General features: G+C 48.8%; 1 protein-coding gene and 1 long non-coding RNA gene across 2 annotated transcripts; one reads left to right on the top strand and one right to left on the bottom strand.

Moving 5' to 3' along the window:
- Positions 1-46,447: 46,447 nt before the first annotated feature.
- On the bottom strand, positions 46,448-47,662 carry LOC122378018 (techylectin-5B-like). The gene has a single exon (XM_043358726.1). It carries the CDS (start codon positions 47,660-47,662, stop codon positions 46,448-46,450), a length of 1,215 nt encoding a protein of 404 aa, XP_043214661.1.
- Positions 47,663-48,637: 975 nt separating this feature from the next.
- On the top strand, positions 48,638-49,137 carry LOC122378034. Its single transcript, XR_006255956.1, has 2 exons — positions 48,638-48,768; positions 49,046-49,137. It is a non-coding gene; the product is annotated as an uncharacterized LOC122378034 (long non-coding RNA).
- The last annotated feature ends 22,952 nt before the right edge of the window (positions 49,138-72,089 follow it).

The raw sequence follows: 72,089 nt of genomic DNA on the forward strand, positions 1-72,089 counted from the left end.
GAAAACGCTGCACCTACACACCTGAAGAAACTCGACGTCATCCAAAACAAATGCATTAGGACCATCACAGGCGCCTACCGCACTTCACCTGCAGCAGCACTCCACGTTTACAACACGCCACCTCTGCACTACAGGAGATCACAAGCACTCTTCAGATACTTCTTCAAAATCCAACAAATCCCACAACACCCATGCATTCCACTGATCAACAGGAGGTCGTGTTACACTACCACACGGAGATCACGCAACAGAATCACAATCGGCAGACGACTTAAACAACTATCAAAGACACTTGACATCACACTTCCAAGGTCACACCCTGCACCACCCCTTCCAGCCTACTGGGCTGACACAGCACCCACCACCCACACCCTCATAGATCAAAGCACACACTCACAGACACAGAAATACAGCAAAGTTTCCTCGAATACATACACCATCACAAACCGACCAACATCTTTTTCACTGACGGCTCAAAGCACAACGACAGAACAGCCGCAGCAACCATTCTTCACCGACACCAAGCACAACCGACAATCACCTTCAGGGCCCGCCTCCCAGACCACACATCTGTATACACAGCAGAGCTATACGCCATCTACACAGCATACACCACAATCCAAGGCTATAGAACTCCAGGTAAGGACACCAGCCGTTTGACCTTAAACGCCGCCGGCCGGCCGATGACGTCATTGGAGGCAAGCCGGCTCGGCGGACACACAGGGCGAATGCATAACGGAGGGGCGTTGGAACGTTGCGGGAGCCAGGGAGATATTTTAAAGTGGTTGCATACCACCATTGTTTGTTGATTGATCTGCAGACTGCATCCTTTTAAACCTCGATGCATCCTAGGCCTAGATGGTGCGTACATTCGTGGAACGATCACCCCGTCCGACGTCCGTGGTCGAAGCTGTCATAGTATTTAAGACACTAAGATGGGTGCAATAACGGCGATCCGATCCCGTCTCTGGCGAATTTAGAGGGGTCGTAAGGACCCAGGCCGAATCTGACCGTCTATTTTTAGGGAAACGGGGTGGGTGAATTGACAACCGATGGCTTAAGAGATGATGAGAAGGGATCCCGTCGTCGATTGTTGTTTGACAGACAACACATGTTGTACTGGGCGTATGACCATCAGAGGTAATGCCTGAACGTAGGCAAGCATAATTGGTCTGTCATATTGTTTAGGAATATAAAATGGTAATGGAGATTATTGAGGATATGATCTCTACATTACGGGAATTCACTAATTACTACGGCCCATAGGGGCACCGCCGGAGCTGTTGTTTTGCCATCGGTCCCAGGCAACTCCAGGGAGCTGCAGTATCCGGCGGCCAAAGCGGCCACCTCGTCGACTCGCAGGTCCTCTGGGATTCCGTGATACTTAAGTGCTTCACCCACAGAAGCACGGGCATAGCAGTAGGATGTGGGGCTAGGTGTCTGTCCACCTCTTCATTCAAAGAACAACGTGTACAGCGCGTGGTCCCGCCGAAGCTCGGTATCGACCGTGACTTATTCACAACTGGCGGATCCAGGAAGCGGTATTGGACACTGCGGGGGCTTACCCCAAAAAGGTTTCTCGGAATTAATTTAAAAAACTCGGATTTCGATTCCTTGCGCACTGCTGCGCGGTGTGATTAACCAACATTTCCTCAGAAAAGTTGTGAAGTTTTCATTTATTCTCGAAAATCGATTTCGGGCGCTGCCCTGGTTGTTGGGGAAGACATTTGCCCCAAATGCCTTCCCCTGGATCCGCCAGTGGCCGTTGCCCCACTCCGAGCTTGACTTAGACGTCTTCAAACCTCACCAGAAACCGATGGTAAGGTGAATTTAAATCAAATAACTCATCTCTGTCTGCCCGCCTAAATATACTACACATGGTACAGCACCCGGCCCTGTCGGAGCTATGAGCCGATCGTGATATTTTCGGCTTTCCCCATCCCAAGCTCGATTAGAAACGTTCTCCTTCCCCACCCGATTGCTGATGTCAATTCAAATTCAATGCCTCATCTCTGTCTGCCCGACCATAACCCATTCATTGCACACCGTTCAGCGCCCGGCCCCGCCAGAAGTATCCTAGCGCGCTGAGCAGTTGCCTCCAGCCGCGTCATCGCGAGGCCCCGCGCGGCCCATAAATGAATACATTGCGCGAATAGCCGTGTCGCCCCCCTGCCACAATCCAAGAACATCAACTAACAAACAGCATCATCGCAACAGACTCCAAGTCTGCGGTGAGGTGACCGCTATCAGACACACCACTACGACCCGAACACACCCCATAATCCACCACATTCTATACACGCAACACCAACTTGACCCGGAACAACAGCCTACCATTATCTGGATCCCCGGGCACTGCGGCATCCCCGGCAATACGCAAGCAGACGCACACGCCAAACATGCACTTCAGCAACCACAACCGATCCACATCCCACTCTCACTAAATGACTTTACATCCATTATCTCAGCCCAACTACACAAACACTACCAGTCAATATGGCACAACACACGAACCGCACTACAAACCATTCAACCACGCATAGAACACTGGCACACCAAGAACATGAACTCACGCAAAAACGAGAGGGCTATCACACGACTTCGCATCGGACACACCACTATCACACACAACTACATCATCACAAGAAGCCCGAGACCAAAATGCAACACCTGCAACACTTTCATCACTGTCAAACATCTGCTACTCACATGCCCACAATACCAACACCACAGGACAAACATACAAACATACTGCAGAGACGCCAACATCCCACTAACACTCACAACACTGCTCGGGGACTTACACCCCGAGCTAACAACACTACTCATCCACTACATACACAGCACTGGGCTGATAAATGACCTGTAAATCTCCTCCCCTAGAGCCAAGGACAAAAAAGCCAAAAAAGCCATAAAAAAGAAGCAAAAAAAAAAGAAAAAACAAAAAAAGAACATTCAAAACAATGACAATCAAAATAAAAGACCCCAGAATGGCAAAATGGCAAAAAAAGAGACAAAAAGCACAAAAAAAGAGAAGGGGCAATCCAGCTACCCGGGAGGAGATAGCTAGGTACCCTGACCCACCCCTCACCCCACCCATACGAGCCAAAGAAGACGACGGACACTGCAAGACAACGGACGGACCAACAACGAAGACGGACGACAGAACCGGGCCCAAATACGGGACGCTGTGGTGGCCCGTAAGCCAAAATACCAGAACCAGAACCATCATCCCGCGTCGGGTCTTCCTCCTGGGAGATGACCCAGCAATGCAATGGACAAACCTGGTCGCAATCATCACCGAAACGCTCAAAGGCGAGGAAATCAGCGCTCGCCCCGAGAAGCGCTTTAAATTTTCCATATATGGATCGACGCGGCTTCTAAGGACCTTTCGAATGATACTTATTGTTCTTAGTTTTGACTTTTGATGATAATTGACGGAGTTATCGAATTAGCACAACCTTGAAAATGCTTATTTTAGATTTAAAGCCGTTTTTAGGGATTTTTGTCACGAAATAATTTTTGTACCCTTTTATCGTGTTTTACTTAAACCGGTCTCGAATTAAACTTCACTCAAAATTGAATCTGCGGCGCTGGTACGTGACTACGGTCGAGCGCCTTTACAGAGAAGGAAAAATCACCAGCCAAGTAAGGTTTGACCTGTGCTCGTTCCGCCGTCACTCTCCAAAGACGTCGAAGGTTCACTATGAACTGGTCAGCCCCCGTTCACGAGCTTCAGAATTCCTTTACCGTGACGTCATCACGGCGCATGAATTTTCCTTCACCCATAGAAATGCATGCAAAGCATGGTGTGTTTCAGGCGGGCTAAGGAGAAATCTAAGGCCTACATGTGTTCAAAAGACGTACCACTAAGCCAATGGATTCGTCTCATTACGATAAATGGGGTTGAAATTGAAACATTCGGCCTATATTTATCTAAAATGGGCCAATCAAATGGGCCCTGCAACTCATAATGAAGGATTTCCTCTGCGTTGAAAAATTTGTATGAAAAGTTTTTTCATCAGCGACAGGGGAAATCCTTCATAATTGCTACCAGATTACTACCATATTCCCTCGCATTTCTGTTGCGCATTGCCTCACAAATCAGAGTGTTGTGAAGTTTATATGAATTTAACTGTCATATTTTGACCGATTTTGGCGATTTTCAATTATTTCAACGCAGCATGGATCAGAAAGCTCTCATAGTTTGCTGAAGAATGTGGCTTTTGCTTGGTTATTTTCAAGTTATCTGTGATTTGGTGCGCCGTGATCGTAGCATTATACAAATTATATCAAGTTTAAAAATTGAATCAACTTTTGAAGTGAAGTTCACATGAAAAACCAAAAGTTCAAGCATAATAATTGTTTAAACATAATGATGCAAGATGTGTCTCCCAGGTGGAACTTATTGGAACAATTGAAAACTGAAAATGGAAAACAGAAGATGGATCTGCGGAGTTACTGAGATCACAAGGTGCTCTTGATTGTTGGCAATTGAAGATGTTGAGAGAACTTGTGAATCTGCATACCAGTCCTGACCTGCTTGATTGTTTAAAACTATTTTAATTCTCATAATTGTGTAATGTGTACTTGTAGTGACTGTGCACACTGCGCACTGCGCAGCACATGTGCGCAGAAATGTGCAGGTGGCTGGTGTGATATTAGCGGTACCGTGTACCTACTGTTAGCTAGCGTACAGCTGTTAGTCAGCTGTAATGTGCCCCGCGGGGGAAACGCTCGCCCGCTGGGTCAGTGTGCTCTCGGCTACGTCCGGGTCGTGTGCGTGCTGCCGACTAAAATATACCGCCGTTGTTGTCGCCGCTTTCTGGACGCCTGCCTCGCCCCGACGCTTCACAACACGACATGGCGCGGTCGGTACGTATTCAAGTACCTACAAATTGCAAATGAAGTTGTCTGCAAGCGTTAATTTCACGTCTCATGCTTCGACCGCGTGTCTGCCGGCAGAGCCAGTGTCAGTGTGACCTTGAACCTCCGGTCAGCTGGTGACCCGTGACGTCACACCACAAGCGCCGATACTGGACACGGCGGCGTACCACGCAGCCAATCACCTCGGTGGCGTAGTGGTCCGCGGCGCCCGGCTGTCAGGCGGCACGCCGTGTCGGTTGGTGGGTTCAAGCCCCACGCGGCGGCCGTGCTTTTTACCATCATGGAGTCCAAAGACGTCACTGCAGCGCTGCTGGGCCTAACAGAGCTGATTAAGAGTCAAGTTCAGACCTCTAACCAGCGTGAAGAAGCCCTCACACAGTTGATACGGCATCAAGCAGACGTCAGCAGTCAACGAGAAGATCGCCTTCTCGCAATGGCGTCAGCCCAGACAGCAGTTACGCCGAGGGAACCAGCAGGGGTGCGCCCTCGACTGGCCCCGTCCGTCGTCTCAGCCCCTCGTCTGACCAGCGGAGCCAATCTCCGAGAATTCACAGTCTGGAAAGAGAGGCTTCAGGACTACAGCATGCTTACCGGACTGAGGGATCTCACCACAGCTGAGCAGCGTGCATCGCTGTCCACACTGCTCGACGACGAGTGGCACCGTATCGTGAAATACGGTCTCGGCATCTCTGACACAGCCACCATGGACGAAGTCACGACGGCCATGGAAAGACATCTGCGCAGTCAGAGAAACGTTATTTTGGACCGCCGGGAGTTCTACACGAGAAACCAGGAGACGGACGAGCTATTCGACGAGTATCTCATCGCCCTCAAAGAAATATCGCAGTTCTGCGATTTCTGCACCAGCTGCTCAGATGATCGCCTCCGCGACAGGATCGTCACGGGCCTTCATGAAGAGGAAACCGTGAAGATACTGCTATCTGAGAAGGAGCTGACGTTGCAGCGCACAATCGACTTGTGCCGTGCCAGGGAGACTGCCCACGCCAACGCACCAGCTATGGCATCGGGTCAACTGAACGCAATGTCCATCTCTCAACGCAGCCGACGGAGGTCAAGCAGTCCGACCAGACCTCGCAACGAACAAGACAGGACTTGCAACTACTGCGGAGGCTCCTCGCACCCCGACGGCCAGCGGTTCAGCCAGTGCCCTGCCCGGGGTCATCGGTGCACTCGTTGCGGTATCCTGCACCACTTCGCCTCTGTCTGCAGACGAGACGGCCTGTCACAGCGGAACAACCGGCCCCAGCAGCGCGGCCGCCAATCATCCCCCAGTCGACAGACACGACAGCCTGACCGTCTGTCACCAGACCGCACAACGAGTCGCATGTCCAGTCTCCACGTTCGTGGACTCAACTCCCGTCGGACGCCGCAGATTCGTATCCAAGTGCAGTACTGCGGTCGCCAATGCTCCATGCTCTGGACACCTGACACTGGAGCCGAGGTATCTGCAATGGGCGCTCGCCAAGCCAGACTCCTTGGCGCCGACATGTCCGCCCTCGAGCGCCCTCCAGAGAGGATCTTGGGCGCCGACGGCCACCAACTTCAGTGCAGCGGATCACTGCAATGTCAAATGCAGCTCGGTGATCTTACCTCTTCTGTTACCGTCTGCATCATCCCTGCCATGGACGGTGCCTTGCTCTCGTGGTACGACAGCATCGCGCTGGGTCTGCTTCCTGACAAGTTCCCATGCCAGATCACCGAAGTTGGCCCGAAACCAGATAAAGACGCGCCGTCACCTTCTGGAAGCCGTTGCGATGCCATCGTAGCCTCATCACCACCACCTCTAGTGGAAGCTGCAGCAGCTGACTCGGGCTCCAGCGCCACCAGAACGACTCCTGGAAACCACACCACGCCAGAACCACCACTCCGGCGCCAAACATGCCAGAGCGGAAAGGCTGATGAACGCATCTACCCAGTCTGGGACGACAAGGACGGTGACCCCACACCACTTCAACAAGCTGAACACCTCGCTATGCTCCAGGACATCTTCCCGCGCGTCTTCGACACAACTGGTCATCTGCGGGAAATGACTGGAGGGCCGATGCGAATCGAGCTCAAAGACGACGCTCGACCAACCGCCGTCACTGCTGCCCGCTCGATTCCGTTCGCCTACCGCGACCAAGCGAAACGTCAGCTAGACAAGCTCATAGAAGCGGGCATCATCGTTGAGGTGACGGAACCGACTCCGTGGTGTCACCCCACCGTCTTCGTGCCCAAGAAATCTGCTGACGGTCTGAACGCTGGTAACACAGAGACAGACATCCGTGTCTGTGTGGATCTCACCCAGCTCAACGCTCATGTCCGTCGCGGTGCTCACCCGAACCGGTCACCAGAAGATGTCGTGACAAGCATCCAGCCAAGAAGCCGCTTTTTCACGAAGCTCGACGCCAAAAACGGCTACTTTCAGATTCCCATCGCTGACGAGCACCAGGCCTACACGACCTTCATCACACCCTGGGGCCGATTCAAGCACGTCCGAGCCCCAATGGGTCTGTCATCGTCAAACGACGAGTACAACAGGCGCGTCGACGCTGTGCTCTCCGGGATCCCACGCACCTCACACGTGGTTGACGACATCCTCGCGCATGACTCGTCCTACTCTGAGCATCTGAAGCACGTCATCAAGATCCTCGAGCGATGCGACGCAAACGGAGTCACACTCAGTCCATCGAAGCTGCAGTTCGCCTCTCCGTCGCTAGACTTCTGCGGGTACAGCCTATCCGCAGATGGCTACACCGCCGATGACCGTAAAGTTCGTGCCATCGCGGAATTCCCTGTGCCGCAGAACATCACTGACCTCAGGGCGTTCATGGGACTCGTCAATCAACTGGGATCTTTCTCAGACGAGACTGCCTGTGCCGCTCATCCGCTTCGAGACCTGTTGAAGCCACGAAACCACTGGCAGTGGACGCCAGCGCACCAACAGGCATTCGAAGCTGTAAAGCAGACTCTCACTCAGCCGCTGGCGTACTTCAACGCTGACCACCCCACTGCTCTGCACACCGACGCCACCCGCCTTCATGGCCTCGGATACTGTCTTCTCCAGCATCAACAAGGGCAGTGGAGGCTCATCCAGTGCGGATCGCGTTTCGTCACGGACGTCGAATCCCGATACGCCGCAATAGAGCTCGAGATGTTGGCGGTCACATGGGCGGTCCGGAAGTGCAGGCTGTTCCTCGCTGGCCTGCCCAGCTTTGATGTTGTCACCGACCACAGACCGCTCATCCCCATCCTCAACCAGAAGTCCTTGGTTGAGATCGAGAACCCCCGGCTGCTGCGTTTGAAAGAAAAGCTTCTTCCTTACAGCTTCAGTGCCGTATGGAAAGCGGGCAAAACACACTCCATCCCTGATGCTCTCTCAAGAGCACCCGTTGACGATCCCGCGACGTCTGAGGAGGAGGAGGCAGAACGTGAGGACCTTCGCCTGCTGCAGCATACCGTCAGGACCAGCATCCGCGAGCTTCTCGCTGATTCCACAGAAGCCGTAGCCCCCGACGCTACTCTGGATCGGGTACGCGCAGCTGCTCGTGCTGATCCAGACTACCTGGCCCTGATCGATGTCATACGCACAGGATTTCCAGACCAACGCACTGACCTCCCCACATCACTGCGTGCGTATTGGAACACTCGACACGCACTCACCGTGGACGCTGATCTGGTCCTCTGCGGCTCTCGTCTCGTCATCCCTCACGCCCTTCGACGCGAGACGCTGGGTCAGCTGCATGCTAGCCACCAGGGAATGGAACGCACGAAGCGCCGTGCCCGACAAACCGTCTTCTGGCCGAACATCAACCAAGACATCGACAACTTGGTCTCATCATGTGACGACTGTCGAAAATATCTGCCCAGTCTTCCGAAGGAACCTCTGATGGCCGATCCAACTCCTACCAGAGCATTTGAAACTGCATCCGCGGACTTCTTCCACCATGCTGGCAAGACATTTCTGGTGATAGCCGATCGCCTCTCTGGTTGGCCTATCGTCGTGTCTTCCGGCCGCGAAGCGACTGCCAAAGCCCTCGTCAGCAAGCTTCGTCAGATCTTTGCTCTCGTAGGCGTTCCACAGGTGCTGAAGAGTGATGGTGGCCCCCAGTTCACCGCTCGGCACACTAAGGAGTTTCTGCGTCGCTGGGGAGTGACACAGCGCATCACTTCGCCGCATTTCCCTCAGACAAATGGCCATGCCGAGGCGGCAGTCAAAGCCACCAAGCGCTTGATCCAAAAGAGCACCGTCAACGGAGACATAGACTCAGACGACTATGCCAAAGGCCTTCTCGAGATCCGCAACACCCCGCGCGCCGACGGAAGATCACCAGCTGAGATCCTCTACGGTCACCCGCTCCGCACCACGGTGCCAGTTCACCACAAACACTTCGCCACGACCTGGCAAGAACGCGCAGACGCATGTGACAGGCGCGCCGAGGAACAGGCCCGCAAGGTCACAGCTCACTACGACGCCACCGCCCACCCGCTATCTTCCCTGAAGATAGGTCAGCACGTCAGTGTCCAAAGTCACGCCACTGGCCTGTGGGACCGCGTCGGCACCATCGTCGCCATCGGTCTCCGGCGTACCTACCTCATCAAGATGCCGAGTGGGCGAGTACTGTGGAGGAACCGGAGGTTTCTGCGTCCGTACCGCCCACTTACGCCTGTCGCCGACCAACCCAGCAGGCTCACAGTCTCGTCACCGGCGGGACCTGACCAGCCAGACCCGACCGATGCCCAAGCTGCGCCTCCGCCGCCACTGCAGCAGCCAACCCTAAAACGCCGCGTGCGCTTCAGAGACGAAGAAGAACTGGTGCCTCGACGCCGTGGTACCCGAGCCCGACACCCACCCCCAGTGTTTCAAGTCGATCCCCGCAAGCGGTCTTATGTGTAAAAGTAAACCATTGGCCCGCCGCGGTGCTCGACTGAGGGGGAGGTGTGATATTAGCGGTACCGTGTACCTACTGTTAGCTAGCGTACAGCTGTTAGTCAGCTGTAATGTGCCCCGCGGGGGAAACGCTCGCCCGCTGGGTCAGTGTGCTCTCGGCTACGTCCGGGTCGTGTGCGTGCTGCCGACTAAAATATACCGCCGTTGTTGTCGCCGCTTTCTGGACGCCTGCCTCGCCCCGACGCTTCACAACACGACAGCTGGTAGGTGGTTTAAACTTCGGAGATGCGAATTTGGATGTCAGTTATAAATTAAATGGTTATGCCTTGTAGAGTAAGCTCTGCTGTTTTTTGTAATTGTCTTTTTTATCATTGTAACCTACAATGCTGTTAGTTTCATTTTTATTAAAATGCTCGACCAGAATTTGCACTTGTTCATGCATGAATGGCTAACTTTGGGGTGTTTATTCAACCCTGACTGCTAAAGTTTTTCAAAGGCACATGACACAGCACGGCTAGATCAGCTGGTACCTACCTGTTGACTATTTTTGTTTTTGGTGGTGATGTGTTTGCTGTTTGTCTTTTGCAAGGTGGTCAATGAAATAAAATAATGCATTATTTTGGAATGTTTCCTTGACAGAAGCGAGGAGCCGGATTGATGTGTGCTGGTGAATGAGATGGTTCAAAAGCATTATCTGATGTTTTTCAATGTGCATAAGCCATAACATCCCTTTCATACGCTGAAGTTTTAATAGCTTCTCAGTCTCTGTCATTTTCCTGAAATATTGGTGTAGATAAGAGATATCAGTACCTTCTCAGAGGTACCTGCCTTCTGCTGGATGAATATTTAATTGGTTGGACGAAATGGACAGGTAGCCTTATGATAACGTAATGTGAAATCTTATTTCTATAAAACTTTGAAAATGAAGTTCTAATTATTCAAATGTGCATACATTTTTGATGACCAAGAAAGTTTTCCACAAGAGTAGAAAATGTGGGAAAGTCTATCAAATAACACATTCTGAAGGCTCAATGCTGACAGAGTGCTGCCTCAAAGAATAACTGACTTGCTGGGTTACGAATATTTCTTTATTTTAATTTCCAAATGTAATGTACAATACATTGCAGTGAAATAACAAAATAGTGCAGTAAAATAGCATTGCCGACGATCAAACAACACGTGCGCCATTGATGTCTGCAAAAATTGCTACCAGATTGCTACCAAATCCGTGACGTAGCTACGGCGCCTTTATTTCCCTAGTGAACCAACCTGAGTAGTAAAGTAATCTTGGAACTGGTGACCACTGACCCGTAGGGAGCGCGACATGCTAGCGTCGCAGACGTTTTACGACTTTGTCGGCGCCACGACTGAGGCTGACTCCGGAGGCCAAGGCTCTCAAGCCCCCTCCACCCGCCCTTATTCTCCAAAGACGCCGCAGGTCCACAGTGATCTGGAGACAGAGGCCACAGAGACCTACGGCCATAAAATTGCAAGTCTTAGCGCCTAGTTCGTGGCGGCAAATTTACGTGATAAGCCCCCACATCGGAGCGTACAGGCCAGAGACAGTCCGCCGCAACTGTACCGAGGACATTTGGTCGCGCAAAATTGCCGGTCAATAGCTGGCGATTAAAGAACCCAGGAGAATCAAAACTACGATGTTCTACTCCGGCAATCAATTCTGAAGCGATTGACACCAGTTCCGTGTCAAAATGACACAAGGTCTTGCGTCAGAGTCCTATGAGCTGGTACAATGTTTTCCGGTTTTTCTCACGAAAATGTATCACCGTTGATCTTGTCGGGAACTAAGTACAATATCGTGAAACTTTTCGGAAACACCACCTTTCATCACACCTTCTGGTCGTTCACGTTTTGTCTCACGAAATAATACCAATTTCCCACAAAGTCTCACGTATCATGATTCATGACCAAACCTGGCAATCGTTCAACTTTGGCGTTGGATAACTGGCCAATGAAGAATCCCAGAGAGTTGCAACTACGATTCTCTATTCCGGTCATCAATTCTGAAGCGATTGACAACAGCCCCGTGTCGACCTGACGAACCAGGGGGCTGTCATCCCGGGACCGCCCGTGTATTATTCGTCAATCAGCTTAACACTACCAGTGACGTCACTGGTGGACCGCCAATTGGCGCCGGCTTGCCGGCCGGGCCGTAGGTAGTAGAACGCAGGGGTGCGGAGTGCGGAGTAGAGACGGAGTCAGAGTCGGAGTCGACAGTTGTGACCGGAAGCGGAGTCTGAGTCGATTTTCGAAACCGGAGTCGGAGTCCGAGTCAGCGAAAATCCGTCGACTCCACCGCCCGCGCACCTACCTGCCCTGCCAGGTCTGCGGGAGTCGGTCGGCGACAGTTCTGTACGGAGTCGGGGTCAACTCAACGGAAGATAAACCCCGCAGCAGGCATTCTCAGTTTAGTTTATAAAGTAACCCGTGTAAATAGCTCACCGCTAAGTGTACAGGCATGTCTTGTTTGATCGCACTCATACACGCTGGAATGTTGTGCCACACTGTACTTAGCGACAGATAGTTGAATCCCTGGTGTTGTCCACGATCCCGATATTGTATATTGATTAACGGCACGTGTAACAAGAAGCAGATGCACCGTGTCAAAAAACTTGTCAATTTATGTACACGTGTGATCACCAGCAAGGAGAAGTTCGACAGGATATCGTCTGAAGCGGAACGACTGGGTATTTTGCCTGCTCGAAGTCTTTTCGAGTACCACCCAGGGTATATTGAATTAGGGGGTATGTCCAAGTTTAGTATGCATGATCTCCAGTTATACAAATTATTGTAATTAAGGATTAATATCTACATTACAATTTTTTTAAATTTAGAGAACGTATATCTCGCTTTTTTCTTTTGATTGGAATAATACGATAATTTTAAATAAAAACTTTGGCCCTAGTTGGAAGCGAAGATTCTGGTATCAAATTCCAGTAGTATATTCGATATGGTGACAAGCTGGCAGGATTCAGAAGTTGCGCATCTGAGTCAATTTCGAATTGTTTGCCTAGCAACGGACATTTTCGGTCAAATTTCGCCTGCTGTTCGTGTATTTGGCTGCTACTTGAGTGATTTGGCTAGTTATTAAATATTTTCATCAGATTTTCAGCTTCGTTCCAGTAAGTGTTTTATCTCAAGTTTTCGGTATTTCAATTTCCATTGCGGAGATGCCAGGCTGTGCCGTTCCAGCCTGTCACAATGGTACGGCTGCACGCAAGTTAAATCCCGAGGGCACGAGGTATTTCTCCTTCCCAAAGGACCACAAGCTGGCCCTCCAGTGGTGGCACGCCATCAAGAGGGCTGATTCAGAGCTCGCAGATCATGCCGATCCTCGTGTATGTTCAGCCCATTTCGCTCCATCCGACTTCTCGGAATGTCTGTCCAAGTCTCGCAAGAGAAACCTTCTTCCAGGCGCCATTCCATCAATCATGATTCCGGCATGTTCCTCGATCCAGCCTCCTGCACGCACCAGGGACTTGACTAAGTCCAGGTAATGATTTGAAGTCCTCATTTTACTCAAGAAATTGTACTTATAAATCCTATTGGAACCTGACTTGGTACCTACCTAGGTACCTACCTATTCTTTTAATCCTATGCCTTTTTCTTTGTTGTATTTTAAACTCGTAGTGTAGTGGTAGTGTAGTGTAGTGTAGTGGTTTAATATGAAAGTGCCAAGCTATGTTTTGTGCTCTGGAGTCAGTGTTGGAATGGTTAACTCTTTCTGGTCCTGGTGGTAAAAGGTTCAACTTTGTGTGGGTCCCAAAACTCAAAAGGCTTAATGCTGGACCGTGTTAACCCACCCAGAGAATAAAATGCGAGGACCAGAAACTAGAAAGAGGACACAATGCCAATGATGACCATAGTATTGCATGAACTTGAACTTGAGGCCATATGGGATAAAGTTATGTCTAAAATCAGGGAAGTTACCTAATATCATTATAGTTAGTAGCAACTAGCAATAATGAAAAATGTTCGGCATATATCCATATTGGCTGCTGTTGATTTCATGCATTTATCCGTGAGACTAGGATAGTCAATAGAAGGTAATTTACATTGGCAATGTTTGGTTTCAGAGTCATCGAGTGTCATGGCTGCACAAAGCTGCAGGCAGAGAAGGATGCCCTGGAGGCAGAGAAGACCATCTTGCAAAATGAGAAGAAGGAACTTCAGCAGCAGCTTCTTGCCATCCAAGACAAGCTTCATGACCTGACCCTGGCCAAGGAGGCCTCTCGTTCGGCCATCAAAACTGGACTGTTCACGGAACAGCAGGTGAGCTGGCTTGAAGTTCATTTTTACTCATTTGGAACATGTCTATTTGCTTTTCTCTTGTATATCCTTGTTTTGAGTCATGTCTGTAACAGAAATAACTGCTAAACCTTGTCTCTTGTTGCTCAATGTCAATCATAACCTCCCACTGGCAAGTGTGGCCTGTATACAGGTGGAGTAAAATAGCAGTAATAGATAACTGAAGTCTTACCTATAGGTAGCATGTAGAAAATGTTTGTCATGATTGTTAAGTTTTGGAAACAGAGAAAATAAGTGCTTAGTAGAATGCTAAGTGGTGTGTCTATTGTCTAAATCCTTGGACTTTGTGCAACTTAGTACCTAGGTAGTCAAGATACATGGTTCCTGTTTGTTCTGCACAGACATGCACGAGAGCTAGAAATAATACACACCATTTAGTATTAACTATTAACTATGAACCTTAACCTGTGCCGGGTCAGGGGGAGGGGTGTTTGAACACCCCCCCCCCCTGCGGTTTTTTTTTGTAAATAGGTCAGGTCATGTCTAGTGACCTCACCTCAGAAAAAGTTGCAATCCTCGTCATAGCTACACCGACCGAACGATCGCCTTGAAACTTTCAGCGATTGATAAGAGTAACAGTATGTACAAAATGTATATCTCGGAATTTTGATATCAGTGACCTAAGGTCAGGTCAATTTTGTGACCTCTCCATTATAAGTCAATGGGAGAAAATTGAAATGCGCCTATTTTGGACGAATGGTGTTCAAAACCCTCAAACATCGGTTCATGGGTAAACATGACACACTGAATCGAAAAAAGCACCTGTGACCCCTCTGTGTGACCCTGAGGTCATCTCAGGTCATGAACGGTCACCAGCAGTTTTTTTTGCTATAACTTTTGATAAAGACGCGCTAGAGCGATGAAAACATGTCAGATGTATTCAGCTCGACGATATGGATCGACTGATATGCAACATGACCCTTTTCGGTCAGGTCATGACCTTGACCTGAGGTCAAATTTTCAAAATGACCTTTCAAGGTCAACAAATGGCTCATTCGACGCGTCTCAACGAGAGAAACACGATGCTACCATGTCGTGGCACTCTTGAGTCAAAAGTTATTGCCGAAAACAGTTTTCGTCTATTTTTACAGTTTTTGCCCTCTGTAGGCTAAACTGTTTGACCTGAGGTCAAAACTGAGAACAATACTCAGAAGGGTCTGTAAAAGGGCTATCGAATGCGCTTTTCCGCGGCACTGTAGCTCCATTGGTTCCCGAGTTAGCCGTTGGCAAATTGTTGAAATTGCCTACATTTGACCTTTGATGACCTCTGGCGACCTCACCTTTGACCTGACCCAAAAAATGACCTTAGTGTTTCCGTCATATTTTTTACGCTCTATCGAATGCCGCTTACCGCGTGTCGCTACGTGGCCCAGGAGCCCAGTTAGATGGGGGGGGGGGGCGTGACCCCCCGAGCATGACACGGAAAAGTCAGGCCACCAACACGGCGCGGGCTAATTTAATTGAATTATTTCTGGTGGATGAGTAGATATGTGAAGTCAGAATGTCTAAAACATCTAATAAAAGCCGTTTTACGCAATAGTTCAATTTCGTCGTTTCATTTTCACCTAAAATAATGATGAAGGAATGATTGGCATAAACTTTTTTTTGCAGGTGAAGAACATGGCCCGACAGAAGGTGCGCCCGGCCATGGAGCTGCTGAGCGCCACCGTCGCTCTGGCCATCGAGCGTCACCTCGGACGGCGGGAGGAGGTGCGTGCACTGCGCGTCCTGGACTCGGGCATGGATGTCCTGAACGCCATCCACCCCAAGGACGTCAAGCCCCTGCGGCGAGGCTACAGCGGCACCACTGAGCAGGAGTCCGCCTTGACTGCGCTGGAGAAGGAGGCCCGGGAACTGCGAGTGTGTCCGCGGAAGGATGCCCTCCTCCCCTTCCAGAAGGGGATCATCCTCTCCGTGTCCTCAGTCCGTGGCCTGCTCCAGGACCTGAAGGCCAAGTTCGGAGAGCAGACCTATCTTTTAACGCGCCGGCTGAGTCAGGACAGACTCGAGGGATTCTTCGGAATGGTGCGCAGCGGCGGCGGGTCGAACCTCAACCCGACGCCGACCGAAGTACGCTCCAGGCTGCGCCTCCTCACGCTGCTGTTCGCCATCCAGCGCGGAGTACGACCGCTGAGCGGCGCCGGTCCGACTGCGCCTGCCCCGGCGGTGCCTAGCAGCGGAGAGGAGGCGGACGACCGGGACCCCGACTGGCTGGCGCAGCTGGCGCCACTAGAGCAGGAGCTGAGTCAGTCTGCCCTGGATGACGAGATGGCCGCCGACCTGCGGGAGTTCGCTCCGAGCCAACACCAGCCGGAAGCCGATGACAACCTCGAAGCGGAACTGGCCGAAATGGAGGAGCTGCTCAGGTCGGTTCCCGCGCCAGCCGCCGCACCGCCCGCCTCCGGAGCAGTCACCGGCGCCAGAGATCTGGAGACGGGCGTGTCGGCCAGAGATAGCGCTAAGGTATACGTCGCAGGCTACGTGTCGCGGAAGCGGTCGGCCGAAGACGGAGCGGCAGCGGCGTCCTCCGGCGCTGAACAGGACGAGCCGATGGGAGCCCTGTGGACGCGGCTGAAAAGCTTGGGCGGGCTGACCGTGCCCACGGCTGACTTCATGGACGTCTTTGACCAGATGGACGCCGCCTTCTCTGTGCACCACTGTATGGAGCCGGACGGTCTCAGCCGAAGGCCCGGAGTGGTTCGCGACTTCGAGGCGGTTCTGGAGTCCAAGTTCCGGTACGCGACGTCGCCTCAAGTCCGCCGGGTCTTCGCGCGCGTGCGGACTTTCATAGAGCTGCAGAGGCTGAACACTAAGCACCGAGCCCGAGTGAGCTCGGACGCGCAACGGGAGGGAAGGAAGCGTCGCCAGTATGTGCCGTCCTAAGGGCGTGGACTTGCGGGAGATGGTGAGCGTCATTGTGTGAGTGCGATGACTGTGATCGTCTGTTTAATAGAACGTATTGTTTGGTTCATGGCGCTACTTGATGTCACGTCGGGCTGTTAACGTTTCTGGTGTGGAATTTCACATCTTATTCTTGTGGTAAAGGTTTCCTGAAGCATGTGTTGCTAAAGGCTGTATTTGCTACTGCCAATGATCTCGGACGTGTCCGTTAGCTCTAATGAGTGCCAATGCGTGTTGCTCCTGCTGTAGCATTTGTCTTAGCGATGTCATTTGTCTTCTTCTTTGCTAAATGCACTCATTGATTCGACATCATCGCCCACTTATAGATGCACCTATATATGTGGGTGTCCTCGATCCTTCGTGATGATAAATGTACCTAAGTGTAAATGAATGGGTGTCCTCGGCCGTTAATGATTGTGCGAATGTGCAAATGAGGAAAATATCACAGAGTTCCCGACCCCGTGATTTTGGATTATGGTTTATGAGCGACATATCGCGTTTCTTGAGTATCCTATGGCATCTAACCGGAGAGGTGCCGATATCGTGGTTGACGGTTCAGGTCTGAAGATGGGGGACGTTTTGAGCGTGTGTATGCCGTTTATGACACTGATTCAGGATCAAGAGGAGGCAAAATGTTTTCACGGGCATAAAAACGTGCTGATACTTATCGGAGGTGTCCATGCAAATTGCAAACCCATATCGTTTGAGGGACCTAACTAGTAGTTTGAGCTACGATTCCGGCACAGTTTGAGAATCCATTGTTATTTTGTGAAGTCAATGCATAATGTTTTAAAGCTACATACCTTTGTGACCATGTTAAGGTGTATGCCGGGCGCCAAAAAGCTACCTAAGCGAAACATTGATTGGTGACCTGTAGTACATTAAATGTTGTAGTTATAATAAAAGAGAAAATTGATAGGGATAGTCGTCAATCTAACACGGAGGTAACAACATAAGGGTTGTCACCAATGCCGAACATTTGGCGTTTCTAGGTTCCATAGAAGTTAATCCTCTAGTGGGGGTGATCGTCAGCTCCACCCGTTGTGAATTCGCGTTTTACAGGATGTCGTAGGCGGGCGCACAAAATATTAATTGAACCCGTTCTAGAGATGAACCATTCGAAAGCAGGATATATAACTTTTAGGGCTGCGGAGTCGGAGTCGGTAGGAGTCGACAGCTATGGCCGGAGTCGGAGTCGATTTTGGAAACTGGAGCTGGAGTCGGAGTCGCTAGTCACCAAAAATCTAGCGACTCCACAGACCGGGCAGGGCTGTAAAGTCGGTCGGAGTCAGAGGTGGAGATCTCGGGGGGGGGGGTCAGGACCCCCCTGAAAACGACTTACTGCTATGTAAGTCAATGGTACTGCATCCAGCCCGCCTCCATCTGCCCGGCCTGGCCCCCCCCCCCTGACATTTTGACAGATCTCCACCCCTGGTCGGAGTCGACAGTTCTGTCCGGAGTTGGAATTAGAGTCGGAGCTGGTTTTTGAAAGCCGGAGTCGGAGTCGGAGTCACTGAAAATCCATAGACTTCGTAGCAGGGCTGCAGAGTCGGAGTCGGAGTCGGAGTCGGAGTCGGAGTCGGTCGGAGTCGACAGTTGTGACCGGAGTCGGAGTCGGAGTCGGAGTCGATTTTAGAAACCCGAGCCGGAATCGGAGTCGGAGTCACCGAAAATCTGTCGACTCCGCAGCCCTGCTAGGTCTGCGGAGTCGGAGTCGGGAGTTGGAGTCGGTCGGAGTCGACAATTCTGCCCGGAGTCGGAGTCGGAGTCGGAGCTGGTTTTTGAAAGCCGGAGTCGGAGTCGGAGTCGGAGTCGCCGAAAATCCATCGACTCCGCAGCCCTGCTTCGTAGCCCTTATTTCGTTTGCCTCCCATTTCTCAAATATTTCGTTTGCCTGCGTTTCTCCCACCCATTACATACACAAAAACATTGATCGCGCTGGGATTCGAACCCGCTGCTGAGGCATATGCCTATTTTCAAAGGCTTGGGAACATCATTTCCTCGCATGCAATCGAAAAGTAGTCCACAGACAAAACATTGAGCTACTTATGAACTTTTCAAAAGTGCAATACAGTTAGTTATTTCGTACAAGATGACAAATAAATTGAGCGTAGTAGATCAGAATTCTGCCATTGACTCAATGTAAAACATGGTTACCTTCTGTCTCTTGGGAACACGATTTAGCAGTCCCAAATCAAAAAACACTTCCAAAAGCGACAAAAGAACATGAAATTTCCAACAAGATAGGATCTCGACTTTCCCAGTTTCTGTCAAGAATTTTCCAGTAAACCGTCCTAAAAATCACCAATTTATCATTGCAGTCTATGGACCTAGTATGCTTTGTATCCCAAGACTAGCTCGGGCTGCCATATCTGTTGGGAGGGGGCCGGTACCACCAGCTGTCGCTCACTGAGTCGGTACTGCGTTTTGACGAGCCCGAGATTCTGCGTCAGATGTTTGAACATGTCAATCATGACCGAGGAACGAGACGGGTAGGGCCGGCCCCCGCCGAAGTTAGTTGGTAGCACTGCTGCTCCACGGCGTACATTTCCTACCAGCCCATAGGGTTTACATTAGTGATGTCATTTTCCAAAAAATGTCTGACCGATACCGACCGAAACCAAAATTTGGGAAAAATTTCCGACCGAATACCGACCGATAACATCCCAAGCCAAAATTTGACCCGAAATTTGACCGAAATTCTATTTGCTATTACTCTACCCCAAAATTAAAATATTTGGTAAATTCTGAAGGAAAATAATGCGAAATGGCATTTCAGTCCAAGTTCAGCCAATTCTTAGCCACTGCAAAATACATTTTGTGGTAGAAGTTACAATACATTGCTGAGGGTAGCAACACATGGACCTCAGCATTTCACAGATTTGGTTAATTAGAATTGTCAAGAATCTACTGTGGTCTATGTAAGGAAGAATGCTCATTCATGTTGCAAAAGCACGATCAATTAGTAAGTCAAATGGTTGGTAATATGAATGTTCATGACAACATTCCCAGGGAGAAAAGGCGGAATCAAAACACCACAAAACACATCAAAACTGCTTGGAAACTTGCCTTGAGTCTTGAGATGTGGTCTGAGATACTCTACAAAGAATTTGACACTGAAAATCCAGCTGAAAAGGCAGGTGTTAGGTAGCTCTGAGCTTGAATTTTGTCCCAAAAATGAAATGAAACTTCATTTAACAGGCACTTTGTCTTATCTCTTGTTAACCTTATCTTTACAAGAAAACAAAATATGCAGACAAAATTAATACAGTGGCGCCAAAGTGGCGCAAAAAGTAATAGAAGAACCAAGGATTGACTTTTAAGATCCTCTCTTCCCTAACGAAAGGATGTATGATAATGACGTAATATTTATTTATATGCCCTTTTGGTCGAATTATTGAGGGGAAATTAATTTACTTGTAGTGAATTACACTCACAATGTTGATTTCATTAGAATTCAATATCGTGTTGGATCATTTACATCAATAAAATAATTCACGAGGCAGCATGTAACGATCCAAAACCTTTCTTTTTTGCAGCAACTTAATCAGCTGGTTTAAAGTCTCTGTTATGGCGCATCTGTTTCGAAATCCTTGTGTTTGGAATGTGGAAGATTCTAGAAATCGGACATGGGCCGAATATGTAGTTTTTGTCAAATTCTTATGTTTGTATGTTGTGGTCATCTAGATTTCAAACATTTGGTTGGTACCTGCAATATTTAAGGAGAATGTGGAATAGTAGAACACCTGTGAAATGTAAATGTGATCACTGCTAAGTGCTAAGTGCTAACTGTCCAGTCTTCAGAAACACATTTCAGTAATTCAAGTTATTTTTGTCCTTGCATTTTTGATGACTGTATAATGATTTTTTGTAGGCAAAACTTCTTTGATTACAGGTGAAATTTTAACAGTTAGACTGGAATAGAGCTTCAAAATTGTGTGTACTTGTGGGGTCAACTGAGTCAAAATCAGCCTGCTTGGCTGCTTGTAGTTGTGGTTGGACAATGGGTGGCTGCTGCCTGCTGGGTGGGATGGCTAATGAAGATGCCAAAATGTGGCATTTGGCATTTGGGGGAAATTTTGCAACTTTATCATTAACATCCCAATAAATTTCATTTTAACTAGGCCAAAATGGAATACTCTCTCTTTTAGAAAATGGTTTCACTGGCAGGGTGACCGAAAGTGTCCGATTTTTGGGGGGCCTGACCGACCGATTACCAAATCGGTCAGCATATATTTTCGGTAACCGAAATTTTCGGTAACCGATTGACACCACTAGTTTACATGTTAAAACCCTCGCCCGCACATGCCATTTTCCCATCCTAGAACGCACATGGGGGGGGGGGGTGGTTGCCACCCCCCCGCGCCATTTCGTTCCTGTTGGAGATAGAGCTTAGCAGTAAAGACCAAAAAGATTCTTTGGGAAGAGACGAATCCAATGATACCCAGTTTTACCTTCTCAGGTCAGTCATTGACCTTCCAGGTCAGGTCAAACTAAAAAATATTGCTGTTTTGGGTCACCGTTGGATATCAAGTGCGCTGCTTATCAAATACCGATGACGATGCTGTTTTCTGGTGCCAAGCCAGCTAGAACCTCTTTGTCACACTACCCGACCAGAATTTTGCTGCTGAGGTCATTTCAGGTCAAGTTAGGTCAAGGTCAATTATATGTGTTTGTATGTCTGTGTGTGTCTGTGTGTATACTGATGTGTGCACCGATTGTTTTTGGGTCCATATTACATGAAATCATGATCTGACAAGCTTTTATCAAAAATGCAGTCAAAAAAATTCACAAAAAGTAAATTCAGCTTGCCTAAAACGTAATTATCTTAGATGACCTAGGTTGACCTTGACCCTGACCTTGACCCCTGTACATCGTCGAACAACATGTTCCATGATAGGTGGGAGGTAAGACTGGCAAAAAAGGCCGAAATCAGGGTGTCAAAAGCTCACAAGGCCCATGGCAAGCGAAAGATGTTGAGAATTGGCCATTTGGGTCATGACATGACCTGAAAAACAAGGTCATATCTCCGAAACCAAAAATCACAGAAACTTGAAATTTTCAGTGGACATCAAGAAAGGATAGAGGAGCAGCTATACGAAAAATCAGCCTTCTAGCTCTAAAAATGTTGAGTGCAGAGCAGAAAGACTACCTGGGGGGGTGGCAACCACCCCCGTAGTCTTAGTCTAACCACCCCGCCCCCCCATGTGCGGGCGAGGGTTAAATGGCCTGTTTTCAGCGAGCGATATCTCGGTCAACCTTTGAAGGAATCAATGGTTCTTAGTCTCAAATGATAGATCGATGAATTTTCTTTCGACAATTCCTCTACCATTTTTCACGAAACCCAGCCGATCTTCTACGGCGTACAGAGTAAAGATTTATCTGCACGCCAGCACCCGCGATCCGCCTCTCCGATCGCCGGCGCGAGGTCCTCTGTAGCGCAGTCGGTAGCATATCGGGCTACGGATCCGAGGGTCGTGAGTTCGAATCCTGGGAGCGTCGCGTGATTTTGGCTAGAATTGAATGATGTAGATTCTTGAATGTTTGCATAATCAATTATTAATAGCTAATTGAATGTATCTGCCCACTAATCGGCCCCTAAAACCTGTTATTTTAGAAATTTAAGAAATGAATGTCACGTGCGCGTCACAACTGCCAACCATAAGCGTTACCATATTCTAGGTTGAACTAACTTTTTGTTAGTCCCGACCACATATAGTAGGTTTTCTAGTAGATATACTAGAAATTCCTACCAAAGTTCGTCCTACCCTTCACTCAATATACCCTGGGTAGGGCAGCTGCGCCTGCCGAGAGTGAGGAGTGGAACAGGGAAGCGCAGAGTCGCGAATAGTGTGTATCTGTAGCCTTATATCCACTTAAATGACGAAAATATGTTTACCCCCCCCCCCCCACCGCCTCAGGCGATCACGTGCCGTCACCCACCTGGGTACCCCAGGGGAGCTGCGGTTCTCCCAAGTGGCGATCAAGATGCCCGGGAAGGTATATGACAACTGAGTGGCCGCCCTCAACGCTGCGGCGTCTTCAGCGCGCCGGAGCGGACTCGGGTGCCGATACGTAGCGCCTTGGTGCCGCTCTTGGCAGCCTGTCGTCTAGTCTAGAGCGCATCATCCGCGCCTGAGTTCGCCTCATGAACAAACTGAAACAAATCAACAGTGCTCGAATCAAGTGTCACGATTTGATGCTGTCGGTATTTTACTACAAGTAAGCAATGCTGTACGTCCATAGTTAGCTGTTGTTATTTACCTGCGGCTACATTTTCCTGACATGTCGTACGAGGTTCATGCCGATGAGGCGTCTGCCAAGCTAAGAACCTTGTGCCCAGCTGTCCAGGTAGCAGGCAAAGCGACTCATCCAACTGGTGGTCGTGGAACGTCCACGTCTCGGTTGGGCTGTGAATGGAAGTACAAAAACGTATGTCGTTTTTGTCCTCTCAACCGTCTACTTCTTCCATTCTAGAATCAGATCACTTCCTGCTCACCGGTCGCGTGTTCAATGGCCTTTGTCGCCGCCATGAGGGCCAATTCCTGTCCAAACACACGCACACGTATAATACAAACGTAATCTACTACCCGCGTAATAAACTGCCAGCTGTTTCCCGAAATTCGGTCACAATCACGAGCAGCATGCTTTTTAAGTTCAGGTTTTCTCAATCAACACTTAATCATAAGTCAATATTTGAGTCGTTTGACTCGCATGGAATTGTGCCACCACTACATTTTAATTGAAAACTTCTTTTTGTTTTACCGATTATGCTTTAATGCTCAATTCCCGATTTAATTTAATTCCATGATTTAATGCTCATTCCCGAGTTAGGGGATTGTTTCCATTTAAAACTGAGGCAGTGGCGGAGCATCCAAATTGCATTAGTTACGGACAGATGTACAAACAGACCATGAGTATCTTTCCTGCAATAGTACAGTGCAGGTCAGCTGACAGGCAACGGTAACAGGAAATTGAAAAAAAGACTAGGAGCCTGTCCGTGTTAACAATGCAGGCCATCCCCATGGTTGACGCCGTGCCGGGAGTTAATTAGCCACCGTCAGACAGCTCGCAGGAGGTGGAGTTAAAGCAGCAGACGGGCGGCTGGCAACTGTTATGTAGGGCGCTGCGTTCGGCGGAGGCGTTGTTCTTCGCGGAGACTGCGGTACCCACGCTCTCTGCCGCGTCCTCCAAAGGCCCCTGTTGCATCCGTCCAGACAAATCGCGTTTTCGTGAATGCGAGGTATTCCAGAAGGCCATTCTTGTTCACCTGAATTTCCCTGAACGAGACGGGGAGCTCACGAGCTCAGAAGGCGGAGGAGGCGACGAGAAGTTGCCGCGTCTTGTGGCCCGAGGGCGTATTCGCCAATTGTATTACACGAATCGGCCAACCAATAGCTTGCCTCCTGAGTGACGTCAGCGTGGCGTCATACTTTCGGTCCTCGCCCTGGTGGCGTATATTGAAGCTAGGTTTTAAGTTATTGACATTTAAGCTACATGGAGTACATTATCGCCGTGGCTAAGTGGTTAGAGTATCGGACTGGTGATACAGAGGTAGGTGGTTCGAATCCACTCGGCGACTTCGATTTTCTTGTCATCTGTCATTGTGCGTTTTTTATACATTTGTAACGGCGTGCACCTAAGAAATCAGGCGTAGGCATTCTTCTAATGAATATGTTGCATAAGATAGATATTTGCAGTCCAACCGATTGGTTCGGTTTCGGTATTTTCCAATGGTCTTTGTTTGTATTTGGTTTGGTAGCGGTGTTCTGATTTTCTGTGATTGACATCACTAATGCATAGTGCATACTATGCGAACGTAGCCAATGGAAAGACAAATGGTGCTGGGCGATGGCCATTCATTGATCAATATTTCTCACTGCCAATGGGTGATAGCACGCAGCATTGACAGGGGCGGCGCTGACCTTTTGAAAGTAGGTGGGCACTTGGCAAGGTAAAGTACCTAAAAGTAGCGAAACCTAAGATGAAAAGTAAAAATCGCACGCTGGTAAGCAGGCTATTAGATAGCTTTTCGTGTAAGAATCACCATGCACAAAAAAAGTTCGGCATAGCTGTTAGCGTAATCACGGGACGAGATAATCAGTTTCCAGCCGTCAGAGCGTCATCTATAGGAGCTATGCCCTAACTATAACTTTTACATTTCAGCCGCCAGGGGGATACCTAAGTCCTCTTACTTGGAATCTAGTTAAAGTCAAAAGATTTATATTAGACGTTTATGAAGATAACTTGGGACTGGTTGTTAAGTTGCATGCTCACGGCGGGCTGTCATCAATTTATCTCTATACATGTCTTATCTGATCGATGAAATAATACAGGAATCCGTTGTCATTCGAGTGTGTTTCATAATAGCTCTTCCGACTTTGACGAATATCGACAGTGCCGTAACAAAATTGGTAGTTCAGGTATAGACTGCAACTGCAGTTATTTTGCAACTTATTCCTTAATCAGATGAACACTTGTCAGAGATTTATTGGGCGTACGATATTGGCGTGCGAACGTAGGGGCCAAAAATGCGCGTCTACGACCGACTTCTTTTTAAAGGAAATAGTTCACTTTTTAACATGGGTTTTGAACTGGAATAGCAGTTCCGTAGCTTGGGCTGAGACGAGCATAAATCAGGAGCTTTTACAGCCCAACGATCACCCTAGGCAAAGATATTCTATTTCTCGTCCCGAAAAAGGTGTCTTGCGTTGAGGATGTGTGCCTTGCATATATTTCCATCCAGTATGAAAAGAGCATGGGTCCCGAAAATTATTCAGAAACTAGAGAAATTATCTACGAGAACTCTAGAGAAATTCTCGTACTGATCAATTAGGACATTCAGGGGAACATTATCAGATCGAGCAGATCGCCCAAATGCCGGTGGCTGCGATAATTTCTCTGTTTCTGAAGAATTTTCGGGACCCATGCTCTTTTCATACTGGATCGCGTGTGCCTTACAGAAACTGAAAAGTTCTTCCTATATCAAAATATAGAAAATAATCTTTTGTTATAAAAAGGTTTTATTTTCTTTGCTGATTATTTTGAACATAAAAAATCATAAATCCGTTGCAAAAAAATAATTTCGTGAAAGTGAACTATTTCCTTTAAGAGAAAAGAACCGCTGAAGCAAGAATCGATCCACCGACCTGTCGTCCATCACACCGAGACTCTTACCACTCGGCTACGGCGACACATACATGTCTGATAGCCATATACAATGCAAAAATAGTATCAACTCAAATCTAGCCTCAATGCATGCATTGTCGCGGCGGATGGCTATGACGTCGCACTAGAGATGTCGCTAGTTGATGGGCCGATTCGTGTAATACAATTGGCGAATACGCGGCCCGAGGAGGCGGTAGATCCCTTGGCTCAGGCCCATGTCACTCCACTTTTGATGACATCATATGGGGGCCTCAGGACAATAATGGCGCGGCGCGCCACAATCGTTTGAAAGCTACTTGCCAACAGTTGCCATTTTTGAAAATATTATTTTGGAATAAAGTTCCAAGTAATAAAAATATTGTAATAAAGTTGTTGAATAAATCGATATCATATCTAAAAACTTACTGAAAAATGATTTATTCATAGTAAAAATATAAGCTCGATGCGTTTTTACGTTGCTTTCCTGCAACTGCAGAGGGTTTTTAAATCGTCTATATCTTCAAAACCGGCCATTTCTTAGCATATTGCTGCTCTTTTTTATCGCTAGAAAATTAGTTGGACTTTCCAATGACATCAATGGTTGATCGATGTATGTAGAGTGTCACCAACAATCTTCAAATGAAGTTAGTCATTTTTACGTTGTAAAGGAATGGAGTACCCCTCTCGAGCATCAGGGGTGACGTCACTCAGGATCTGTCTCTGATTGGTCGGCGGGGGAGTGACTGTACCTCCTATAGATGGCCTTGCCTTGGCTTCGGGACGGAGAAGGCCGGAAGTCCCCGTGCTTTAAGCCCGAAGGAGGCAGCGGCAGGTCCTGGCGTTTTGGAACCGTGGAGGGACCTGTGGGAATTCAGTGCACGTCAGATCAATCATATCCGAATGGTCATCGCATTTCGTAACGAGCACAGAATGATTGGGACACCACGTTTTTCCAGGCAGAGGGAGTGACGTTGATGAACACAGGATAATTGTCTCTCCGCCCTCTCCACGGTGACGCTTCTCTCTGGGAAGAAATATTTGATTCAAAGATGAAACTACGCGGTCCACTACCCCGTTAACTGCGGATATATAGAAAATCGGCTCCTCAAAACGGTAGCGAGCGTAACTACATGTCAAGATGTTGCCCAGGCTCCTTAAACGATGCCCGCCATCATTTTTTTACGTCATCGGTGAAGAGATTTAAAAGAAGGGTACAAGCACCGGTATTGATCAAGACAGGTGTTCACCCGCATTTAAACGGCCAACCCCTTAAAGTCCCGCCAAAGCAAGGGAAGCCGCATTATAAAAACGATTTCCGTCCCCTGTTTTCCGAGATTTAAAGGCATGCTAATCAGTTTCAGGAGATGCTTGGGAGATCAATTTCGGCGATTTTATCTGATTGTGCTGAAGCCCTGGAAGTTTTTCGGTAGTTACACGACAAAAAAAAAGAATTTTCGGACATGACATCTCGCTAAACGCCGCAAGCCTGCATGAACGGCTCCTGCTGGTCTGCGAGACAGCTCAGCCTGCATAAACTACCCCGGCTGGTCGGCAAGACATTTCCTGAACGTTTCCTACTACTGGTAAATCTACTAGAACATAGTTTACTGGCCATTTTTCTAAAATCCTGGAAAATTGTGAATTGGTGTATAGGTATTTGATTGTCTGCGTGGTTGTGGATACGATCGGTAGTACAAAAGAGTTAAACGAAACATGACAGGAATGAGCAAAGGTTAAATTGAAGTTGAAACATTATTAGAAACAGAAAACACGTTTCGCGTTACGCGGAGCTTTTTTTAATTTTGCATCCCCGCTAGCACAAGGCTATAGCTGGGGACGCGAAGCCTGCAACTCAGAAGTACATAGACCTTACGCTTAACGACTCCGTATCATTAGCATGCGTTATGTCAATGTGTCCAAAGGACCTTAATCTAGTTGTTGACATCGAAGGATATGAAAGACGAGAAAAAGCCGTTATGCTACTTAACCCTCGCCCGCACATGGGGGTTGCCACCCCCGCCCCCAGGTCGTTTTTCTCAAGATTCTTACAGATAAGGTTGGGAAGCTAGTCACGTGACATTTTCTTTCAATTGGCACCCCATGCGAACTTTTCCCAACCTCGTGTAGCGCTCGGACGAAAAGGAATAACCTTGGTGCCGGCGCCGTGGGCGCCGTAGACATTTAGGATAGATGGCCTTGCATTTAGGCAATATTTATGTGGCAATAGGGTATGTTGATGTGGCTCCAGATCAAGTAAATTTAACTAATATTTAGGGGAAAACCGTGTAAAAAGCCTACAATAGGTACGACGCCCCATGCTGATGCCTGACACCCTTATTTATAACACAAGTGTGTCCTTGCCTTTATTAAAGCAAAAATGCTGGCGCATGTTTGAATAGCGCTATTCAAATTATCATCGGGATGATTTGGTAGCCAAACACATTTTTTGCCATTTCTTCAACAAATATCTGTCATAAAAATGACACTGATTCACTGCTCAGCTGTCTTTTGGATCTGAGTAGCATCAGTAAACAAGACTAGTTTATTGTTCTCCAAAAGCTGAAGCAGTTCAAAATGACTCATGCTTACCGATTGATGCTTACCGATGATACAAGCATTGTAAAATTCACTAAATGCCCTGGCACCGAGTTTCTCAGACGTCCATACTATTTCGTATGTAAAAAATGGCTCACATTGTAGACGTGGCTTTATTGTGATGCATTGCTGCTGGTTGGGAGTAAGTAAGTACGTACCTTATACCTTGTAGTTCAACAGCCCCTAAAGAAATAAAGAAATCACGTTATACATATGCTGCATTGTGCATTCATACCCCCGCCCCCCGTTCCCACCCCCTCCCTCGTCGTCATAGGATGCACCATGACCAATGCCGCCAAAGGCTATAATCAAATATGAGCACATTCAACACAAAATGTTTACGCATACTCACCAAGGCAGTTGGGGAAGTTCCAGCGTATGTCCGAATTCCTTGGCTATGGCACTCCAGCGAGCAGCATCGGGCTTCGGCATCTCCATGGGCACCAGTTCCTCCCAAGGCGCTTCGCATACCTCCGGGATAATCTTGCTTATCGTACTTCTTACCCACACGGAAGTAGCGAGCAACCTCTTTTTGATTCATTCCTGTTACCAAGTACCTAAAATTGTGATAACATCAAAAGAGGAGTTCAACTTCAAGTATAAGTACCTAACATCTTCATAAACGTACCTATCTGACTCAACTGACAACTTTAACACACTGTTCAATAAAATAAGATGCATGCCCTTCAGGTCCGTCAAGCTGATAAGCCCTCGAGTGGCTTGAAGCTAAAATGATCCCGCATATTGTGAACGTTTCCAAACATGAATGCACTATGCACATCAACCCCTGATAATGGTCTTACCGTATACAACTAGTCATTGCAAGGCGTTCAGCAGGTGGTATTGCTGCCCTGTATTTCGCATCTTGATAATCTAGTCTGTCCTTCATATGAGCTAAGAGGTCATCGAATCTCTCCGGGCTCATTCGATACGCAGAACGGAACTCATCCAATCTACCTACTTCTTTCATTTTCCCATAAGGTGGAAAACTCGCCATGCTCGTTGCGGTCTTAAATGGATTTCCTACTCCAGAGCGTTGTCCATTGCTTCAAAAGGGCTGCAACAGATTTAAGGGATTTCTGCTGGCTGCTGCACTGCCAGCCGCGGACTGTTGTCGGCAGCTACCGCCACCGACTCTGACTCGACTGGCTCCCTGCTGTACACCGCCGAGCGCCGTCCGGTGTGTTCCTGTTTGAAGTTACCGGCCGGCCGAAGAGCGACCTCATGGCGGAGCAGGAGCCGCTGCCGGCTGAAGAAGCGGCTACTTTGCAGACTTTCACGGTCTCTTCCAGTGGCGCAGCCAGGGGGGGGTCAGAGGGTCAGCTGACCCCCCCGAAATTTCTGTCAGGGGCCCGCTCGAGAGAAGGAGAGAGAGAGAGAGAGAGAGAGAGAGAGAGAGAGAGAGAGAGAGAGAGAGAGAGAGAGGGAGGGAGGAGAGAGAGAGACCCTAATCTAATCGGACGAGCCCGCTTCGAGAAATGCCTACTGGGACACCACGGGTGAGGGGTCGGCCTGGGCCCCAGGTGGACGGGGCCCGGGCCCCCGGGAGAACGGGCCCGGGCCCCTGGGAGAACGGGCCCGGGCCTCCTTGGTGGATAGGGCCCGGGCCCCCGTGGATGGGTCCGGGCCCCCGGGAGAACGGGCCCCGGGTGGACGGGGCCCGGACCCCCGGTTGGATGGGGCCCGGGCCCCCGGGAGATTGGAGAACGGACCCGGGCCTCCCGGAGAACGGGCCCGGGCCCCTGGGAGAATGGGCCCGAGCCCCCTGGGTGGATGGGGCCCGGGACCCCGTGGATGGGTCCGGGCCCCCGGGTGGATGTGGCCCGGGCCCCCGGGAGAACGGGCCCCGGGCCCCAGGTGGACGCCGGACCCCGGGTGAATGGGGCCCGGCCCCCGGGTGAATGGGGCCCGGCCCCCGGATGAATGGGGCCCGGGCCCCCTAGTGGACGGGGCCCGGCCCCCCTGGTGGACGGGGCCCGGAGCCCCAGGTGGACGTGGCTCGGGCCCCCGTGTGGATAGGGCCCGGGCCCCTGTTTGAATGGGGCCCGCTAGGGTGACTCGCTTGCTCCCCAAAGCGAATAAGGGGTATTTTCGATCGGTGGGCGTTTGGCTGGTCTTGTGTCCGTGGGTTATGTATCCAATTCGGTTGATTGCTTTTTGACGGCTAAGCATTTTGGTTTGGGAAAAAATATCCATTGCATCGAGGTGCTCGTGTCTGATAAGCATGCGTTCTACTATAGAACATGTCATGTGTAGTTTATAACAAAGGTTGACGTAGGTTATTGAAAAATGATAGCGATCGATGAATTACTTTGTAGAGGTTTGCAACATTTATATTTTTAAGAATACTGTTGCTCGCTCGATTCGGACAGCCTACCTATGCTTACTAACGACTCCCCTCGCCCGTCCGTTAGGGGTGCTGTGATCATCCTACGATAACGATACGACCCGAAGCGATGAGTAATGATGCGTGTTTTTGTTGTGTCTTATCCGCGATCACTTCTCTTGTTTTTTTTTTTCGTTACACCTTGACTCGGGATCGATGTAGACAGTGCTGTTTGTTTCGTGACATTCGTATTTTTTCCTGCGCTTTTTCTTTTTTCGGATGCAGGGGGGAAGAAGAAAAAGTGGTCACGCCACCACACCCGCGTGTGACCAGTGTGGTGTGATATTAGTCCTCTCCTGTCCGTCGGCCGTAACCGGAGCTCCTTCCCCACTCCAGTGTGGCTGCTGTGAAGTTGGTGTGAAGTGACGCCCGGCCTGTCATCTGTTGGCCTCTATCTGTATAGTCGACTACAGAATGATGTTCCACTTTTCACAGGCAATTATTTGCCTGGAGTGGTAGGCTGTGCCGCATCACACGGGCTGAGTTCACAAATTATAGCTTTGTCCCAATGCTCACAATCGACACGCTTAATTGCGTGATAAACGGCACAACTTAGCACTCCCGTCAACTGATAGCTTCTGAGGAGTGGAACATCATTCTGTAGTCTACTATACTTGGTGACGCTCGTCCCGCCATCTGTTGGCGGCGATCATAACTCGAGGTTGCGCCGTCTAGCGGCTTACGTGTGATTCGCGAAACTTCTCTCTCTTGGCCCGCGACTGCCGCCGCCGTCGGTCGACACACGGACCGGCTCCCGCCGTTTTATAATAAATCCGCCGTCGCTATTAATGAACCTCTCTCACTCTATGGGGATAACTGGCGGCCAACAGATGACAGGCCGGGCGTTTTTTTTTTTGTTTTTTTTTGTTGTTGGGTTAGGCCCTTTCGGTCGACAAGACCATTGCAGAGCCGGAAGGATAATAGGAATTAGGGGGAGACATTGGTCTGGGCAGGCACCCTAGTGAGTCGCCGGGGCTGAGCCCGTCCAGAGGACAGGCCACCCAGCCCCAAGGCACTCACTGCACCCGGCTACGGGGTGCGCTCCCTCAGGAGCAGCGGTGCCGCTCCAAGGGAGCAGCCCGCATGAGATAAAGTTGCCTGTCCAGCCCGGAGGAGGGTTGTGGCGTGGAGGAGAAGGATTTCAGTATCCTGAGGATAGAAGCACGGATAGGTGTGGCCGGGCGTCACTTCACACCAACTTCACAGCAGCCACACTGGAGTGGGGAAGGAGCTCCGGTTACGGCCGACGGACAGGAGAGGACTAATATCACACCACACTGGTCACACGCGGGTGTGGTGGCGCTGCACTTGCGGAAGGGCGAGAGGGTACTTCCAACGGGCTTGTGCAAAGCACCCTTCTAACCGGTCGCTAGCGGTGTACCAAATTTGAACGCAATCGCCCCAGCCGTTCCTGAGATCTGGAAGCGGCGTTCTGCACGTGCGCACGTGCAAACGGGGTCCAAACTGACTTTTACACGGCACCCTACTAACTGGTCCCCAACCGTGTACCAAATTTGAGCCCAATCGGCCCAGCCGTTCTCGAGATCTGGAAGCGCCCCCTGCACGTGCGCACGTGCAGTAGCACCTTAACCGCAACACATGGGCATGCATTGCCTGGTGGGTGCCTACCTGTATGCCAAGTTTCAGCCAAATCGCCCCAGTAATTACCGAGGTATTGAAATGGGAACAAATTTGGCACCTCTTCTTTTTGTATTTTGCACGTGCAGTGGGGGTCACTCACATAGATCAAGAGTACCTATCCGACCTTTGATAGAAGGGATGCAGCTACCCTACAAAAATTACCGCAAGACGATCGCCCAAGCGGCTGCTGTGATATAAGCCTCTCAAAATCACTGCTTTTGCAAAACAGCTGGAACATCCTTGACTTTTCACGTGGCACGTGCCACGACGGTCACAGATGTATCAAAAGTAGTCAATTGCGGGGTAGAAGGGATGGGGCTTGACCTAGCAGTATCACTTTTCGGAAAAAAGGCACCATTGTACTCAGAAAAGAATACCGCACCACATGAGCCATGAGCCCATATACTTTTCCAAAATTCGTTTTTTTTAACAACTCTGGGGTGGTGTTCAGACACCCTCCCCCGGCCCGGCGCGGAAGTCGCGGAGCACCGGCCCGGCGCGGGATAACATGCTATTCGTGATCAGCATCCCGAAAACCCCTAAAGCAGCCACACTTTACGACGTTCTAACAGGTCCCAATTTTCCCGACTTTTGGGTCATTGACCTGACCTGGAAGGTCAACCAATGACCTAGGACCTTAAAGTTGGGGATCATCGGCTTCCTCTCGTCACGGGCAACATGCTCGTTTTTTCCGCGAAGCTCTAGCTCGATCAGGGGCCAAACGGCAAGGATGGTCCAACGGACCCCCCTCCCCGCCCCCTTTACGTTCGTGGCTGGAAAAACACCAATACGGGCGAGGGTTAAGATACAAAATTATTGCTTGCAAATGACGTAAGAAAAGCGAAGGCTCCGAAAAATAAACCAAAGTAATTGTTAAATATTTCAAAAACCGGTTTATATTTGTCAATGAAATTCGGTAGATGTGTTACAGGCAAAGTGAAAACTTTGGCATTTTGCAAAATGCCTGACCGCCCAATCATTTTGCACAATACCTAGGCAGTTTGCAAACTGCCTGACCCACCAGGCGTTTGCAAACTGCCTGAAATTATTTTCCCAGGCATTTTGCAAAATGCCTCATTTTGCAAAATGCCTGACATCAAACTCACACCAGCGACGATGTATATGTAAGCATCATTTGTAACTGCCGCTTACAAAAGTTAATGGTTGTTAACCCTCACCCGCACATGGGGGGGTGGGGGTGGTTGCCACCCCCCCCCCCCCCCCCCGGTAGTCTTTCTGCTCTGCACTCAACATCTTTAAAGCTAGACGGCTGATTTTTCGTATAGCTGCTCCTCTATCCTTCCTTGATGTCCACTGTGGTTTTTGGTTTCGGAGATATGACCTTGTTTTTCAGGTCATGTCATGACCCAAATGGCCAATTCTCAACATCTTGCGTTGGCTATGGGCCTTGTGAGCTTTTGACACCTTGATTTCGGCCTTTTTTGCCAGTCTTACCTCCCACCTATCATGGAACATGTTGTTCGACGATGTACAGATGTCAAGGTCAAGGTCAAGGTCAACCTAGGTCGTCTAAGATAAGTGCGTTTTAGGCAAGCGGAAATTACTTTTTGTGAAGTTTTTTTACTACATTTTTGGTAAAAGCTTCTCAGATCATGATTTCATGCAATATGGACACATAAACAATGGGTGCACACATCAGTATACACACAGACACACACAGACATACAAACACATTAGATTAGATTAGATTAGGGATAGTGGGCTGATTTAGGCAGGCTATTCGGTGCCCACATCGTAAGTACTTGGAGGCTTATGATCAGGAATCAGACATATAATTGACCTTGACCTAACTTGACCTGAAATGACCTCAGCAGCTAAAACCTGGTCGGGTAGAGTGACAAAGAGGTTCTAGCTGGCTTGGCACCAGAAAACGGCATCGTCATCGGTATATGATAAGCAGCGCACTTGATATCCAACGGTGACCCAAAACAGCACATTTTTTAGTTTGACCTGACCTGGAAGGTCAATGACTGACCTGAGAAGGTAAAACTGGGTATCATTGGATTCGTCTCTTCCTAAAGAATCTTTTTGGTCTTACCGCTAAGCTCTATCTCCAACAGGAACGAAATGGCGCGGGGGTGGCAACCCCCCCCCCCCCCATGTGCGTTCTAGGATGGGAAAATGGCATGTGCGGGCGAGGGTTAATGCGCGCCAAGTGAGAGGACACTGAGCCCCAGCGGCCGTCGGGTGCCGAGCACCGGGCGTGGTTTCGTTGGTAAACATGCGCTCGGTACAATGATTGCACTGTTTTTAAGAGCCCTTGGTGTCTTTTTGAAAATAGTATGGTGGATATTGATCAGAAAAGAATATTGTTTCAATTTACAAAAATTTGATTGTTACACGTTTACATTATCAATCGTCTCTGCCGGAACAGTAGCCCACCTGGGCAGAATACTGGACATCGCAGCTTTTATACACACGGCTACAACACCGTATATACGAAAGGTACGGAGACGGTGGCTCGACGGAATTGACGCAAGACGTAGCTATACAGAGTGTCACGAAATTGATGCGCGGTTGGCACGGTCTGTCATGTTGTCCCTCCCATGTCCCTCCAGAGTGCTGAATGGGTGTCATTTTAACGGGTCCGGCACCAGGGCATCTGGACCAGGGCACTCGGTATCTAAATCGGCCAGCCCCTGGTTTCTGAAGACCTTACCCTAAAGCTGAAGCCGCTTAACCTCAGGCTGCAACCCTGACTTATCGTCATCCAAAAGTGATTCAGCTGGATTTCGCCAACCCACCAAATCTGGACCATTCAGGACTAGAGATTCAGATTTTTCAGTGATGAGGCGATATTAGAGCTCTTCTAAGTCACTAACCGTCCCGAAAACCGGGTTACGGACAAAAGTACGTATCGCTAAAGTACGTAAGCAAAAGTACGTAGGATTAAAGTACGTATCGCAAAAGTACGTACAGTATAAAGTACGTATGTACAGTATAAAGTACGTATGGACAAAAGTACGTCAGGGACAAACGTACGTATCGCAGAAGTACGTACTATATAAACTACGTATGGACAAAAGTACGTCAGGGACAAAAGTACGTATCGCAGAAGTACGTAGGGTATAAAGTACGTATGGACAAAAGTACGTCACGGACAAAAGTACGTATAGCTAATGTACGTTGGGTAAAAGGTACGTATGGACAAAAGTACGTCACGGACAAAAGTACGTCACGGACAATAGTACGTATCGCAGAAGTACGTAGGTTATAAAGTACGTATGGACAAAAAAGTACGTCACGTACAAATGCCTACGTATAGCAAATGTACGTAGAGTATTAAGTAGGGTAGCCTTGGGCAAGACGCCCCAGATAATTTATTTTGCTACATAGGTACCTACTTTTGTCTCACACCACCTGGAAGGCCAAATTTGTGGTCAATGTGTTCTTTGGACATTTTACTTTAAATTCCATCCCTCAAATTCATTCACTTATGATCGGACTCCCAGCTAGGAAGTGCTTTGTGAAGCAACTGCAAATGGGGCATTTTGCCCCAACCCCAGGGCAAAACGCCCCACGGCCTGAGGCAAGAAGCCCCATACACTAGATTAACCCTCGCGGGCCCGGGGGGCGTTTTTCGCCCCCCCCCCCCTGGCGAATATTTGCGATAGCTCCCGACGTTTATAGGGAGAGGAAAGCGAAACTTTCAGTACCGTTTCTCCCATCAATTTGACATCTTCTGAAGTAAAAAATTTGGACCTAGCCCCATTGATGACGTCACAAAGTCGATTTTTCTAGAACCCTGCACGACAAACTTCGGTGTCACAGATGCGAACTTCAAATAGCTGCTAAAAATAGAGTTTTAGAGATAAAGACAAATTACGAGCACGGTTGTGTAGCGTTTGACCTAGAGAAAAATACAAAAATAGTTTTAGTGACCTGAGGTCAGAGGTCAGGTCAACTACCCCGAGCTGTGGTTTTAGTTTTTCGCAAATAACTTCGACAAAAATGGTCCTAGAGTTACGGCAGTGGTACAGCCCTCTGCAAACTGCGTGGTAGGTATTCTTTTTTCGACATAAACGATAATAACGCGAATACTTTGCTATCGGTCATTCGGAAATCGTAACAGAAAGACGCGCGAGACTCCGCACCTTAGAATGGCATAAGCACCGTATTCATTTTCCATCTAGTTCGGCAACAAAACCCAAAAGTTTATATTTGCCCCCAAAACAAACTTTTGCATTTTGTTGCCACTCAAGGCGTATATTTTGTTTAGTGATAGACCTAATCGAAGGATTGGAGCATGGCGCATCTATTTGCAGTGACTTCCGACCGATCTATAGCATAGCATTTGAGTTATTCTCGGTTTTGTCGAAAAAAGAATACCTACCACGCAGTCTGCTGAGGGCTGTACCATCGCATTTGCCTTGTCAAGCCGCGTCGAATGATGTATATGTTACAGGCCGTATGAAAACTCAGTCCGTTTGCAAACGGCCTGGCCCGATTCAGGCCGTTTGCAAACGGCCTGGACAGCCCAGTCAGTATGCAAACGGACTGAAAAGTCAGGCCGTTTGAATACGGGCTGAAATTCCAGGCTGTATGCAAACCGCCTGAAATTTCAGGCCGTTTGCAAACCGTCTAGGCCGTATGACAACTTTCCAGACACCAGACCGTTTGCAAACGGTCTAGGCATTTTGAAAACAATCTGGTCTGCATAAAGTTACAGCTGGACAATGTTAAGTTTGTTGAAGCACGACCGTTTCATGACATTACATGGCACCATAAAATCCTGAGGTGCATTCGGCATCCGGAAAAATATTGTCACTTGGATATTCTCCGTCGGAAAATTATTATTGAGCGCCTATCTTCAGCATGTCTCGTTATCGCGATACCGTTCGTGATCCCCGATGATTCTCGCTATAGTTCGTTTTTTTTCATAAGGACGCTGGCTCCAAGTATGTTTTTCGAACAAGCACGTGTTTTAGCGAGCAAAACGAGCAAAAACTGAACCTGAGAAAATCGAACGTCGACTAATTTTAACATGTGATTTCTTCCCGATAATTTCCATATGGGCGTTTTGGAAGCAGATATGAGAACAGCGGTGACGTCATGCTGTCGAACATGTATTGTAATGTAACGTATAACTATCATGGACGGAACCGCTTACTCGATTATGCTCGGCAACAGTGAAAAACTAAGTTTCACCCAAATTCGTTGACATTTGTCCCACTGCACGGGCATTTGGGTGCCTGCTGCCAACAGTGACGCCATCATTGTATGTTCATTTTTAAGAAACAATTTCCAGCTACCTACCGTGCAAAATTTGAAATCGATTATTTTTTCGGTAAGAAATTCTTGGCCAGACACTGAAGCTGCCAAAACTCACGTGAGAGCTTCGATATTGAACTTTGAGCCAGCGTCCTTTTGAAAATAAACGAACTATAGTTCCGGAAAATTATCCCTGATTTTCCCGATGACGAATGCAGGCCTGGTCAGGAAGAGATTAGCAGAACTGAGATCCGGCCCGTATAGCGCCCGGTCGACCTGGGCTTCCCCCGACTTCAAAGTTTCGCCTTCCACCGCAATGGTCAAGTATTGCGGCGTAGGTACGCCACCGGCCAGCCGCCGGCGGTCGACCGGGCGCGGTGAGGACTCTAATGTGAACCAGTGGCGCGGGAACTTCTTCCAGACTGGGGGGGGGGGGCTGAACCATAATAGAGATCAACCTAGGGTACCCCCAAATCTAGTTTTCTCACCGGTTTTAGGCCACTTATTTTTCAGACCTTGACCTTTTCAACAAAAAAAACGAAAATATTTGCAAAAAAAGTCAGGTATTCCGTCTCAGCTGAGTGAAGAAACTACCGTTTTGGCAGCCTGGAATAAAGGTTTTAATCTGCCAAATGAGTTGCCGAGCCAGTGGAAGAGGTGGATTTTTCACTTACATGCTTTCTTCCCTTGTGACCCACAACCCCTAATTTGGGGAGGACAAGCTGCCCCCAACGGTTCCTGACCTCATGAAAAGTTGTGGGGCACCGCCCCCACGGCCCCAGAGCTGTGGGAGCAAGCTTCCCCCACTGCCCCCTCCCCCGGTTCCCGCGCCTATGTATGAATCTATGAAATTATGTTGGTAGATTTCCGATTTCGATTCCTCCAGCTGGGGGGGGGGGGCTCAAATACATTAAGAGCCCCCCTCCAGCCGAAAAGTTGGAGGGGCTCAGCCCCGCTAGCCCCCTCCCCCCCCCCCGGTTCCCGCGCCACTGATGTGAACTCTGATGTCCATTGCGCGCTCCGGCGTTTTATGCCGCAAAATAATCGGTGAGTCTTGTAGTGATACGTTTCACCAGACCTCACCGCACCAGCTGTGGCTTCACCAGGCTCCATTAACTGGATGGCCGTACACAGGCGGACCGTGAACTTGTATAATTAGTAATATTGTCGAAAAACGGCCGGGCCCAGCATCAACACAGTAAGAAAATGTTCGACGTATGTAGACGAGTCATTCGGCATGGAATGCGCAAGCATTCACATGGATGCAACCTGATCATCGACCAACCTGGATCCATTAAGTTCAATCTTCAGAGGCTGTTGTACTTCGCCAGACCGTTTGAAAACTGACTAGGCCGTTTTCAAACTGTCTAGGCCGTTTCAAACTGCCTAGGCCGTTTTCATACGGCCTGATATTTCAGGCGGTTTGCAAACGGCCGGCTTTTTTCAGGCCGTTTTCAAACGGCCTGACTGGGCCAGGCCGTTTGCAAACGGACTGGGTTTTCATACGGTCTGTAACATATATTTTGTTTGGAAAAGGACAAGTACAAAAGCCTACGTATACACACGTAGGCTTTTGTCACAGATGTCAACAGATCAACAGATGTATTGTATTGTATTGTATTGTATTGTATTACCTTCATGGACAATCCACGCGGGGCGTGGCGTCAACAGATGATGGTCACATGTTGACCTCATGTGACCTCGAATGACCTTTGGTTGACCTTGACACACCAAAAGTCGTTTATGATGGATTCCTACCCGCTGATCACGAATCTGGCATCTGTTTTCCTCTAAGCCTTTATTTAGAGCCTCCGGATGGCAAAATTGTCTTATTTATTATTACTAACTTGAATCAGTGAAATAGCCTCTAGCAAGGACTCTCTTCTGTGACCTTGACCTTTGAGCAGCCTTGTATCGTAAGATGAACCACAAATAGGGACCTGATAAGCCTCAAAACATTTCAAAACATCTTGGAAGTTGACACGCAAGATGTAGGTACGAAAAAGTGCAAAGTTTGAGGTAAATTTTGAGCATGTGAGGTAAATTTTGAGCATAACCTTGACCTTGACCTTTGATGTTGAGCACATTTTCGGAATTCTCAGATGATTCTCTTCTTTCGTTTGACACCCAATTTCGCCGGTTTTATGCATCCTGCCGTCCTCTAGAACGCTCACTTTGAGATCACTACACATGTGCCGGTTTTTGCCTTTGACCTTGACCTCTGACCTTGAAAATTGACCTGAGGTCAAAAATTTTGGGTGCTTTAGAACTGTCTCGTAAGGACCTTTCGTTTGGTATCTCTTTTGTTTGCGTAGCTCCCTTATTTACGGAGTTAGACAGGGGGGGGCGAAAAACGCCCCTCCCCGGGCTCCGGTGGTTGGAATTACCTCCCGGGCCCGGCCGGGTTAACAGAAGAGAGGATCTTTCCCCACAACCCTGTCAGTTCCGAGAAACATCGGTGAGGCGTTTTACCTCGGCGGGGCGACTTGCCCCGGTCTACCCTACGTGTGGACAAAAGTACGTCACGGACAAAAGTACGTATAGCAAATGTACGTAGGGTATTAACCCGCGCCCCGGTGGGGTCTGTTTATAACGCGACCTGGTGGGGGGGGGGGCTATTTTTTGCCCCCCCCCCCTCGTATCTCCGAAACTACTGGACGGATCCGCAAAATTCAAACGGCGTTCGAAAGGCCTGTCAAATTTGTCGAAGGAAACCAAATTTCATTGACCTCGGGGTCACCGATGACGTCACAGGTCAGGTCAAAGATGACATGTTTCACCGTTCACGGGTCTTCTAGGGAATGCGCTATAAACACCGAGGAAAACGCATTTTGTCGAGAATCAGCGACAGGGCGTCAGTTGCCTAGTAGATATGTTGCTATAAGAGGTCACTGACAATACCAGATCAGGTCACAGGTCAGGTCACCAAGGGTCACAGGTCAGGTCAAATGAGCCCAACTTTACTAAGGTCGTGTGATGCATGTTTTATGGCCAATTTCTCATTCCCAACTCAATGATGTTGGTTATAAGACTATCAGGTACGGCTTAAGTCACTTTCTGGTAAAGTTCAGGTCAAGGTCAGGTCAAGGTCAGGCCAAAAAAGGTCAAATTTTTAAGTTGATAGTTTTGCCTAAAAATGGGTGTTGATTCGATGCAGCTCGTCACGGGGAGTCTAATGGTGGTATTTGTTTTGCGCTACGGGGTCTAGAATTGCTAAAAATTGAGTTTGAAAATTTGACGTCATCAATTTTGAACAGTTTTTTCGCTATAACTTCGCCAAAAAAAGAGGTATCAATCTCAAATTTGGTATGTGGATGGAAGGCAGTAAGGACTATCACATATATTCCGGTTTTTGCGAAATTCAAAAAAAAAACTTTTTGGATTTTTCGATTATTATATCAAAAAAAATATTTTTTTGATTTTTCGGGGTCAAAATCCAAAAATTTCAAAAATCCGAGATAGCAGTTTTGTAGCCCTGTTGATTCTACAGCTTTTATGTCTTTATCATTTTTCTGTATTTGCAAAGCTATAGGCCTGACAGCTCTTCCCGCGAAACCCTTTTTTGGGTCGAAAACGGCAGAACATGACGTCACTCTGACGTCATTTCTGGCCAACCTATCATAGCCTTTGGAAAAATTTTTGGTCACAATGTGCAAAATTGATGTCCGGGAGGGTACTGAAAGTTTGGTGACGATCAGTGCAGCGGTTCTGGAGATATATCGAAAAGTCTGAAGCGGGGGGCAAAAAATAGCCCCCCCCCCCACCAGGTCGCGGGTTAAGTACGTACCCCACCTTTGGGTTAAGTTGATCAATCAGTAATACCTTTCTTATTCTTTATCTAATGAGTATTTGTTACAAGGCATAACAAAATTTTTCGATGATTAAATGGGCGAAACGGACGAAGCTATATTATTTGGTATATGAATTTATCATTAGTTCCCTGTAGTATGGCAACAGAGCAGCAATAAAGAAAAAGTGGCTCAACTTACACTACTATACCCTACTTCTAGCTTACGTACTTTATACACTACGTACTTTGGCATACGAACCGTACGTACTTTTGGCATACGTACTTTTTACACTACGTACTTTTGCATACGAACTTTTGCGTACGAACATTTGCGAACGTACTTTTGGCATACGTACTTTATACACGACGTACTTTTGTATACGTACTTTTGCGTACGTACTTTTGGCATACGTACTTTATACACTACGTACTTTTGCATACGAACTTTTGCGTACGAACATTTGCGTACGTACTTTTGTCATACGTACATTTTACACTCCGTACTTTTGCATACGTATTTTTGCGTACGAACATTTGCGTACGTACTTTTGGCATACGTACTTTATGCACTACGTACTTTTTTATACGTACTTTTGCGTACGAACATTTGCGTACGTACTTTTGACATACGTACTTTATGCACTACGTACTTTTGCATACGTACTTTTGCGTACGAACATTTGCGTAGGGGAGAGTGGGGTAATTTGGCCGTTTTTTTTTTTTAGAAAACGATGTAACTAAAAATCGACAACACATTTCTGCATTTTCTCAACGCTGACAGGTGTGGCATACATTTTACTTTCGCTGACAGTAAACTTGAAATGATAGAGTAACTACTTATATTGAAATTGTGACGTATTACAAAGGTCTGCAAGGCGGCCAAATTGCCCCACTAGCAGGGTTATTTGGCCGGGGGTGTGGGGCAATTTGGCCGGTGTTAGTTTGAGGCCATGATTTTTGTTATAGGCGAGTCAGCTTCATATTCAGCAATGACGCGTGTCCTACGACGCATTTGAAGCATTTTGGAGGTTGACTCAGCCGTCACAGGGGTCGAAAATAGTCGAAATAGCGGCTCTAGATGCGATGACAGTTTTTTACGAATAGCTTTTGAAGTAATCAAGCTAGGCCAAAACTAAAAGTACCATCGTAATTCTCTCGTCATTCCGCATCGAAACATGTATGTGTTGACCTCGAGAGGTCAAGGTCAAAGGTTTGCTTCAGGTCACGTTACCTCAGGTCGCTTGACCTCAAGGTTGCGTGAGTTCAAGGTCATCATGTATATCATTCGATGCGCCTTGACGAGCTGAACACAGTGAGACCATTTGCGCGGCTGTATCTTTTTTCTGTAAGTATTTATTAGCAAAAAAGCGTTAGGTAAACTTTGATGACGTCACATGCCCTTACAGCTGTCCAATAGGAAATATGGCATCAAGGTAGTCAAAGTTGGTCATGAATTATGTCCTTTATGGTATAATTGACCATGATAACTCGGCCGTCCCAGCATAGTGACTCTGAGCGCACCGGCCAAGTTGCCCCGCTAGTCCCGGCCAAATAACCCCACATTGCCATTCTCAAAATGTTTGTCTATAAAGTCGTCATGGCTGTACAGAACTAGATGAAATTGCTCTTGGAACCGCTGAACACGCTCAAGAATGGCGCTATAATGTTGGAATTCGTTTACAGCCCAAATACTACATGTTATACAAATTTTTAAACGGAAGTGGAAGTTACCATTTTCTAACGAAATTCACGTTTTATTAATTTTGAATAAAACTAAGAGGGGGAAAGTTTTGACATTTGTTCTCGAGTTAGTTCTGCCGATGACAAATGAATTGAGACTAAAGTTATTTCATTCACTTTTATCAGCTTTCGTACAGGTGGGGGCGGCCAATTTACACCACCGGCCAAATTACCCCACTCTCCCCTACGTACTTTTGGCATACGAACTTTATCGCCTACGTATATTTGCGTACGAACATTTGCATACGTACTTTTGTCCTACGTACTTAAGCGATACGTACTTTAGTCCTAAAATCCCGAAAACCAGTTCTGGGCTGCCAACAGCAGCTCAGAGGCGCTGCACCGTCGAGACGGTGAAGCATCCACTGGGGATTCTCGTTTGGACCATGATGGGCTACAGAGGCCTCTGAGCTTCACCATGTGCCGCAGGGACAGACGACGTGGCCGCTGAAACTTGCCAGCGAGGTGCTGGAGACACTGACGCAACTACGATGCAATCAATTTCAGGATACAACTTACAAGTACAACATCCCGTAACAATTCGTGATACCCTGTACTCGTGACCGTGGAATGTGTTTGGGCTCAGGCACAGTGGAATGTATATGGTCAACCTCCTGTAGTCAACAAAAACGGTGGAATATATAATGGAAACTCAGGCATTTTGTAAAAGGCCTACTATGGACGTCAAACCCCTTGAGACCCCACTTTTTTGCGATTATTTTTAAATATGTCAACTCTCGTTGACGATATTCTGGCAATGTATGTTTCAGAACCTGCCGAAACTTTTATTACTAAGGTATTTTGACGCCAAACGATTATGAAAGGTACTTCTCATTCACTCGTAATGTTAAATTTCACGGAACCAATCTGCTGTTTGGGTAGAGGCTACGCGCTCATGGGGCGGAGCCACTTAATGACGTCAGCGCTAAGCTCCGCCCTACCCCTCCGGCGTTCCTTGCCCGGCGACCGGTCACTCGCGTCTCGCGCTCCATTCAGGCTTGATGGTGGGCGGTAGCTGGTAGCGGTAGCGGGCGCTGGTAGATGACATTAAGAGCAGATGGCACTGGTGGCGGGGCTCGAGTGTGGCCGAACGCAAGCCTCTGCCCGGGCCTAAATTGACCTTAGCATTACGAGTGAATGAGAAATACCTTTCATAATCGTTTGGCGTCAAAATACCTTAGTTATAAAAGTTTCGGCAGGTTCTGAAACACACATTGCCAGAATATCGTCAACGAGAGTTAACGCATTTAAAAATTATCGCAAAAAAAGTGAGGTCTCAAGGGGTTTGACGTCCATAGTAGGCAGTTTGCAAAATGCCTGGAGGATCAGGTAGTTCGCAAGCTGCCTAGGCAATTTGCAAAAAGACTGATAGGTCAGGCATTTACCTGTAACATATAGATTTACTGGCTTTTATTATGCTTCTTATTGAGGTATTTGGTGCGATGTACTTTACTTATCCCGCGCACCGACGGGGGTCTGCGCCAACTTCGCACCGACGGGGGGGGGGCGGATGACCGCCCCCCCCCCCTGAGATCTCGAGAACGAAGCAAGATAGCGACAAGCGGCAATTTATTTGTCTGCAATTTTGCTGTAGATTTTTTAACGTGTGGGTATTATTTTCATTGTACTCAGTTTTGTATTTTATGTTACGCTTTTTTGTGATTTACTGATTTTAGGCCTAAGACTTCGCCTTGAAGTGGATATTGCTCTGTTGGCAATCATGCAAATAAATAAATAAATAAATAAATAAATAAATAAATAAATAAAGATATAGACTATTTTCCATCAATTTTGAACATTGTGTGCGAGTGTGAACCTCCTACCTTTCAAGGTCAAGTCACCAGGTCACTTCGAATGACCCGACCTCAAGTCACTTCTTTGCAACTTCGTCACCGTGTCAGAGATACAGTAGATGACGGAGTCCTTTGAAAGTTGCAGGATGTAATTAAGTCATCCGGGTAGCTACAATTACTTTATTTCGGAATTTTGATATTGATGACTTAAGGTCAGGTTAATTTGTTCACCTCTCCATTATAAGTTAATGGGGGAAAATCAACTCCCTTATTTTTTTCACTAAATGACGCGTCGGAATGGCCTAATATACCATGAGCGACTTTTCTTATTGTGTACAGCTCGTCAAGCCGCATCGAATGATACCTATACATGATGACTTTGAGGTCACGTAACCTGAGGTCAACCTTTGACCTTGACCTTTCAACGTCAAAATTTATATGTTTCGATGCGGATCGGCGAAAAGATCAAGATTGTGCTCTTAGTTTGTTCCCAGCCTAGCTACTTCGAAAGTTATTCGAAAAGAACTTCATATCTAGCGCCGCTATTTTGACCCCTGTGACGTCATCTTTGACCTGACCTGGAAATTACCTCGGTAAAATTTGTAGACTTTGTCCGTATTTACCCCATGCCGTTTATCGCTTGTCGCGATCTTGTTTCGTTCTCGATATCTCGAGGAGGGCGGATATCCGCCCCCCACCCCGTCGATTGTAAGTTGGCGCAGACCCCCGTCGTTGCCCGGGTTAAGGGTCAAAACATACCTCTGCTACCAGATACAGACCTTGACCTAAGTACTTAATGATTCATGCAAAATAATCGATCAGGTATATCAGACATAGGTATGTACTAAGTATATATGTATTACAAACAAGGCGAAAATCAATAGGAGTAAAATGAAGCAACGTCCTTGGTCAAACGGTTCAATCGAGTCCCTGTTTAACGACCTGCTTCTAATGTCACACATAAGTTCTCGTGACATTGCACGAGCAATATTAATAATAATATAGTTTACACTGCCTACAGACAAAAAACATTCGTTGAAAGGAGACCTGATGTGTTTAGCTGGTCTTTGATATTCCACGTCAGATGACATGTTACGCGTCATCGGGTGGGCCAGACCTCACTCGCTGACGCCTTCCTGAGCCAGTTTGTGACACCAGGTCATGTAGTTGACCGGTCTCATCTTGAGCTCAACGTGCTTCAACGAATACCTATCGCCCTTCCACTGTTTCCAGGTCACTCCTGCCCAGCTGCTTTTCAGAGCGCCCTTCTTGTACGGTCCCGTGAGTGTCGAGTGCAGGCAAGACTTGTTCCACCAAGCGTGCTGGTAGTGTTGGGCGCAGTTCTTACTCCACTTGTCGTTATCGCGGTCTTTGGTAGTAAACGCCATGGTGTTGTAATAAGTCAGGGCGTCGCCGGCGTTCCCCTCGTACTTGCCGACCTTCAGTGCATACTTTTGCTGCTCGGAGCCGATGGAAAACGGCGTGTAACTGGCGGTGGCAGAGGCGTTCCCCCAGTCCTTCAGATCCACACGGAGCTGCATCTGCTCCATGCTGGTCAGCAGGCTCATGTACTCGTTGCCCAGCCAGAACTCGGCGCTGAGGTTGCCGAAGCCCCACTTGTAGCTGTCCCAGCCGAGGTCGAAGTCCTGGTGGTCGGGGAGGTCGGCGCGCCTCAGCAGCACGGTCCAGCCGCCGCCGTCCGTGTCCATGTCGCAGTAGACGCGGATGCCGCCGCCGTTGCCGCAGACGGGCGGGTAGATGGTGTAGACGCCGCTGCGCTGGTGGCGCTGCTGGACGGCCGCGCAGTCGGCCGGCCGCCAGCCGTCCGTCCGCTGGAACTGGTCCGGGAAGCTGCACCGCTCCACGATCACAGTCGTGGTGGCGGGGGAGGCGGCGGCGGGCCGGCCCTCCTGCAGCAGCGTCACCAGCCGCTGCTGCGTGTCGTTGAGTTGCGCCTGCAGCAGCTGCTCCGACTGGCGGATCTCCTGGCTGAGGGTGCTGACCAGCTGCGGGTCGGCGGGCGCCACCCGGGCCTCCTGCAGCAGCCCGCGCAGCTCGGCGGCGGCCTCGGTCAGCCGGCCGCTGCCCAGCTCCCTGTACAGCTGCAGCACGCTGTTATCCAGCTGGGCCAGCTGCGTGTCCACCGTGTGCGTCAGCGACTCCAGACGGGCGGCCAGCTGGATCAGACGCTCGTCCATCCTCTGTAGCCGGTCCGACAGAGCGGCCGACGACTCCGGGACCGCGCCGAGGCCGCTCTCCAGCGGGATGTCGTGCGCCCCGACCCGCTCAGCAGCCAAACCCTCGACCAGCAGGAGCCACGCCAGCAGCCACATCTTGAGCAGCCACCTCGTCCCGCTGCACTGCAAAGGCTGAGCCTACCGCTACTTCTGCGGCTGCATCAGTGCACTTGGCTTTTATACCAGCAGACTGTCCGTTACTGGAACTCTCGCGGGGTTCCCAGACTCCAACTGCGATCATATTCGTAGTACCGTAGTCCCGACCGGACTTCGCGCCTCTGCTGATAAACATTCGACCCCGGAGCGAGCGCAGAACTGTCGAATCTCAACACGCGGTCCGTGTGCCGCACCGCTGTGAGTTTGAAGTCCAGATGCCATTGAAATACGTCACGGCCATTCATGCTCGTAAAGGGAGGCCGGCCGCTGGTATTTCCAGTGGTTGTCGGAGCTGTCTGCAGACAGTGACGCTGGGAATACGAGACGCTGCGCAGCCCAGTCAGTCTGAAATCCCCGCGGCCATCGACGGGCAAACGCTGAAAACGTCACGGGCATTCAGTTTAATTCCTGGACACTGCCGACTGCGCGCTGGCGACTGCCGACTGCGTGGTCAATTTATTCCAGAAATCTACCCTATGCGTCTTCAATTTAAATGCCTCCAATGTACAGGGTGTCCCAAAAGTAAGGTCATCATTTGTTTTGGCCACACCGCTAAAAATACGCGATGGATAGAAATAAATAGGACATCATATGAAAGAGCATTTTATAACATTTTATTCTGATATACATATGAGTCAATACATTGGCTCGTAGCCCCACATTTGCTGCTTTTCTACATGGCTACCATTTCGGGCCGCGTGCACGAATAGACTGCGTTTTACTTCCTCCACTATTCTGGAGCGATTCTCTGGTGAGATGCCGCTTATGTTTGCTCGGAGGGATCATCCTTTAGTTCTTCCCGGCTCGTTGGGTTGTCCTAAAAGACAACCTTTCCGTTGTGTACCCAGAGAATAAAAATATGAAGGTGTAACTGCGTAACAGTTGTATCTGACTTTGGTTTCTCCTCATATGCAGGTTCGCCAGCCATTGAATGAGTGCTAATTGAGCTGGGCGGCTATTTGTTTGTTTCTTTGTTGCGCATTGAGCGACTGGAAGGAGTGACTGTGGAGACAGCACACTGTTGTCACTCGAGGTACCTGGAAAGAGTACGTTTCTATTTTTCTCTAGTCATTTCCGTTGTATCGTTCGTCGCGATTTGGCTTCACCATGTGTTAATAATTTTTTCGCGCTATCATTCTGTTACAAAGTACAAGCGTACTGGTTTCGATTATTTATCATGCGTTTACCAAAGTTTCGACTGAACGTTCGCCACATTTTCATGTGTCACATTTAACGCGAAGTGTGTATGTGAGTGTGAATGTGTGCGCTTTATTGCTGAGAGAGCATTATTTTAACCCATTTTCTCATGTGTGTGATTGACAGGTTTTTACGGTGACTGTGGTGTTACCAACCCAAGGTTCTCTGTCATTACCCCACATTACTGGATCCCAATACATGTGCCCTATCCCAATGCATCCAGTAGTTTGAGTTTGATTGACGGTGGTGGCGGAGGCCGCATCAGAAGGTGTAACGTCAGGTGACCGCGGAGGCCATTCAATGGCGTTGCCCTGACTGAAAATTACGCGATCTCACATCCACTCTCGGAGACAATGCATAATCTTCAGGACGGGGCAAGCATAGTATACATCCTGCTGAAACCACTGCTGGTTGATGGTGTCGGCACAGCTGCGTTGCGACGAGCGGAAGAACCACTGGGAGGACTCTCGGCCACCTCTCTTGATTTATTGTCACCCGATTCCTGCTGTCGTCCTCAGGACCTCGAAGCACAGGTGGCTAAGTATACATGCCCTGTACGTACATTATACCTTTTTTCTGACATTTTACCGATTGAGGCGAAACTATGCATGAGTTCAGAGATAGGGCGAGCTGATAGGGTCTGCTTAGGGCCGAAAACTGGGCGGTATTTACCCTTTGTTTTAATGACGGACCCTCTCTAAGAGTTGAATTTCGACCTTCTCAGTTTTATGCCTACTGCTCGGTGTAGTTATGATAAAAAATGGTTTAAGCATGCAAGAAAATAATTTTATGGATGTACCTTGCACGTGTTCAAAATTGGAAGTGATTCGGACTCTTACTTCTCGAGATATTTAAGTTTTAAATAATGACCTTACTTTTGGGACACCCTGTATAATAAATAATACTATGCCTATTTTATTTCGTCTCTCCATTCTCCAAGATACGTTGCGAGCTGGGTACCCGGTGGATGTACAGGGTGTCCGGAAAGTCCTGGTTGGTTGATAGATACTCAACAAAAGATAAAAACAATTATCAGGCACACCAAGCTACATACTTCCAAGGGCGGATCCAGGGGGGCTTACGGGGCCATGCCCCCTCCCCAAGGCGGGGGGGCATGTTTTGGCGGCTCATCCCCCCATGTTTTGGCCCCTCCCCCAAGACATAGTCAAGAAAAATAAATAAATATTCTCAAACTTCCTATGCTGAAAAACTGAAATATTGCTTTGATGATGCAATGACCTAGGGGAAAGCGTGAAAAAATATGCCAACCAGAGTTTGGCAGCCTGATCCGCGCGCAATGAAGCGTTTCATTCGAAACAAAATACGAATCATGGGCAGACCATGGCACGATTAGATGTATCCAATGCATGAGATTACGTCATTAGTTCATGACGCCGGAGCAGCCATAGCTGTGGAATGGGATGTCATCGGTCAAAACATTCTTGTTTCGATTTTCGAAAGTTGCGCTCACAATTGGTAGAAAAATGAACCACGTCATTGGTTTATGTTAACCCTCGCCGGCACAGGGTTGATGCAGCCCCCCCCCCCCCTCTACGGTTTTTTTCGCAAATAACTCGCGTATAAAGCGGCCGATCGCGACGAACCTTTCAGTACCCTCTGGATCATCAATTTTAAGGAAAAAAGTATTTTCAGCGTTTGCCATGGCCAAATGTGTGATTCTTGTCAGAAAACTGAGGGATGATCATAGCAACACTGAGGTAATCAACTTCAGCTTGAGAGATTTCAGAAGCTTCTTAATAGCTGAAGCTTCTTCATTAACCCTCGTCCGCACATGCCATTTTCCCATTCTAGAACGCACATGGGGGGGGGGGGGGTTGCCACCCTATCCTCCTACCGCGCCATTTCTTTCCTGTAGGAGATAGAGCTTCGCGGTAAGGACCAAAAAGATTCCTTAGGAGGAGACAAATCCAGTGATACCCAGTTTTACCTTCTCAGGTCAGTCATTGACCTTCCAGGTCATGTCAAACTAAAAAATGTTGCTGTTTTGGGTCACCGTTGGATGTCAAGTGCGCTGCTCATCATATACCGATGACGATGCCGTGTTGTGGCGTCAAGCCAGCTAGAACCTCTTTGTCGCACTATCCGACCAGGTTTTTGCTGCTGAGGTCATGTCAGGTCACGTAAGGTCAAGGTAAATGATACGTGTTTGTATGGCTGTGTGTGTCTGTGTGTATACTGATGTGTGTACCGATTGTTATGTGTCCGTATTACATGAGATCATGAAATGAGAAGGTTTTACCAAAAATACAGTCAAAGAAACTTCACGAAAAGTAAATTCAGCTTGCCTAAAACGCAATGATTTTAGATGACCAAGGTTGACCTTGACCCTGACCTTGACATATGCACATCGTCGAACAACATGTTCCATGATAGGTGAGAGGTAAAACTGGCAAAAAGGCCGAAATCAAGGTGTCAAAAGCTCACAAGATCGATAGCCAACGCAAGATATTAGGTATTTGTCATTTGGGTCATGACATGATCTGAAGAACAAGGTCATATCTCCAAAGCCAAAAGTAACAGAAACTTGAAATTTTCAGTGGACAATGACATCAAAAAAGGATAGAAGAGTAGCTATACGAAAAATCAGACTTCTAGCTCTAAAAATGTTGAGTGCAAAGCAGAAAAACTACCTGGGGGGGGTGGCAACCACCCCCCCCCCATTATGCGGTCGAGGGTTAACACTATTAGCCAGGGGGGAATTTCAAGTTCAGGAGTGTTCTTGTTTCATGTCTGAATGTATATGGATTTAACCCTGGCCGGTATTGGCGTTTTGCCAGCCGCGAACGTTAAGGGGAAGGGATTCGTTGGACCCCGCCCCTCGCAGTTTGGCCGCTGATCGAGCTAGAGCTTCGCGGACAACACGAGCGTGCTGCCCATGACGAGAGGAAGACGATGATACCCAGTTTAAGGTTCTAGGTCATTGGTTGACCTAGAAGCTTAAATTGACCTGTTAGATTGACCTGTCAGGTCAATGACCCCAAAATCCGGACAATTGGGACCTGTTAGAGCGAAGTAACTGTGGCTAAGCTTTTCCGGGGTGCTGATCACGAATATCGTGTTAGTTTTGATCCCAGAAGATGTCTTCATGCATTAAGGTCAGGTCGGGTCGGGTCAACCAGTAGTGGTCCTGCCGGGTATTCGCAGTACGTGTCAACCGCCTCTGACAGCTCCGTAACATGTTATGAAGGCAGCAAAAGCACTTCGTACATGTTCAAAAGGCTGCTAATTTCTATTTCAGCTCCAAAAACTAGCCTAGAAACATGCAAAACTCGAAAAAGTGGTCTGAGGTCATCAAAAAACAATGCCTGACCTGACCTTCAGGTGACCTTGACAACCATCCAAATGCATGGGACCAACATCATATCACATGTTTCAGCGCTTGAAACCACGAAAAGACAGCAAACGCGCGGCTAATGCGTGCCAACATACGCCGAATCGCGATTCCGGCCAAACATGGTCTCGAGAAATAGATTACAGGTCAAAGGTCACTTGGGTCAGGGTAATTAAATTTTTACGGTAGATGTAAAATGGACTACCTCGTGGGTACTTAAAGTTTCGTCGCAATTAACCACTTTTTATGCGTTAATCGCGAAAAACCGAGGGGTCTGTTCGACCCTTCCTCCCTACACGGGCGAGGGAAGACACAACAGACACACAGAGGAAGACACAATTTCGCCTTACCGGTACCTGTTTTTGAAGTGTGTTTTAAGCGTCATTTTGAGGAGGTGCTTGGATTGGCTGGTTAGTGTGTCCGCTAGCAGTGTGCCGTCAACAAATGCGATGCAGAGTGTTCACCATTTACGTGACTTTCTCACCAAATGTCTCTGGTGCGTGTCAACTTCTGTCGCCTACAATGTAAGCGAGTAGGAAGTTTTTTATACCTCTGAGTGATACTTCGAGGATACTGCGCTGTTACACATCCCATGTTCTCGTAGATATATGCGTGTCATTTCATTACCCTTGAAAAGTTATAATAAACGAAACGTTGGGTAATTTTTTGTTGCAATGTCTTGCATCTTTATCTGAAGAGGTTCACGGACTGCTGCAAATCCCAGCTGTTGGCCCAGTTAGAGATGGGCATATCGACTAGAGCGGAATATTTTTCAGTACGCAAGACCGTACTCGCGCGCTTGATAGTTCTACTTCTCAACAAAAGAAGACCCACCGAGGCTTCTCGTATTTTCCCGCGGTCTCGGCTTCAACGTGACCAACACAAAAATGAAACCACGGACAAAATCCTGAAGTCAATGGGAAAGTTGGAGCGTCAGCCACATGGCAAGCTGGACATCACGATGACAAATGGGAAACGATGCAACAAAGTACCAGATGTCATAACTGAAGATATTAAGCGTCATTCAGCTTCTCGTGGACAACCGTGATAGGCTCGTTCCGCGAGACAACAAGTCCCTTCTTCCAGCATTGAGCAGAGCTGGCCATCTTGGTGGAGGCGTGGCTCTAAAGGCTGTAGCAGCTGACTGTGGCCTAAACATTGCGTGTTCACGGCAATAAGACTTCGTAAATACTGCGGTGCCCCTTCGCAGCTTCCGGCGATCACCGAGTAGAGGTGTTGACTAGACACATGGGTCATGACAGGGGGCGTCGAAGTCTAGTAGAAAAATCAGGCTATCCCCGGCGTGACGTAACGTCGGGGATGACCGACGACACCTTGCACTGAAAGATACGGCAGAACGGCTATTTTTGAAAAATTATTAAAAATACTGATGTGCTATATGACACATAAAACGCCTATCAGCATGTTCCTCGTCATGTGATAAAGCCATATCCTGGTGGTCGAACATAGCCGGGCCCCTCCCAATTTCCAACCATCGACCTTATAAGCAAAGGATGTTAGCGTAATCCTCAAGGGCCACTTTCTATTACATATCCGTACATATGCGTCCTTATGGAAATCGGTAGTGTGGCGATTGGCGACGCGCGCGACATCTGTGCTGCGACTGTGGCGACACCTGGTGGCTGCTATTCTGCTGTATGTAGGGATTGGGGTTTTGCCAGATATGGTTCCTACTGCTACTATGTTGACCCAATACTAGAAAGTTATTTTGCCAGTAAAAGGCAAGCATTTTGAAAGTTAATTTATAAAATTGCTATGGTATTGATACCCCGACATCTACTGTAGCTCTGGCACGGTGCTACAAAGTTGCAAAAAAGTGACTTGAGGTTGGGTCATTCAAAGTGACCTGGTGACCTGACCTTGAAAGGTAGGAGGTTCAAACTTGCACACCATGTGTAAAATTGATGAGGGAATAGTCATACCAAATTTCGCGGCTACTCGCCGCGGTTTTCCCGCTATTCGCGAAAAACCTCAGGGGGGGGGCGGATATCCGCCCCCCCGTCGGTGCGCGGGTTAAGTCAATGGAGAAAAATGAAAATGCCTCTAGATCCGTGTGTACGCATAGGAACAGTCCAAATATTTCAGAATCACAATGATTTGGACCATCCGTGACGACAAGGTGTCTTTTTTGCTGATAGCCTCTAAAAAGGTCATCCGAGGTCATTTGAGGCTACAAACAGGTTTTTGCAAATAACTCTCGATTGGGAAGAGATAGGACGCTGGGGATGGTCTCATTGTGTTTGTCTTGTTGAGACGCATCGAATGATATGCAACATGACCTTTTCCGGTCAGGTCATGACCTTGACCTGAGATCAAATTTTCAAGTTGACCTTTCAAGGTCAAATTATAGTTCATTTGACGCGTCTCGGCGAGAGGAACACGACTCTGGCAATAGAAATGTCGTGACTTTTTTAGTCAAAAGTTATTGTCGAAAAACACTTAACGTAAAAACAGCTATTTTTGGAGTTTTTGCTCTCTGGAGGCTAAATCGTTGACCTGAGGTCAATTTTGATGATGACCTTATCAAAAGAACAGTTAACAAGCTATCGATTGAGTTTCATGCGTTTTTCTAGCTATCATAGTTCCTGAGATAAATGCATGTTTTCTGAAAAATATGATGACATTAGGCAAATTTTGACCTTTGATGACCTCCAGTGACCTCAATATTGCTCGAAGATGAAAAATGGCCGAAATACTTTCAAACGTACGCACTGAGAGCTATCGACTACTTTTTACCGCGTCTTTCTAGCCCTCTTAGTTTTTGAGTTAGAGGTGGGTGGTAACATATGCCCCCCCCCCCCCCACTAGGGCGAAGTTGGCTGAGACCGCCACTGGGGCGCGGGTTAATGCATGGGACTAACATCATATCACATGTCTGAACGCTTGAAACCACGATACAAGTGCAAACGCGCGGCTAATTGTAATGCGAGCCGACATATACGCCGAATCTCGATTCCGGCCAAACATGGTCTCGAGATGGTCATGAAATTTTTAGGGTAGGTGTAACATTGATTAACCTTCCAAGCGGTGGGGGGTCATTTTTTGCCCATCCCCCTTTAGTTTCTTGCCGGTCGTCACCAAGGGTTGTTTTAAGTTTCGTGGCGAACAGCTGCTTTTTAAGCGAGTTATTCGCGAAAAAACCGAGGGGTCCGTTCGACCCTCCCCCTTATACAGTGAGGATTGAATAAAATAATCGCAATAAATGCTTCATAACTAATATGCAATTGTATTTCCTTAAATAACTTAAACTGTCTGATCTGCCATGCAGTGGCGGATCCAGGATTTTTCGAGAGGGGGGGGGGCGGCAAGTCAAACAGGGGGCGCCTTCCACAGCACAGGGGCGCCAAAAATTTAAGGTGGCAAGGACTCAGCTAGTCACTAAGAAACGATTGCACTGTATCTAAGGAAATCCGTTTTTGACATTCGATTCAACCTATAATTACAACCTTTTAGTAAGTGTCAGGTCTTTTGCAATGTTTGTTTAAGGCTTGTCAGTTGTCGATGTGACAAATAGGTTATCACGAATGCTACCAATGCATTCATAACTTGAATAGCATCTTCCACGGATCCAGTGCGCACCACTGTCATCGCCTATACTGTTTTCGATTGCACTGGCCAGCAAAATGCGTCCACCTAAATCGTTGTAGTGACCTACCAAATCGTTGCAATAGTATTTCCGACACTTAAGTGTAATCAATATTTTTAGATACGAAAGCGTGACCTTAGATACAGTAGGTCCCACTCGTTAGGCGGCACGGGCGGACATCGATAGCAGCGCCTCTATCGGTCACTAGGGAAAGCTGGGCTGTAGGCGACGAAATACCGGCTGAGTTGTCACACGTTGAATAGGTTTATAGCCATCCGTCTTGTGAAAAAGTTGAACTTTTGCCTTTAATATTTCTACAGGCAATTTTAGAAGTGTCTTCACATGGATTACAAAACCGTTTAGATTATCCCGCGCCCGGCTGGGGGTCCTGGATTTCCACGCCCTGCTGGGGGGGGGGGGGTGTTTGAACACCCCCCCCCCTTCTAACTCGGCTCCTGGGCCACGTAGCGATACGCGGAAGGCGGCGTTCGAAAGAGCGTCAAAAATAATGAGGAAATCACTTCAGTCAATTTTTTGGTCAGGTCAAAGGTCAGGTCACCAGAGGTCATTGAAGGCAAAATTTCGCCGATTTCCAGGTCGAATGTCGAAAATTTCCAAGAAGCCAACGCATAACTCGGGAACCAATAGAGCTACAGCGCCGCGGAAAAGCGCATTCGATAGCCCTAATAACGCCCTTTCTGAGTAATTCTCTCAGATTTGACCTAACGTCAACGGTTTTGCCTGCAGGGGGCAAAAACTGCAAAAATAGCCGATATTTTCGGAATCAGTTTTTCTGCAATAACTTTTGACCCAAGCCTTGTACGAGCTTACTTTTACCTGCATCGTGTTCCTCTCGTCAAGACGCATCGAATGAACTATAACTTGACCTTGAAAGGTCAACTTGAAAATTTGACCTCAGGTCAAGGTCATGACCTGACCGGAAAGGGTCATGTTGCATATCAGTCGATCCGTATCGTCGAGCTGAACACATCTAAGGCGTTTTCATCGCTCTAGCATGCCTCTAACAAAAGTTATTTGCGAAAAACTGTTAGATACCATTCGTGACCTAAGATGACCTCAGGGCATGAACAGGGGTCACGGACACCACTTTGATGTTCAGTGTGTCTAAACCACTTGTAATTCAGTGTTTGGGAGTGTTTATAATGTCTTTCGTCCAAAAGAGGCGCATTTCAATTTTCTCCCATTGACTTATAATGGGGAGGTCGCAAAATTGACCTGACCTTAGGTCATCGATATCAAAATTCTGAGATATACATTTTGTACATGCTATTGCTCTTAGCAATCGCTGAAAGTTTCAAAGCGATCGGTCACTCGGTGTAGCTATGACAGACGTTGAAACTTTTTATGAGGTGAGGTCACTTCAAGTGACCTGGTGACCTGACCTTGGATGACCTTGGTCTGAAATTTTCACAACATGTGTAGAATTGATGTATGATAAGGTGTACCAAAAACGGCGGCGCTCCGCGCCCCCGTTTTTGAGATATTCGCGAAAAACCACAAGGGGGGGTGTTCAAACACCCCCCAGCAGGGCGCGGGTTATTGTATTCACTTCAAGCCTTCCCTATTGTTCTTGATGATGCGGGAACTATTTCTAATTAGTGTTTCTAGCTTAGTAAAAGAACATACTGTGCAAACGATGAAAAAAAATGGAAGATTTTAAATGCAATTTTCTCTAACAATTAATGGTAAATTCTCTACATATCAAGGAAAAGGTGCATGCTAAGTGATAATTTAAAGTTCTTGGGGCCAGTTGTTTTCTTCTTTTCTTACGTCGCCCCAATGGCCGCGAATACACTTGTGATAACGCCTATCGATCTACGCACGACAGTAGCAGCCGCCAGCCGGAGACCAAGACGGCGGACACGGCACTGGTGACGGTGACGGGTATCGGTATCGACTGCTATGGTCTAGTCTGCGTGTCCGGTGCCGTGACCTACCTACAGCACGAAAGTTTTCTTGCGCGGCTTTTTTGAAAACTCCTGCAGTACGGTCTCCACCGTCAGGTCTGGACACCGCCTGTAGACCTGCAGCAGACAGATAGCCTCCAAACGTTTCTCAGACATTGAGGCGCGAATCGCGGTGGCCGCCAGGTTCACCCGGCTGAAGAAGCGCTCCGGCTCTGCGGTGGAGACTGGGAGTGCGGCCAGGATCTGCAGCAGCACGCTGATGTTTGGCAGGAGTTGCTGGGGACACTTTTCCAGGGCCGCCACTGCACAGCCGGGTCGCTCTTCCTCGGCATCCTTCCACATTGAGAGCCAAATGCTGTGCTCCGCCTTGACCACTTCTTCGTTGTCCAAGAGCTGCCTGTATCGCAGGATGACTGCCTCCACCTCTGTCCATGGCTTCAGCTGCGCTGGGAGGAGCCCACATAGCTTTAGGGAGACTTGCTGGTTCTGGCCAAAGCGCGCCCTCATCTGCTCCAAAGTGCCGCTGAGAAGCGGCAAAAAGCAGTTGACACGGTAGTATGAGGCACGGTCTCCGCAGTTGCCAGCGTTCGCACGGTGCGTTGCCCGGGCAGGGCACCGGGGAGGAGCGATTGTCACGCCGAGGTCGTCAGCCACTGCATCAGCCCTTCTGAGGATGTTCGCCACTTGCTCCTCCGGCTCATCTCTCCAGCGCTGCAGTGTTTCGATACAGGCGTCCAGGCCCTGCGCTGCAGTCGCCACGTCGATGCTCTTGGCCTGGAGCGCGCGGGACACCGGCAGCAGGGCGGCACTGACGACTTCCAGTGTGAACAGCGCCACCAGGAAGGAGGGCGACCGCAGCGAGCCGAGCAGTTGAGCGGCTCTTGAGCGAGTGTCACTTGAGTGCCACGATTGCATCTCCTCCAGGCACATGATGACGGCGGGCAGCAGCTCACAAAACACGATGATTGAGTCGTGCCGCTCCAGGAACCGGGTCTCGCACAGCGTGACGAGCCTCTTCCGTGGCTGCTCGGGCTCCTTTTCTCGCACTTTACGCTTCAGTGCGTCCACTCAGCTAGCAACGGTCGCTGCCCATGACTCGCGCAACGCTTCGAACAGCTCCAACGACAGTTCTCCTAGTGATAAAGCTGAAGTGAGAAGGGGAGCTACTTCATATGCAGATGTCGTGTCATCTACAGCTAAGCGGGAGGAGGAGGAGGACTGGTTGACGATGAGACGTGTAAACGGTAAGCTAAAACCGGTTCCTGTGACTAAAAATGAGACTGCAGCGTCACCCAGCGCTAGTCCTTCCACAGCTGTGGGGAGGGCAACCAACGAATCCTCTGGGAGCGTAACTGGCGCGGCGAAAAACACTGGACTGTTAACAGTGGACAGTAGGTCCCATAGGAGAGCGCACATTTTTGTGTCTAGATTCCACACGTCTGTGTCCCCTGAGATGGTCAAAACTTTCCTGATAGGAAAGCTGGGTGCAGATAGTGATGTTAGAGTTGAGAGCGTTCAAACTCGATATGACACTTACAGGTCATTTCGTGTCAGCTGCAGATGCGAAGAGCCAAACACGCTAATACAGCCAGACTTATGGCCCGAGAACACCTATGTGAGAAGGTGGCGTGGGCCGATCACAAACGCTCAAAACCGGGCCACCATCAGCCCAAGCTCCTCATCCGCATGAGATTGGCTAGTTTCAATGTTCGAGGTCTCCCCAAAACTAGTAAAAGCCTATCGTTACGCCCTGATGTTGTTGATGTATTAGAGTGCGCGGACATAGCATGTGTTCAAGAAACGTGGTATTCAAAGCAGGAGCTAGGTCACCTGAATAGTCTTCATGAAGAATTTTATGGTTTTGGTTGTGCAACAGTAGATTTTAGAGATGATATATGCACTGGTCATCCGTCTGGTGGTGTAGATATCCTGTTTCGGAAGTCTATGGCAGCATTTGCGAAACCTATTGACTTAGAATTAGACTGGTGCTGTGCCCTTGAGATTTCTCTGCCCACAAAACGTCTCATCGTGCTTAATGTATATATGCCATTTCAGTGTCGTGAGAATACCGATAAGTATGCTGAACAGTTAGGAGTTTTAGAAAGTATCATCAGCGACCTTAACACCACATGCTTTCTAATTCTGGGTGACTGGAATGCTGATATGAAGGATTGCCCCAATAGCTTATTTGGCCCTGCCTTAGTGCAATTTTGTGATTCTAACAGCCTTCATTTATCATCACATGCGATGTTACCTGGCGACAGTTTTACGTATGTAAGCGACGCTTGGGGTACTCAATCATGGTTGGATCATGTTGTTGCCAGTAGTGATGCACATGCTGCTATTTCTGATATGGAAATTGGCGATCAGCCCTCATTAAGTGATCACTTGCCGCTATTGCTCAAAATGGATATCACACAGCTACCAGAGATGACTGCGGTTCAAAACGATGTGCAAAGTAGCACTAAGTGGGACCAGTTATCTCCTGAATCTCTTAAGATATACTCTGATAAATGTAAGGATTTGTTAACTAGTGTTGCAACTGATGCACCAGGCATAGCATGTTCTGAACCGAACTGCACTTCAGAGGAACACAGGGCAGAGTGCATAGCGCTGTACGAACAAATATGTCGCGCCCTTTTGCAGGCAGAAAATTTTGTAAACGATGCTAGGGCCAGAAAGTCTTTCAAATGTGTCCCTGGATGGAATTACTATGTTTCTGACCTGTACAAAGAATCGAAAGACCTGTATCGACTTTGGCAAGAAGCAGGGAAACCTAAGCATGGCCCAGTGTTTGATGCCTACAGCAGAGGCAGGGCCAGGTGTAAGTATGCCATTCGTTTTGTTAAGAAAAATGAAAGTGTTCTGAGACGTGAAGCCATCGCCAAAAAGTTATGTGACAATGACTGTAAATCTTTTTGGAAAGAAATAAGATCGCTGAGTAACAGTAGTACTCCCCTACCATCAGTGATTGACGGTGTGTGTGGTGAGGGTGAGATTGCTGACTTTTGGGGGAAACATTTCTCCAGCCTTCTCAATTCGATGCCGTCATCAGATGGTACGCTCTGGAAAGAGGACAGGGAATCGTCTGTAGGTGATATCAGAGTGTCCGAAGGCGAGATTCAGGATGCTGTCCAAAAAATGAAGTGTGGTAAAGCTAGTGGGATTGATGGTTTACAGGCCGAAAACTTGAAATATGCGGGGAAAAGTCTATCGTCAAAGTTATCCGCTTGCTTCACAGCACTACTTATGCATGGCATTCTCCCAGAATCAATGATGGCGGTGGTCCTGGTGCCGATTATCAAGGATAAAGCTGGTAAGGTTACTGCAAAAGATAACTACCGACCTGTTGCGCTAGCTAGCGTAATGAGTAAAGCGCTAGAACTAATCCTTTTGGAACGGATGGAGGACCACCTGTTGACAGCCTCCAATCAGTTTGGCTTCAAAAAGGGAATGGGAAATGACCAGTGCATATACCTCCTGAAACAGTCTATTGATCTGTACAAGTCCATGAATGGCAGTGTATTTATGTGTTTCTTGGATTCAAGCAAGGCATTCGATCGTGTACAGCATAAAAGGCTTTTCGACATTCTTCGAGACAGAGCAGTCCCAATATACATTGTTCGTGTACTCGTGTAGTGGTACGCCCGTCAGGAAATGTGTGTCCGGTGGGGTGGTGCCATTTCCTTTAAATTTAGGGTATCGAACGGTGTTAGGCAGGGTGGCATATTGTCCCCATATCTGTTTAATGTGTATATGGACGGTCTGAGTTCTTTGTTAAATAGACAGAATGTAGGTTGCTGGGTAGGGGATGCGAAAATCAATCATCTGATGTACGCAGATGATGTAGTATTGTTATCACCGTCGGTTGCAGGGTTGAACAAACGGATTTCATTGTGTGGAGAATTCGGAAAAACTTGCAATATTTTGTACAATGCAAAGAAAAGTGTTGTACTGGCTTGTCGCTCCAAACACATGAAAGATTTGATATTGCCAAGGCTGTTCATTGAAGGTGTTCCTCTAAAGGAGGTTGATCATGTAAAGTACTTAGGGCATATCATCAGTAATCATGCTTACTCAGATGACCTTGACATAGATCGGCAGTGTAAACAAATGTACAAACAGGGGAATGTGCTGATTCGTCGTTTTCACATGTGCTCGGTAGCAGCAAAGGCGCGTCTCTTTACAGCGTTTTGTTCATCTATGTACACTGCACACATGTGGTCAAATTATCGCCAGTGTATGTTGCGCCGGCTGATGGTGGCTTACCATACGGTATTGAAAACTATGCTAGGCATTTCTAGGTACGAGAGTTCTTCTCACACATGTGTCGTGCACCGTGTTCCTCATTGTGCCGTTCTCATCAGACAGCGCATCTACAACTTAATGTGCAGGCTGAGTACATGTGATAGTGAGCTGGTAAAAAAGACTGAAAATTCGAGTGTAAGATACCGTTCTCGCCTGAGGCGCCACTGGCAACAGCAACTGTACGTTCATTTTAGCACATAGCTCTGCGCGAGTGCTGAAACAGGCCCGAATGATTGTTTGTGTGACATTTGGTTGTCTTGCCACTGCACTGACTGAAATCATCAGTATTTAAGAGTATGGACCCAGAGTCTGAAATAAAGCTTATCTATCTATCTATCTATCTATCTATCTATCACTCGCTTGGCCGACATGTTGTAGAAAGAGGTGACGGTCTTGACAGTGGTCATAGAGTTTTGCACGTCACGCTGTTTGCAGCCTGCAGCAGCGCAAAGGTTCAATGCGTGCATCGCGCAGTGAAAGTACTAGCACAGTGGACTTGCGCGCTTCAGCACTACCGCTGCGCCGACGTTTTTGCTGCTTAGTGCCGCTGCGCCGTCGAAACCACAGCCGACAAGTTTTTTGTTGTCTCCGAGGAGCTCGTTGATCTTCTCCAGTATGACGCCACCGATGTTTTCGCCCGTCATCTTCACCTGGACCTCCTCTTCTCCCATCCCGCTTTTGTTCTTTATCTCAGACAGAAGATCCACGACACGCACAGGATCTTCGCGCAGACACCAGCTCCCAGCTTGCTGAATGGCGTATCGCAAGACAATCACGAGCTGCTCCCGCCCAGCCCGGTCCGTTGTCTCATCGGCGAGGAGACTGTAGAAGCGCTCGCCGACTGTGCGGCGAATGCTGTCCTGAATCACCGCTCCAGCACACTCCAGGATCTCATTCTGGATTGTTTTGGACAGGTAGGTGGCGTTGGCTGGCGAACTTTTGATGTGCTCTTTTAGCTCATCGTTACCGTGGCGAAGCAGCAGGCGAAGCAGGCTGCGAAAGTTTCCGTCATTTTCTTCTGGCTCTTCCTCCCCCAGAGGGCCATCATCACGCGATGTTTTGACGGCCACACGTTAGCACCAGATCGATTATGGGCTTCAGAGCTCGACGATTGGCCGCAGCTGTCGTCTCTCTTGCCCGGTCCACCTGATTCCTGATGTCATGCTCTGAAGAAACACCGTCACTTCGGGTACGGTTGAGGAATTCGGCCGCTCTCGAACGACACATCTTGTGTGTACTCGACTTCTGGTGGGTTTCGTAGGCGCCATCCCTGCCCATCACCTTCCTGAAAGTCGTGAGAGGGCGGCTCACGAATGGTCCCATGACACAGTGGGTAGTGTCCTGGAACATCACGCAGTCTGCACACCAGGCTCCCTCATAGCCGCGAATGCCGCTCACCGCCAGCCAGTTAAACTTCACTAGGTGTTCTCTGTGCACTCGTCGGCTCTCCATCACCGTCTCACCCTTCCTGTTTTTTACTCGATGAGTGGACGACGGGAACTCCGCGTCTTCGTTCGGGGTCCATCTGTTCGTAAGACGGAGGCGAACTTCGGCTTCAGAGAGAGGAACTCCCTTAAGCCCTTGTTACACTGCCGAATTTTGGTACACGAATGTGCACGAATATGCAAGTCATCCTATGTCGCAGACCGATTCGGGATCTTTCTTCCACGGTCTTGGCATTTCGCAGACCAGTCGGTGTCCACTGCGCGACTTTTACGGTTCGTCACGACCGCCACGAAAATTTCATGAAAAATGAAAATTTCGTGGCCGTTCGCCGAACTTCTAATAAAGGCCGTGTTACACTGCCGAATTTTGGCCACGACCCTGTCGCCGAATCATGTCGTGTAGGAAATCGGCGAACAGTTCACCGACAGAGACGAACAGTTCGCCGACAGAGCCCGATTTTCAGAAAACGGGTAGGGGGCCCCCCTGATCGTGCGCGGGTCGAAGCTGATCCATGATTCGGCGAACATCGCGAATGAATGGCGAATCTGTTGCGAATAGTCGGCGATACCTTGGCAACAAGTCGGCGCGCGCAGCGACATGTCGGCGGCGACTCGGCGACTGTTTGGCGATCATGTTCGTTTTTATAAATTCGGCGAACGGCCACGAAATTTTCATTTTTCATGAAATATTCGTGGCGGTCGTGACGAACCGTAAAAGTCGCGCGGTGGACACCGACTGGTCTGCGAAATGCCAAGACCGTGGAAGAAAGATCCCGAATCGGTCCGCGACATAGGATGACTTGCATATTCGTGCACATTCGTGTACCAAAATTCGGCAGTGTAACAAGGGCTTAAACGAACATGGTCGCCAAACAGTCGCCGAGTCGCCGCCGACGTGTCGCTGCGTGCGCCGACTTGTTGCCAAGGTATCGCCGACTATTCGCAACAGATTCGCCATTCATTCGCGATGTTCGCCGAATCATGGATCAGCTTCGACCCGCGCACGATTAGCGGGGGCCCCCACCCGTTTTCTGCAAATCGGGCTCTGTCGGCGAACTGTTCGCCTCTGTCGGTGAACTGTTCGCCGATTTCCTACACGACGTGATTCGGCGACAGGGTCGTGGCCAAAATTCGGCAGTGTAGCACGGCCTTTAGACTTCTTCAGCAGCAGATGGCCGATGTCAGCTGGACTGCGAAGATCTCTTTCCAGCGCCGCACTGCAGGACGTGTTGGCTCTGGAAGGCCGACGAATGCGGTTGAAAATACAAAATGTTTGATCCTACGTATTTCGCTTGTTGTGGGCTGAATGTAGGCTTACAGGGCAACAAAGCAGAAAATGGATGACATCGAAACCGAATCAGCAGACTGTTTGGCTCAGCCATCATCTAGAAAGGCAAAGGCAACCAGTCTTCGGATTCACTAGCCCCTCATCCCGGCACCACGTACATACAAGTAGAACTACGGAAAAACATTCTTCGGAATAAACGCTCGCCGCCCTGTATTCGGTATTGGATTATGCATTGCGAACAATGAACATGATTCGTTACTCGTTAATTACGGGGTAGAAGAAATGGTATCACTCGCCAAAAGAATGCTTTATGTTGATTATAGTCGATTGAACGTGCGGCGTCAGAGATATAAGCCTCTCAAAACAGTCGTTATGGGCTAGACTGGGCAGGGCTGGGCTGGGGAGCGGGCTGGGCTGGCCTGAGCAGCGGGCTGGGTCAGCCGGGCCGCTTATACTCGATACATTATATACTTAATTCGCGGCGATATTTTGACGACCTTCATTCAAGACGCCTAGAAACTAACGTCGGTAATAATTTTTTTTTTATACATATTTCTGCACAGGTCTCTGAGCAATAAGCATTAACATCAAACATGGTTGTTATGTTTTGAGGTCGAGCTGCCATACAGGCATGAGTGAGGTTGGGAGCGGGAAGGGGCAACCAAATTGGCATTAACGGCTTACCCCGAGGCGCCTGGCTCCGGCTCCATGTCGTCGGGCGAATCCGGGTGCGGGTCACTGGCCGGAGTCGGCGGCGGCCGGTCGCGGTCAGAGTCGCGGCATGGTCTGCAGGACGAGGACGGCGCAGCGGGCGGGATGCTAGGGGATGAGGCTGAACTCCTGGAAATGACGCCAAAGTCGATATAATGCTCTGTAACACCACGTACTGATGCATGTTAGCCACGGGCAAGGAAATTAATAGCACGCGGTCCGTCGAGCCGTCTGCCATGCTCTGCAATCTGGGTTACCCTGGGGCCCCTCATGGACACGACCAACACGACCTCTGCCCTCCGCTTGATCGCATCTTAGATACGTAATTGACACTGAATGAGTAGCTGTAGAAACATCAGATACCTACTTACCCCCAAAAGTCAGTAATCGACCTGTTTTTTTTTTTTTTGCGAGCAGTCGATTCAGTTTCTCTTTTTGGTCTTCCGCTCGCCGTTGCGCGCCTGATTTCTTTCTGCGTTTCCCTTTCGGTTCTTCCATTTCCTTTGTCTGGATACTGGCTCAATTACCTTCTTATATCTATGAAGTATGATAAACCTAAGTATTATTTCACTTTTACTAAACAGGTTGTCGATTGGTATTCTCTCAGACCCTAGTCCTTAAAGGGACTATCCCACCTTTAAAGGGACTATCCCACCTTCTAAAATGTTGTTAAAACCAGTTAAATTGTGCCCGACTTTATAGATTGGATGACCAGGAACACGGTTCTGGCATTTATTTTTCATTAAAAATCTTAGGCTTCCCATATTCCAAACACAAACTTTCAAATATGTGACGTCACAGCCCAAAATTACCTCCTTCCCCAGGCCACATTACTGTCATAAAGCTGATTCTTTTTACTCTGTAGGCACCACAACAAAGTTCAGACCAAGCTTTAAGCGATTTTTCAACGAACAAACCCATTTAAATCAGAATGACTAAACGAGGTGACGTCACACTAACGGTCGCTCCATGTTGAAGATAGGGCCTTGTACAAGGCCCATTTTCAAATGAAGGGAACGAATTTCTTCAACACCAAGAGGCCGCGGGGTTGCAACCTAGATAGATAGTGGTTTCTGAACCTCGCCGCAATATTGGCTATCTCAACTCAAACCCCATGTTAAAGGTGGGATAGTCCCTTTAACCTCGCGCAAACCCCCGCCACCCCTCCGACTCCACACAAATGACACAAATAGCGATCAGGGCAAGGCCCGAGATCAGGGCACAGCGATATGGAATCAATATGGCATATGGCCACCCTGCACAGGCCAGCATTTGCCAAGATACCGCATACGCACTCCGAACGTTGTTGCATAGCAACAATAAAGGGAGTCGCGATCCTCTGATTCCGGAGATGCGGGAGATGTGGGAATGCGGCTATAGTCTGTTCCATATCAAGCTTGCAGTTGGAGTTTCTTCGGCAGATCGCTCCTCCGCTCAAGAATTTGCGTCTTAACCCGCGCCCTGCTGGGGGGGTGTTTGAACACCCCCCCCCTTGTGGTTTTTCGCGAATATCTCAAAAACGGCGGCGCGGAGCGCCGCCGTTTTTGGTACACCTTATCATACATCAATTCTACACATGTTGCGAAAATTTCAGACCAAGGTCATTCCAGGTTAGGTCACCAGGTCACTTGAGGTGACCTCACCTCATAAAAAGTTTCAATGTCTGTCATAGCTACACCGAGTGACCGATCGCTTTGAAACTTTCAGCGTTTGCTAAAAGCAATAGCATGTACAAAATGTATATCTCAGAATTTTGATATGGATGACCTAAGGTCAGGTCAATTTTGCGACCTCCCCAATAAAGTCAACGGGAGAAAATTGAAATGCGCCTCTTTTGGACTAAAGACATTATAAACACTCCCAAATACCGAATTACAAGTGGTTTAGACACACTGAACATGAAAATGGTGTCCGTGACCCTTGTTTATGCCCTGAGGTCATCTTAGGTCACGAACGGTATCTAACAGTTTTTCGCAAATAACTTTTGATAGAGGCATGCTAGAGCGATGAACACGCCTTAGATGTGTTCAGCTCGACGATACGGATCGACTGATATGCAACAAAACCCTTTCCGGTCAGGTCATGACCTTGACCTGAGGTCAAATTTTCAAGTTGACCTTTCAAGGTCAAGGTATAGTTCTTTCGATGCGTCTTGACAAGAGGAACACGATGCCGGTAAAAGTTAGCTCGTACAGGGCTTGGGTCACAAGTTATTGCAGAAAATTTGTTTCCGAAAAATGGCTACTTTTGCAGTTTTTGCCCCCTGGAGGCAAAACCGTTGACGTTAGCTCAAATCTGAGAGAATCACTCAGAAAGGGCGTTAATAGGGCTATCGAATGCGCTTTTCCGCGGCGCTGTAGCTCTATTGGTTCCCGAGTTATGCGTTGGCTTCTTGGAAATTGTCGCCATTCGACCTGGAAATCGGCGAAATTTTGCCTTCAATGACCTCTGGTGACCTGACCTTTGACCTGACCAAAAATTGACCGAAGTGATTTCGTCATTAATTTTTGACGCTCTTTCGAACGCCGCCTTCCGCGTATCGCTACGTGGCCCAAGAGCCGAGTTACAAGGGGGGGTGTTCAAACACCCCCCCCCCAGCAGGGCGTGGAAATCCAGGACCCCCAGCCGGGCGCGGGTTAAAATGTAAGAGCTGTATATATACAGAAATCACGCACTGCTTTCAGCAGGGCACTTCGACTGCAAACTTGAAACGGAACAGAGTATAGTAAAAATGACTGCGGAAATTTATACCTATACTGAAGGGCATTTTTACCGATTTTTGTTTTTGTATTATTTGTATTAAAATTAAGATAAAGATATTGCATGTTGTTTTTTTCTGATAAACATTGGTGTAATAAATGTCTCCTTTTTTAGTAACGGCCTAACGGGTTAGGTATTTTAGCCCGATGCTCAGGAGCAGAGGTGCGTGCAGGAATCCCCCAAAGTAAATACAGTGCATGACTCTGAGGGCGCTTTCTGGATGACGGGAGGGGCGCCGCTGCTGGCCAGAAGGGCGCCGTTTTTGGCTGGAGGGGCGCCTTTGCTGACCAGAGACAGTATTTTGTGGCAAAATAAAGTTGCTTAGCAGGGACTGAGGAGGAAGTGAACTCAGCGGTTTTCAAAATTCAAGTAATGTCTTTCCATGCAACGACATAATAATGAGGGCGCCTTCAGGGCCCAAAGGGGCGTCCCAAATTTAAAGTAGAGGGCAATGGACTTGCCCGCGTATGCTTGATACGCCTCTGGTCTGGAGGCTGAGGGGCGCCATGTTTTTTTTTCAATGGGGCGCCCAGTCGCCTGTGATCTTCAATGGGGCGGGGCGCCTGTTATGCTTTGCAGATCAGGGGCGTAACCACGCTAAAAATGGTATGGACAAACTTATAGGGGGCGCCATCCCTCAAGGGGCGCCACCGCCCAAGGGGGCGCCATCGCCTAAGGGGGCGCCATCGCCCAAGGGGGCGCCATCGCCCAAGGGGGGCGCCATTGCCTAAGGGAATGGGGTAAGAGGGGCGCCTTTATGTGAAAGAGGGGCGCCTATGAAGTCTATAGGGGCGCCTCCATGCGATAAAAGGGGCGCCTTGCCTTGGTAGCGACTGCGTATGCAATCCACTACCATCTACTGTTGCGTCGGAGCTTTGTGTGGGGCGCCGTTGCATGGGTCGTGGGTATTGATAGTGTAGTACCCTCCTGTTGTGACCGCCCCTGAATCCGCCTATGCGGCCCGCTGCTGGCGCGGTGCCAGGTCGGCCGGCGCGGTGACCGGGCGGGCAGTATCAATAGAGGTTCCGACGGAGCAACAGCGTTTCGGAGACGGGTGGCCACGACATGGTGGCAGCGGTGGTCCACCGCACACTGTGACTAGTGTGACGTTGGGGTTGACGCAAACAGTGATTGCGATTGACAATGCTGCGAGTCGGAGTGAGTGATTTCCCCGTCTATGACGGGTCAGTGCCACCTGATGACTTCATCGCGCAGTGCCGGCGTCTGACGACGCTGGGTGGCATTCCGGCTGACCAGCTCCCAGCTATTATGACTGTGCGGTGCCGGGGCATGGCACTCCAAGTTCTGGAGGGGGACGGCGGCCAAACAGATGTCACGACCCTGCTGCAGAAGGCGTTCGGCGACAAGCCGCCAGAGGCAGCCGCCGCGCAACTCAGCGCTGCTCAGAAGGGCACAATGCCAGTGCTGGAATACTCTGTGCTGATCAGGCGACTCGTCCGCGGCGCGTGTCCCGAGTTCTTTGGCGACGACGGCGCGGTGAAGAAGATTTGTGTCCCAGCCCACCAAGCTGCCCTGTACCGCCACTTTTTGGTTGGTCTGTCGACCGAGGAGAAGATTTTGTTGTCGCGACAGGGCGTCAAATCGTTTGACGCGGCGATTGAGGAGCTTAGGAGGGAAGAGCTCATCGGTGGACTGGACGACGGTGGACTACACCACTCTCGCCGAGTGCGGTGGGCGAAGAGCGCGGCGGTGAGCGACAGCGTCGTCACACCGGCACCGGCTGCATCTCGGCGCGACCCGAGCCCCGCCTCGCCTCCTGTCTCTCGTGGGCGGCGCGATTCGCGGTCGCCGGACCGCGTGACGGGCGGTGGAGCTGCGCGGAGCGGTGACCGGTGGCGGCGTCCGGATAGCCCGCGGCAGCCCCGGGGCCAGACGTCTGCCACCTGGCGGGGCCATTGGGAATCATCCGGCTCGCCACATCGAGCGCGGGCGGGGTCGCCGCCCGATCAGTGGCGTTCTCAGGGTCGCGCTCTGGACGGCCGGCGAGGGAGACCTCGGTCGCCGGCCGGGGGGCGTCGCGGGAGCCGCTCGCCCGGACCTCCGGGCGTGGCGGAGGACACTCGTGACCGACTCGAGGCTGGGGTGGGCGGTCGGCCGGCTGCCCCGACTGAAGAGCGTCGTCGGGAGGTCCAGTGCTGGTCTTGCAGGGGCTTCGGCCACTTGAAGAGGCACTGCCCAAACGATCAGCTGGGCAGGCTGGCCGGGGAGTGGTAACGCTTCCCACCACGAACATTAACATCAACGGGTTCTTCGTGAGTGATGCTCTGGTGGACACTGGGAGCCAAGTAAGTTTGATAGACAGCCGTGTCCTCAGTGTTGTAGCGCCTAACGTTGAACTTCGGCCGCCTGCCCGTCTATTGTCTGCCTCGGGACACCAACTGAACGTGTTAGGGACATGTTCACTGAGTGTTGGGGATATGGGTATGGAGACACCAGTTGAGACAGCAGAATTCACTGTGGTGCACAATTTGTTGCATAATGTTATCCTGGGGTGGGATTTTTTGTCCAAGCACAACTTTTTGTTCAACTGTTCACCGAGTGAGAGCGCCACGGTTAAGCTTCGGCTCAAGAAGGCCGTTTCTGTTCCGCCCCAATCCGCTGTGTGTATGACGGTCAAAGTTGACCAGTCTTTGTGCGAGGGTGGCGAGTATTTGTTCGTGGGACAACGTTCAAATAATTTTGAGATATGCGATTCACTGATACATCCGTTCACGGCGACTGAGATACCTGTTTATGTCCGTAATCGTTCTGATCGGCTGATTACGATACACCGTCGCAGCGTGATCGGTTACGCAGAGCGGGTGCACCACGTTAGCCCGCACCAGCCGGAGCCCACCGCCGGCGGTGACGGCGGGAGCGAAACAGCCGCGGAGGTCAACACGGTGTCGGCTGATGACGGCCGGTACGTAGGAAAGTCTACCGAGGAGGTTTTGTCTGAGTTTGTTGTCGGTCCCCCTGTTTCCGGGCCGCAAAGAGATAAACTTGCCGCTTTGCTCAGGTCTTTTCCGGAGGTTTTTTCGCGTGGATACGCAGATATAGGCCGGTATAACGGGGGAGATATCGATTTAGAGCTGCAGCAGGGAGCACGCCCTCAATTCGTACGGCCTTATCCCGTTCCGTGGGCTCGCGAGCGTCAGCTGCAGATGCAGCTCGATGACCTGCAATCGTGTGGTGTACTGGAGCAGGGTGAGCCCTCGGACTGGAATTCGCCCATCATTTTAGTTCCGAAGGGTAAGGGCTCAACGGAGTACCGTATTGTTCAGGATATGCGATCGCTGAACAAACTTCTCGTCCCAAAACAGTTTGTTTTTCCAACCATCGATGATTTTATTTTTTCTTTGCACGGGTGGAAGGTCGCCTCGACATTAGATATCAAACACGCCTTTTGGAACTTACAGCTTACCGATAGATCCAGCAAAATATGCGCGTTTTACGCTCTGGGAAAAACTTATTACCCGCGACGGATGCCAATGGGGTGTATGCAATCGTCCTACTTTTTGCATCTTGTCATGCACAAGGTCCTCGGAGATTTAGATGGTGTACATGTGTATGCAGATGACATTTTGTTGACCAGTCCGGGTGTTGAGGAGCACTATCAGTTGTTACACACGGTTCTAGACAGGCTTCGCGCAGCTGGTCTGAAGGTAGCGCCAGGAAAGTGTCGTCTGTTCCAGACGACGCTGAAATACCTCGGTCATCAGATTACTCCAGACGGGGTTTCTATTGACCCAGACCGCGTACAGATCGTCG

This window comes from Amphibalanus amphitrite, unplaced genomic scaffold (assembly GCF_019059575.1).
Source record: "Amphibalanus amphitrite isolate SeventyFive unplaced genomic scaffold, NRLGWU_Aamphi_draft 000054F_arrow, whole genome shotgun sequence".
Lineage (NCBI taxonomy): Eukaryota > Metazoa > Arthropoda > Thecostraca > Balanomorpha > Balanidae > Amphibalanus > Amphibalanus amphitrite.

Excerpts from the sequence above, each read along its gene's own strand:
- LOC122378018 (XM_043358726.1), bottom strand. The coding sequence starts at position 47,662 with ATGTGGCTGCTGGCGTGGCTCCTGCTGGTCGAGGGTTTGGCTGCTGAG.